The 71,394-nt window shown below is 36.5% G+C and overlaps 6 protein-coding genes across 12 annotated transcripts in view; 3 read left to right on the forward strand and 3 right to left on the reverse strand.

Annotated features, from left to right (window-relative positions):
• The first annotated feature begins 16,513 nt into the window (after positions 1–16,513).
• On the forward strand, positions 16,514–17,593 carry LOC109007761 (germin-like protein subfamily 2 member 4). Its single transcript, XM_018987588.2, has 2 exons — positions 16,514–16,750; positions 16,881–17,593. Exons 1-2 carry the CDS (start codon positions 16,636–16,638, stop codon positions 17,447–17,449), a joined length of 684 nt encoding a protein of 227 aa, XP_018843133.1. The 5' UTR covers positions 16,514–16,635; the 3' UTR covers positions 17,450–17,593.
• Positions 17,594–23,015: 5,422 nt separating this feature from the next.
• Positions 23,016–25,950, forward strand: LOC109007758 (protein COP1 SUPPRESSOR 2). The gene is made up of 6 exons (XM_018987575.2): positions 23,016–23,427; positions 23,530–23,799; positions 24,002–24,125; positions 24,479–24,552; positions 24,809–24,966; positions 25,470–25,950. The coding sequence occupies exons 1-6, from the start codon at positions 23,303–23,305 to the stop codon at positions 25,631–25,633; spliced, it is 915 nt and encodes a 304-aa protein (XP_018843120.1). The 5' UTR covers positions 23,016–23,302; the 3' UTR covers positions 25,634–25,950.
• Positions 25,951–27,630: 1,680 nt separating this feature from the next.
• On the reverse strand, positions 27,631–30,837 carry LOC109007759 (putative expansin-A17). 2 transcript variants are annotated; one of them, XM_018987576.2, is made up of 4 exons: positions 30,493–30,837; positions 29,013–29,271; positions 28,570–28,891; positions 27,631–28,431 (listed from the first exon to the last, which is right to left on the reverse strand). In XM_018987576.2, exons 2-4 carry the CDS (start codon positions 29,152–29,154, stop codon positions 28,122–28,124), a joined length of 774 nt encoding a protein of 257 aa, XP_018843121.1. In that variant the 5' UTR covers positions 29,155–29,271; positions 30,493–30,837; the 3' UTR covers positions 27,631–28,121. The 2 variants fall into 2 exon arrangements, with proteins under 2 accessions (XP_018843121.1, XP_035551237.1); XM_035695344.1 differs by lacking the exon at positions 30,493–30,837 and adding an exon at positions 30,339–30,383 and having other exon boundaries at positions 27,838–28,431.
• Positions 30,838–35,168: 4,331 nt separating this feature from the next.
• On the reverse strand, positions 35,169–37,791 carry LOC109007760. 6 transcript variants are annotated; one of them, XM_018987583.2, is made up of 6 exons: positions 37,488–37,790; positions 36,956–37,074; positions 36,718–36,855; positions 36,424–36,497; positions 36,203–36,340; positions 35,169–35,386 (listed from the first exon to the last, which is right to left on the reverse strand). In XM_018987583.2, exons 2-5 carry the CDS (start codon positions 37,001–37,003, stop codon positions 36,205–36,207), a joined length of 396 nt encoding a protein of 131 aa, XP_018843128.1. In that variant the 5' UTR covers positions 37,004–37,074; positions 37,488–37,790; the 3' UTR covers positions 35,169–35,386; positions 36,203–36,204. The 6 variants fall into 6 exon arrangements, with proteins under 6 accessions (XP_018843128.1, XP_018843130.1, XP_018843129.1 ...); XM_018987585.2 differs by lacking the exon at positions 35,169–35,386 and having other exon boundaries at positions 35,977–36,340; positions 36,956–37,024; positions 37,550–37,791; XM_018987584.2 differs by lacking the exon at positions 35,169–35,386 and having other exon boundaries at positions 35,977–36,340; positions 36,956–37,024; positions 37,488–37,791.
• A 23,022-nt stretch (positions 37,792–60,813) lies between these two features.
• On the forward strand, positions 60,814–64,750 carry LOC109007756 (mannan endo-1,4-beta-mannosidase 4-like). The gene is made up of 5 exons (XM_018987574.2): positions 60,814–61,360; positions 61,467–61,661; positions 63,725–63,847; positions 64,022–64,221; positions 64,305–64,750. Exons 1-5 carry the CDS (start codon positions 61,019–61,021, stop codon positions 64,657–64,659), a joined length of 1,215 nt encoding a protein of 404 aa, XP_018843119.2. The 5' UTR covers positions 60,814–61,018; the 3' UTR covers positions 64,660–64,750.
• A 219-nt stretch (positions 64,751–64,969) lies between these two features.
• The window catches only part of LOC109007755 (paladin-like), a 12,618-nt gene continuing 6,193 nt past the window's right edge, over positions 64,970–71,394 (reverse strand). The window contains exons 11-19 of the mRNA XM_018987573.2: positions 70,887–71,316; positions 69,723–70,046; positions 68,978–69,580; positions 68,649–68,822; positions 67,895–68,125; positions 67,523–67,806; positions 66,518–66,799; positions 65,795–65,917; positions 64,970–65,224 (exon numbers count right to left, since the gene is read on the reverse strand). Of these exons, the coding sequence (XP_018843118.2) occupies positions 65,092–65,224; positions 65,795–65,917; positions 66,518–66,799; positions 67,523–67,806; positions 67,895–68,125; positions 68,649–68,822; positions 68,978–69,580; positions 69,723–70,046; positions 70,887–71,316 (2,584 nt within the window). The 3' untranslated portion in view covers positions 64,970–65,091. The remainder of the gene's footprint in view (positions 65,225–65,794; positions 65,918–66,517; positions 66,800–67,522; positions 67,807–67,894; positions 68,126–68,648; positions 68,823–68,977; positions 69,581–69,722; positions 70,047–70,886; positions 71,317–71,394) is intronic.

Consider the following 71,394-nt stretch of genomic DNA (forward strand, 5'->3'; position numbering starts at 1 on the left):
AACGAGAATCTCCAACAGATGCAACTTTTAGACCCATCATTCTATTATTTCAAAGGTGACAGTTGTTCCTGATCTCTGTGCTGAGGCAACCATAACAAATGCATCAATAGCATGCATGAAAATTATAGTACAAGAAAATGAAATAGAGATTATAGGTAGAGACATAAAGCTACATAGCAAACTGTCCAACACACTAACCTTTACAAGAAGCCTATAAAATATGTCCATCAAATAGCTGCAAAACATGGTTTAGTAAGAGCAGCCTACAAAATATGAAGGGGACTGTGAATGATCAAATACTAGAATATAACATAGATGAAATGTAGGCATCAATATTCCAATGGTTTTCAAGCTCATAGATAACTAATATAGTAGTAAAAAGGCAATCTAAGAGTAGTAAAAATATTGTGAAGACCAAGTCAATCTTTTGCCAAAAAGGGAAGACGTGTATACATAAAATCATTCCTGTCTAGCTAAGAGACAACTTGAGATCAACTTTAGAAATAATATTATTTTCCATGTTTCCCAACAATCATTTTTAATGTATAAGTTTAGGGCCTCTAATATTAAGTTTCTGCAAATTCATCAACCTTCTAATATTAAGTTTATGCAAATTCATCTACCTTAATTCCATTCAAACTGCTAAAAGATCATGAATTGACATCCTATACAATCAACCCATATCTCAAAAGTAGTCGACCACGAATAACAAGAAATTCTAAAGTCAAAGAACGTGCTGAACCCAAGCACCAATCAATCAACATATCAAACCAAGAAACTCTTCATTGGTTTGTGGACTTATAAGCACTCTATCACAACTTCTACCCATGTTCTTTCAATCACATTGCAAATTGACCTCAATCATATAAGGTTGGCATGAGTTTCCAATTTGTTGAAATAGAACAATGTGATGTCCCATGTAATAATCAAACCAAGTTTTAATAAGGAAGCCCCTTGGCTCTTTGAGACGCACAACAGAGTTTCTAGAGTCTAAATTTTTGTTTTGGGAATTCCCTTGACTCTTCAACAAATCAGCATTTATATGAAGTCAAACAAATTAGCAACAAAATATTCAAGCAGCAGACCACATAAAAATGCACATAGCAGACCAATATATGAGTTTTTAAGGAAAATGCCACAAAATTTGGACTTGATAAGCTAGGATCACTGTAAAATCAAAGACAAATTCAAGAAATTGAAAGCAATAACCCGCCAAGAATATAGATACTGCAGCCATGAGCAATTCATTTTAGCAGCCATGAAATACCCTTGTGAAATACCTGAGTTCGTCGAGGGTATATGGCATTGTTGATCTCGGCAGTCGAGGGCAAAAATATGGCTGGAGAGAAGTCTAGATACTCTGTGTTGTTGATGCCTTCGATGGGTTCTCTGCAAATGGAAATGAAAGAAAATCTAGAGGGGGGGAACAAAAAAGGCGTGGGTTGGTTTGCAAATGGGTTCCGAGAGCGGAAAGGAAAAAAAGTTTTGTTGAGGGAGTTGAAAATGAGAGAAAAAGAAAATGGGAGGGAGAAATGAGGGGGTGCGATTCGTCAATGGTGCAAGGAGAAGACGAAAATGGGAGGGATAAACAAGAGGGTGCGATTCGGTGTGAGAGAAAAGGAAGAGAAAAAGAAAAAAATGGAAGACGACGACAACGTGGACGATCGACGGATAGAAGGGTCTGTGCGAGTTGAAGAAGACGAAGCCGAAGTCTCAACATGCTGGGAGCTTTCGGGAGAAGAAAGGAAAAATGAGGAAAATGAGGCTCTTTAGGATGAAGAAAGGGAAAATATATAGGGAGGTAGATGAAATAATAAAATATTACTTTCCATTGTGAACAGTAAATCGCCATATTTGGAGAGGACTCAAGATTTACTGTAGCTCAACTCTTAAGCTTTGGACCATTGGTTAGTCCAATGTGGAGGCTTTTTCTCACATCTAGCTAAAGTTTGGACTTGCATTAGCATTTGGCTAGTTCATTGCCAATGCTCTTACAAGTTATTCATGAATAGTCATTTATGGCGAAGAAAGGTTGCCGTAAATATAATTTACATCATCACAAGTGATCACAAATCTCATTATAGGAATGCTATGCATCAGCCACTATTCGCTCCCACATCCCACGCCTACAACTTTTTCATAAGGCGTGAGTATTTTTCATAGGTTATAGATGTGTTTTTCATAGGGTGTAGAGTGGTGAATAGTGACTGATGAGAATATTTTTATCTCATTAACTACGAACAAAAGAGTCGCCACTAAAAACATTAAATATTATTTGTGACGAAACAATTTCATCTGGAATGAAGCCATATCTTCCTGTAAATGAGTACTTTCTGCAAACGATGCCATGCTTGCAGGGAAAAATGCTAATTTGTTGTATAATTTGTCACAAATAAATTGATCAAATATATCTATTTCCAGCAACATTTTCCAAGGATGAATATCTTGCTGGAAAAGGTCCTTATTTGCCACCAACTTAAATTTGCCACAAAAATCATGTGTTGTATAGATATAATTAATGCATTATCTTCATACCATAAAAAAGAAGCTAGAAGCCATGTAGTACATCTCTGGCTTGTGTTTGGGTTTAATTAGGAAAGTCGACACATGACGGCAATGGCGCTCTAGAGCGCGCCGCGATGACAAGGAACAAAGCAACACTTCGTTCTCTAACGTATAGCATAAGCTCAAGTACTACTCACAACACATACATCATGACAAGACACAGACGTACAAGACCATAATCCAACCACAGAAGAATAGGAACTGGTTAATAATCGTATGTTGGCTTGGTTGTACGTTAAGTTAATTTTGATGATCAAGCAGTATTGTGAGATCTCTAATTTTTGCTTGTATTTTAAATCCATATTATTTTTTAATTGAGGTGTTATTTTATTATTTTAATTAAATGTGTTATTTTATTATTTTTATAATTTATTTTGGCATGTTTTTATTTTGGGGCCGTGAGTGTGTGAGTTGGGAAAGCCATATCCAGCCCAAACCCTGTGATTGTTTTTAAAACCCAAACTGTGTGAGTGCTAAGCCCAACCCAACCCTTTTACTTTAACCCAACTTTGTGCATTGGAGGGCCTAGCTTGTGCGCTTGGCAAGCCCAACCCGTGCGCCTGTCTAACCCAGCCCAGCCCGAAGCCCAGCCCGTGCGGGTTAAGTGAACCCAGTCCCTCAGCTTCAAACAGCGTCGTTTCGATCAGGAACTTAGGGTTCCTTCTTTTCCTTCATGCGCCACACGTCTTCTTCTTCTCCTTTCTTCTTCCTTTTTCTTCTTCTTCTTCCTTCCAGCAGATTCCTTTTCCTCCACGCAGCAGCTGCCGACGTCATTCGAAGCTTAGTCACGCAACTCAGACACAAGCCGCCACCTCCATCTTCACTTTTCTTCTCGGTGTCGTTCGGCTTGAGTTTCTGAAAGCTTGCTGTCAAGCCATCCCTATTTGCGGCCACCTCCTCCACCCCATGGCAGCTCTGTGTCCTTCGGCATGTCCATCCTTTTTTTGCTATTGCAACCCACACTGCCACGCACGGCTTGAGCTGCCATTTTTGCTTCTTCCACCCGTGCGACACACAAGCCTCGCGAACCGCCACATTTGGCCTATAAATAGGCCACGGCTTCTTCAAATAAATCTTTCGAGATCTTCACCCTCTTTCCCTCTTTCAAGCTTTTTCATTTTGGTGTTTGAATTTTAAATTGTGATTTTGTTTGTGAATACGAAAGTTTGAGGCTTTGGCAGTGCTTGGTTTTCTTCTAAATTGAGGGAAAATCAATCGGTTTGTTGTTGGTTGTTACCGTGTGATAAAACCCAATTTTTGGGCATTGCTCAGCCGTGTGCCGCCACTTTTGGCAACACTCCCTTGCGCTTAATCTTCTAGATTTATTCCATTTTCATGTATGTAATTTTCCCGTTTAATATTATTGTTGTATTTATCATTTGTAAACTGTTGATTGGTTAGTGTGTTGGAATTGGGCCTCGGGCCGTTAAAGAGTTGGGATTTTTAATTGGAGTTGTTGGAATTGGCCCTTGGGCCGGTTTGGAGGACGAGATTTTACTTGTATTTGTGTAATGGTGTAATTGTAAATGAAAGATTATTTTATGTAAATGAATGATTTTAATTGTATATTCCTGTCAATTGTTGAAATGTATATTTATGATTTTTATTAAAAATGTGTTGTGATGTCACTTGGTCTATTTGCAATGGTGACTGAATATGTGGGTGCGTGTGTATCACTACTCCAAGCAGAGATGGGGCATTATCTCAATGGAGCTCCTCTGGTCACTCGGGAGTGTAACAGACTGACGTGACGTCTCCTGAGTTGTCGTAAGGCGACGACGGGAACGGATTAGACGATAACGCTCTCGTACTGATTTCGTGACCTTTTGGCTGGCGAGATTAGAGGATGCTTGGTCATGTACACGCTGGGCGCGGAACTGGGCATCGCTCGTTACGAAATCTCATGCACGGACGTTACCCATGATGTGACGATGAGAGCCAGGTCGCGCGGACGATCCATAAAGGAGACCGTGGTCCATTTTTGGCGAGAGTAGTTAAAAATGGTATTTTTGGGAAAAAGAACATATGTTGTTGTTTTATGTGGATTATGTCCGTATGGGGACGCGTGTTATTTTTATATATCTCTTGGATGTTATTTTGGTTAATTACTTGCTGAGATGTCATAATCTCATTGTGGTGTTTTACTCTACGATTCCGTCTTATGGTGCCGTAGAGTCTGACACAGAGCCAGAGTATGAACCCGAGTGATCAGCTCTGCTGGAGGTTTGAGTTGCTGAGAAACTGTTCAGCGTTATGAGATTTGTTTCCCTTATGTTATTTCCTGTTTTTAATTAATCTATCGGATGACTGTTTAAATCCTTGTAAAGTTACTTTTCTGTTTTTGAATAATTCTGGTATTTAATAAAGAAAGACATTTTATTTTTCTGCTGTGAATATTATTTTGTACACTTATTGCATGATGTACACACTCTTGGTACTATCGTTGGGGTGCATGATCCTTGTGGTCATCATCCCGGTGTCACGAACTCCACAAAAATAACACGTGGGGATCGAGGGCGCCACAAGTACTGCATGGTTGGTGAGAGAGAGGTGATAACGTGGTAAACATAAGTAGCAACTCTAGGCAAAAAGTGGATGCATGTAGAATTATGCACATATGAGCTTTGATTGGGATTACTTGGGGTTTAAGTTCATTTTAATCCTATAATTCTCTGATTGAGCCACCACATTAAACAATATATGTAGATTGTTGTAAACATTCTGAGCACATGTCATATATAAATGAAGCAGCTGGACACCGTTCGTTCTTCACATTCAAACCAAGCGTCCCACTCTTTTCTTAGCTAGGTTTGGATATTAAAATTATCTCAACCTATCGCATCATCTCATCGCAACTCATCTGATCATTACAATTCTATAATTCTCTGCTTGAGCCATCACATTAAACAATATCTGTAGACTGTAAACATTCTGAGCACATGTCGTATAGAAATGAAGCAGTTGGACACCGCTCGTTCTCCACATTCGAACCAAGCATCTCACTCTTTTCTTAGCTTGGTTTGGATATTAAAATTATCTCAACTTATCTCAACTCATGTTATCATTACAATTTTCACAAATTTCTACATAAAATACAATAAATAATTCAACTTTTCTAAATCCCAAAATAATAATAATATTAAAAAACATATTCTAATAATATTTTATTCAACTTTCAACTTTCATTTAAAATCATCTCATCTCATCTCATCTCACTATCCAAACCCCACAGTTTATCAATCGATCTAGAACTTTCTTGCTATTTTCAAGAATGGTGGTAAAGTTTGTTCTTACATGTCTCATCAACTTTGTTTCAATCTCCAAGTCTGTTGCATCCGATCTTGACTTCAGGATATCTACGTTGCTGCTCCCTCTTCAAGTATATATCAAGTATCTGTGAATCACCATGCCAAAGTTAGGGCCTTGTGGACCGGCCCGGCCTTGCCCTAGCAATTCTAGGACCCGAGGATAAGGGGTGGGCAGGACTAGATCGACCTAAGAGGCCTCGAAGGAGAAGTAGTTAGGCAACAGGCGTTAGCCAGAGGCTGGGAGGCAGAATAGGTTTGACGACACTACTGGCTGACAACCCCTGTCCTTGAACCCCGATGTCTAGACAGGCCTTAGGAGTGGGCGGGTTTGACCGTGGTCACGTCTACATTTAATGAAAGGCAGAAATGAGCACACCACAACAGGGAGCCACGCCGCATTTAATAAAGCCCGATGCTATGCATGCCACGACGTGCCCCTTGGGTTGTCAATAGTCACCACGATCAAGTCTGGCAACTCTGTTGCACAGCAATGAGCTGATAGGGACACAAGACCTGAGTATGAAGCGATACAACCACGATCCCTTTCCCAAGGATTGCCCTCGACCAAGTATATATACCTAGGGGTGATTAACGGTCCGGTCGGACCGAACGGACCGACCGGACCGACCGTTTCGGTCCGGACCGGACCGGACCGAGACTTAGACCGGTCCGGTCCGGTCCATATTTTAGAGGACCGAAATCATTCGGTCCGGTCCACGGTCCACAGTTTTTTCGGACCGGACCGGACCGGACCGAATGAAAAATTAAAAAAAAAATATTTTTTATATATATTTTATATATAATAATTGTACAATTAACAATATAAATTTTTAAATATATTATTAATACTTGTTAATATTCTATAAATTAACAATATTTTATATATATCTTCATTTAATCTATCACTATTAACAATATAAAATTTTAAATATACTATTAACACTTGTTAATATTCTATGAATTAATAAATATATAATATCAATTAGTTAATTATATAGTAATTATATAAATTAATAATATAATTTTCATCTAATTTATTATTATTGACCATATAAAATATTTTTTTATTGAGTTTGTTACATAATCCACATTAATAAGTCACTTAGTTTAATTTAATATTTTAAATAAATTTTTTTATTAATTATTAAAAAAAAAAAAAAAGAGGGCGGACTGACTGGACCGGACCGGACCGGACCGGACCGATAGCTATCGGTCCGGTCCGGTCCCTTTGGGTGTTCGGTCCGGTCCGGTCCGGAAAAATAATGGACCGAAAATTTTCGGTCCATCGCCGGACCGGACCGGACCGGACCGGACCGGCCCGTTTGCAGCCCTATATATACCCCTCCCTCAGCGAGGGAAGGGATTCAGACACTTTTGATACTTTGATTTTATATTCTCATAAGGAGATAACATACTAATTTTGGCATCGGAGGTATCCCCTACCACCCCGAAGTTCTCATTCCTTCATAGTTCCAAGTGGACGAGTTAGGCCACCATAGAGTTGCTTGGGTTGTGAAACACGATCAACAATGGCGCCGTTCGTGGGATCCTTTTTCCTATAGTAACATGTCCTTCACATGCCGGCAACTACACGTTCCCAAGTATCACGGCATGAAGAAGAACAGTTCAAAGCAATGGAAGCAAGGGCCAACGAGATGGGTGAAACCATACAGAAACTTACGGAAGCAGTAGCGGCTCTTCGCCAAGAGAATACCACTCTACGGAGAACCGAAGGGGAATTGGAGGGAGATGAGCCAAGCCAGCACGCCAAATCACGGCGAATCCCGGAGGCCGCCTCAGCCGAAGAAGAGAAGTGCATAATGCACCTCGAGCTCCGGGAGCTCGAGGATAAATATGCCAAAATGGCCAAACAAATAGGTACATCATCCTCGGTGGAACAACTGCTCACTAGCATGGACATGCCCTATAGCGCCGAAGTCATGGCAGTTCCTCTCCACCCGAGATTCAAAGTTCCACAAGTGGATGCATACGACAGGTCCAAGGACCCCTTGGAGCACTTGAAAACGTTCAAGGCCCACATGACCTTGCACAGGTTTCCAAGAGAAGTCGCGTGCAGAGCCTTCCCACTCACATTGAAAGGGGTGGCGAGGGCCTGGTTTGGATCCTTGTCGCTAGGTACTATCGACAGCTTCACTGAGATGGCCCATCTTTTCCTAATGTCGTTCATGACGAGCTGGAAAAGGAGGCGCTCGACCACCTACCTCCTGAAGGTGAAGTAGTGGGACGACGAAAGCCTAAAGACATACCTCTATTAGTTCAATTAGGAGTGTATGACCGCAGATGACCAGGATGAGAAGATCACCCTAGCAGCCCTACTGGGGGGATCTGGCCAGGAAACCCGTTCATGACCGAGATAGCCCAAAGAACGCCTACAACACTTAAGGAGTTTATGGACCTAGCTGATGCCTTCATTAATGCTGAAGACACTCTCAAGTCCTTGACGACTCGCCGGAGGACAGAGCTAGAGCAAGAGGACAAGAAGGCCGTTGGACAAAAAGGTGGGTCCAACCGCAAGGGGGCAAGAATGGAGCATAGGAGGCCAAGAGAAGGGGTGATCCGTCGGCTCAAGTGCCTGGTAGGCCCCATGCACACATGAGCCTGGCCGTAGAAGGTGAACACACCCTCAGCCCGCAGAAGGAGCCATAGAGGGGTCAGGAGAGTCGCAAGTACTGCGCTTACTACATGACGGACCATCACAATACTGAGGACTGCTACACCTTGAATCGAATGAGGGAGGCATTGGAGGGCTTGCTAGACCAATGACGGCAGATGGCGGATGGACGAGAATGCCTCGAGGGTGGTCATCTGAGGGCCCGACGGAGTGGGAGCCTGAGGAGTCGAAGGCCTGGGAGACAGCCCAAAGGTGAACACACCCTCAGCCCGCAGAAGGAGCCATAGAGGGGTCAGGAGAGTCGCAAGTACTGCGCTTACTACATGACGGACCATCACAATACTGAGGACTGCTACACCTTGAATCGAATGAGGGAGGCATTGGAGGGCTTGCTAGACCAATGACGGCAGATGGTGGATGGACGAGAATGCCTCGAGGGTGGTCATCTGAGTGCCCGGCGGAGTGGGAGCCTGAGGAGTCGAAGGCCTGGGAGACAGGCCTGAGGGAGCCCACGACATTGGAGCCTAGTGAGGGCAAACAACCCGATGGGTGAGATCTGCACGATTGCGAGAGGATACGCGGGAAGAGGCTCCACCTCGGAGGGCCCGATACTAGGATGTGTTCACAACAGGAAAGGCCCGATACGAGGATGTGTTCATAATGGGAAGGGTCGCGACCGCACCAGGAAGCACGTCGAGGGAATAGCAATAAATTTTAGTGAAAATGATGGAGAGAGCATCCTCCACCCTCATGACGATGCATTGGTAGTTACCATACAGATCGCCAACTTCACCACTCGAAGAGTCCTTATTGACAATAGTAATTCGATGAATATCCTATTCTGGAAAGCTTTTGTCAGGATGGGGATCAACCCGGACCGATTGCACCCTGCCTCGACGCCGCTCAAGGGCTTCACCGGCGATATCATCTAGCCAATGGGGACCATCACTCTGTTCGTCCTAACCGAGAAGGCCCCCAGGACTTCAGCCGTAATGGCCAACTTCCTAGTAATGAAGGCCACCTCCTCATATAATGAATATTGGGCCACCCAACCCTAAACAGCCTAAAAGTGATAACTTCCACCTACCAAGTCAAGATGAAGTTCTCCACAGACTTAGTGGTGGGAGAGGTCCTCGGTGAGTAGTTGCTAGCCTAGGAATGCTACGCCCGGGAGCTAAGGCACGAAGTTAAGGAAGTTAAGATGATTGGGGAAGCGGGGGAGGCAGCCAGACCACCTTCATCTCCGACCCTAGCCGAATGGGATGAGAAAGTCTGAGACGAGTAGGCACTGTGGTAGGCAAAGCCCATTGAGTCCTTGTAGTTGGTTTTTGTAGATCGACAAAGGCCCTAGTGCATGATGCAAGTAGGGACCAAAATGGCTCCTGAGTAAAGGCAGGCCATGAAGCGGCTCCTGTTCGAGCACTAGGATGTGTTCGCCTGGAGTCATGATGAGATGTCTGGGAGACAACTCAATCATTGAACATCGCCTTTGCGTGGACCCTATAGCCAGGAAGGTCAAGCAAAATCGTTGAAGCTTTAGTGCAAAAAAGTATGCGACTATGGCTGAGGAAGTAGTCTGTCTCCTTGCGGCGAGGTTCATCCAAGAAGCCCACAATCTCAAGTGGCTTTCCAATATGATACTGGTCAAGAAGGAGAGCAGGAAGTGGAGAGTGTGTGTCAACTTCATGAACAAGGCTTGCCCGAAAAAGCTTCCCCTTGCCCTGCAATTATTTGATAGTGGACTCGATGGCCGGTCACCCACTCCTCAGTTTCATGGATGTATACTCTGGATATAACCAGATCCGGGTGAGTCCCACGATGAAGACAATGTGGCTTTCATCACGGATAGAGGACTCTACTGCTACAAGGCCATGTCGTTCGGCCAAAAGAATACTGGCCCCACATACTAGCTACTAGTCAACCAGATGTTTAGCAGATTGGTCGAAACATGGAGGAGTATGTAGATGATCTACGAGTGTAGAGCAAGACATTTGAACAGCACCTGTCGGACTTATGAGAAGCCTTCGTGGTGCTTCGACGCTACCAAATCTAGCTCAACCCATTGAAGTGCGCGTTTGGAGTAGAGTTGGGCAAGTTCCTAGGCTTCATGGTCTCTGAACGAGGTATCGAGGCCAACCTAGAGAAAGTTGAGGTAATAGTAGGGATGCCCCCAGGCCCCCCTCCTCGGCGCGACAACCTTCACGAAGTCCAGAGACTCGCCAGCCTAGTGGCGGCCTTAAACTGCTTTATTGCCTGGTCAACCAACCAATGCCTTCCATTCTTTAAGGTCTTGAGGAAGGCCTAGGAATGGGACACTACCTGCGTCGAGGCACTCACCGAACTAAAGAAGTACCTAGCCCACTCACCACTTCTCAACTAGGCGAGAACCTAACTGTGTACCTTGTCGCTGCATGTCGTGTCTGCGGTGTTAATTCGAGATATAGATGAGGGACAACTGCTGTTCTACTATACGAGCCGGGCGTTCCGCGAGGCCAAGGCTAGGTACCTACGGATGGAGATTCTGGTGTTTGTGCTGGTAGTTGATGCAAAAACGTTGAGGCCGTACTTCCAAGCCCACCCAATGAAAGTGCTCACCAATGCCCCCACAAGAAGATTGTGTTGAAGCCCTTCACGTCTGGCCGACTTGCCATATGGGCAATCGAGCTAAGTGAATTCGACATAAAATACATGCCCCGTACAACGATTACAGGGCAGGTGCTGGCAAATTTCGTGGCCGAGTTCACAAACTTCCCAGAGGAGATACAAGTCGCACGAGAATTCGTCCCAAAAGGCGAGAAGTTGAAGAAGTACCTCCAATAGGTGTGTGAAGGGCGTGGCCTCTTACACTACTTCTACATACAGCAAATCCCGAAGAGAGAGAACTAGACGGCGGATCGCTTAGTGAAGGCCGCCTCGGGGCAGGAGGAGCTCTCCTTTCCTGAACGGTAGTCAGGACGGTCAAAGCCTCAGTTGTCGGCCGAGGTGTCAGTCACCTCCTCGGCACCTCCCGAGTGGGCCACATACATCATGAAGTTTTTGTAGAATGGTGAAGTCCCGAGCGACTTCGAGGAGGCACGCAAAGTTAAAAACAAGGCTGCACGGTTCACATTGTTGGAAGGGATCCTGTACAAGAGGGGTTTCTACAAACCTTTCCTAAGATGCATCTCGCCGGACAAAACCCAATATGTGCCGATCGAGAAACACGAACACATCTGAGGGAACTACTCAGGCGAAAGGGCATTGGCCGCGAGAGTAATCCGAGCTGGATACTACTGGCCCCAATCCCTCCGCGATGCGAAGAACTTCTCAAAGAAATGCCCAAGATGCCAAGAACACTTGCTCGTGCTGCGCTACCCGCCAGAGGAGTTGACTTTGATCACCTTTCCATGGTCTTTCGCTCAGTGGGGACTGGACTTGATCGGCCATTTCTCGCCGGCTAGAGGAGGGGCAAAGTTCGTAGTTGTAGTAGTCGACTACTTCACAAAATGGGTCGAAGCAGTGGCCCTAGCAACCATCACCGCCCAAGCTATCACAAAGTTCTTATGGAAGTCGATAGTCTGCTGGTTTGGTATCCCCCAAAGCTTCACGTCGGACAACAAGAGACAATTTGATTGCTCACAGTACAGAGAATGGTGCACAGAGCTGAGGATTAAGGTCAAGAACTCTTCACCGGGAAACCCACAAGCCAACGGTCAAGCCGAACCAACCAACAAAACCTTATTGTCCACCTTGAAGCAAAAATTGGGGATTCATAAAGGAGGCTAGGCTAAAGAGCTTCTGGGGGTACTATGGGTATATTAAACAACTGTCAGAACCCCCACTGGAGAGACTCCCTTCGCCCTCACCTACGGGAGTGAAGCGGTGATTCCCACAAAGGTGGGGATGCCCACATACCGGGTCCAACACTTCAACCCAAGCGTCGACGACAAAAGACTGAATGGAAGCTTGGATCTCCTAAAAGAAAGATGAGAATAAGCTGCGGTGCAAACGATGGGCAATAAAAGGAAAGCGGAATAATATTTCAACAAACGAGTCAGGCCACGCTCCTTCAAAATATGAGACCTAGTGCTTAAACAGATCGGGGTGACCACCCAACGGGAAGTTGGGGTCGCGGTGGGAAGGCACATAGGTGGTAACAACAAGCAATAGACCCAGTTCTTACTGCCTCAAAGATGGTCAAGGTCGTGAACTCTCCCATTCGTGGAATGCCGAGCACCTGAAGAGTACTTCACATAGGGATCACGAATGTTATCCATGAATGAAACCTGTGTACTTGTAAATATATCTAGTGAACTTATAAATAAAGATGTATAGATGTTCACCTCAAATTCGCCAAATTGTCAAAACTAGAAACCAACAAAGCCGAGTCTTTAGACTCTCCGCGAGGTTGCCCACATGACCACTCGAATACAAGTCCCTAGACTTTCTGAGCTTCGTGTCTAACAAAGACGGGTCCTGAGACTCGTCGTGGGGTTCAGGTCAGGCTCAAAGCATCTCGAGCTCTGGCCACATGGCCACTCGGATACAAGTCCCTAAACTTGCAGAGTCTCATGTCCAACAAAGCCAAGTCCCTAGACTCACCGTGAGGTTAAGGCCGGGTCGAGAGCATCCCGAGCTCTGCCCACATGGCCACTCGGATACAAATATCTAGATTAGCTGAGCCTTATGTCTAGCAAAGCCGAGTCCCTAGATTCGCCGCGAGGTTAAGGCCAGGCCCAGAGCATCTTGAGCTCTGCCCACATGGCCACTCGGATGCAAAATCCATAGACTTGCCAAGCCTCGTGTCCAGCAAAGCCCAGTCCCTAGGCTCGCCGCATGGTCGCCCACATGGCCACTCGGATTCAAGTCCCTAGACTTGCCGAGTCTAGTATCCATCAAAGCCGACTCCCTAGACTCGCCGCATGGTCACCCACATGGCCACTCGGATACAAGTTCCTAGACTTTTCGAGTCTCGTGTCTAGCAAAATCGAGTCTCTAAACTAGCCAGGGGTTAAGGTCGGGCCCAAAGCATCTCGAGCTCTGCCCACATGGCCACTCGGATACAAGTCCTTAGACTTGCCGAGTCTCGTGTCCAGGGAGGCCGAGTCCCTAGACTCTCCGCGAGGTTAAGCCCAGGTCCAGAAGCGTCCCAAGCTCTAACTAAAATTCGAGCCTTCGGACGAAGAAAAAAAAAAAAAGAAAAAAGGAAAAGCATGAAAGAACAAGGAAATACACAAGAAAAAAAGAAAAAAAAAACCAAGTATATCCATGTCAAATGGAGTTACATCATAGAAGTAAGTCAGTGTTACCCAAAAAAAAAAAAAGGGAGAAGCAACAAAGGGGCCTGGAGCCCATGGCAACTACTGGGGTGGATGGGGCATGGAGCCCATATAATGGCATCCCTACCCTCCCAAAGTTCTTGATGAACGCATAGGCGTGAGGGTTTGGTTCTGTTCAAGGGAGGCCAAACTCAGAGTGTTGAGATCTGTCCTAGGGTGCTCTTGTAGATGATCACGCAACTACTCGAGGCCCTCCTTGTAGCCATACCCCCAAGCTGCATTTCGAATGGCCCGAGTGTTCTAGATCTGGGACCTAATCTCCCCCAAGTACTTTGCACTGGCCTCCCCGACTGGACTCCATGGTTGAGATCTGAGTGTCCCAAGCAAGGATGGTGTTAGTCGCATTAAGCAACTTGACTTCAAAACTTTAGGCCAAAGCCTCACTCCACTGCACCCGTGCCTTCTGACGTCGAACTTCCCAAACAAGCGAGAAGTGCTTGGAAATCAACTTCAAGCGTCGCCTAGCGGCCGAGGCCTACTGTTTAACCATATGTTCCCTCTCTTCTCGAAAAACCAGAAGCCCCTTCAGCGCCAACACAGCTCCTCCTAACTTCTCTTGAGGTCCATTTGGGCAACTGCATGCACACTCCGAGGAGATCAAGGGAAAGCTCCTCCTTGACCCCGGCCAGCTCTCGCTTCAGGGCGGTCTTCTTCCCCTTGAGCTTCTGACCCTTTTCCCTCATAAGCCTATGATGTTCATTCAAGGCCTCCAAGTCTTCTATCAACCCGTTAAGCTCCAGGGAGAGAACCTCGACCTCTCGACTCGCCTTATGAATCTCTAGGCAAGTAAGGAGAGTTAGGGATCGGAGCACCCTGTTTTCCTCCTCTAGCTCCCTACACTCTTCGAAGATCATTCCCGCCAGTTTATTTACGGCCTGCAATATTAGGAAATGTTAGAAGAAGAAAGGAAAAGGATCCACGGGACAAGCTAAGTACAAGCAAGGCATACCTGGTCGAAGAGAGGCCTTAGTTTCTGGGCCTCCTACTCAATCGCCTCAGCAGAACCCTTTCAAAGCACGGGCCAATGTTCTGGCTCGCCCCCACCCCGGCACGAGAGGAAGGGGCGGCACCCTCCAACTGCCACGAAGGCCCTGACACATCTTGGATGGACTCCCAGGAAGGACCCGCACCGAGGGCTTCCTGCACATCAGCCTCCACCTCCCCGGGCTGCTCGGGTCCTTCGAATACGACAGGACTTGATGAGGGTTCTTCAATCATCATAGGCCCCTCACCGGTGAAGGGCTCATCTTCGATCACAGGCTAAAATTCGCCCTCGGCCGAGCCCGACTCGCCTGTCGAATGTATTTGCTGGGACACCCCCTCCAGAGAGGTAAGATAGGAGTCCACATCCGGTTTTGAGGAGGCAAAACGGCCTCCTGCGCAAGTGTATCCTCGAAGGAGACAAGAAACTCCACAACCAGGGCCCCCTGAGGGGCAGGTTTGATGAAGGTGTTCAAGAAGGTAGCCCAGAGAACGTCGTCATATTCCTCCTCCTCGACCCCCTGAAGGGAGAAGGGGGTTTGGTCCCTCTGGCTTCACTCCAAGAAGCGCCCTCTCTGCTCCGAAACCCCCCGACCTTGCTTCAAGGAACCCCACAAGCTTTGTTGCAACCCACCTTTGGCCGCTTCTCCCTGCTGCCAACCTCGGGAGGATTAGAGTGACGCTTCATCGTAGTTGGAAGTTGAAAGTTGAATAAAATATTGTTATAATATTATTTTTTTAATATTATTATTATTTTGAGATTTAAAAAAGTTAAATTGTTTATTATATTTTGTGTAGAAATTTGAGAAAGTTGTAATAATTATATTAGATGAGATGAGTTGAGATCAACTATGAATTCAAATGAGACCAAATGTTTAAAAAAATTATCACTAATAAATTTGTGTGTATTTTTTTAAAAATACTTGGTTTCGATGAAAAGATAGACATGAGGACCATAAACCAACCATATCGGAATAGACCGAACGGGTTAACATCTGTTTGCTTGAGTGTCCTGAAGTTTATTTTTAATGTACTTGTGGTTGGTGTGAGACGATAACGTACGTGGAAAACATATATACTTCCATAGTAACTTTATGCAAAAAAAGAGGACGTAGAAATAATTCTACACAATTTACGTAGGAGCTTTAATTGGTCGGATTGCGTGGGATTTAAGTTCAAATCCTAGCTATTCTCTGATTGATAGATCGTGCATCACATCATACTACATATAACTCTTGTTGGGAATTTGGCCTAATTCCCAAATTCACCTCAGGATCCGTCTTTTACATCCACCTTTTGTAGAAATATTAAGAAAAATAAAAAAATAATAATAACACAAAAATTTATATAAAAAACTTAAAAAACAGCAGAAAAATTATCAAATCCATAAAAAAAATTATCATATAAAAAATTATTACAATCACATAATTTTTTTTTTCACCTTAAAGACACTCACAAAGCTACCCACTAATAAAATTTTAACTCTCACCCATTTTCTTTTACAAAGAAAAAAAAAATAACAGAAAAATTTTAACTATTATAAATTACTAGCTAAGCTTTTGATTTGATCCACCTAGCTACCTAGCTATATGAGCCTTGTCCCACTTATCTAATCCCACCGATGTGGGACTACAAAACGAGCAAACCCAACAACTCTATCCTCTTTCCATTCTTAATAAATTATTTAATACTAGCATATAAATAAAGCAGCTGCCCCTTCGTTATACTTATATCCATATTCAAACCAAACTTTCCACCATATTCAAACCAAACTTTCCACCAAACTTTCGATCATCAGTCGATCTCTAATAATTTCTTGCAATTTTTAGGCATGTTGGTAAAGTACGTTCTTGCATGTCTGATGATCTTTACTGCAATTCCCAGCAGTATTGCATCCGATCCTGACTCCCTGCAGGATATCTGTGTTGCTGTTGTTCCTTCTTCAGGTACATATGATGTTTGATTAATTTGGTATGTATCAAAGACAGAATTGAGAAAAGGTTCGCTTGAATGCTTAGAATAGTCAAATGTTTTGTTTCTTATATACGTACTGATTTCATTCATGCGTGTAAACAGACATAAAAGTAAACGGGTTTGTATGCAAGGACGATGCAAATGTTACGGCAGATGATTTCTTCTTCGGTGGCCTAGTTAAACCAAATGTTATCAACACCTCGATTGGGACATTCAATGCAACGTTGGCCAGCGTGCGAGAGATTCCAGGCCTCAACACACTGGCGTTGTCGGTGGCGCGAAGTGACTATTTGCCCGGGGGGCCTAGCTTCACTCCTCACTTGCACCCGCGCGCGGCCGAGCTTATCTACGTTCTGGAGGGGCAAATGAATGTAGGCTTCATCACCACAGCAAACAAGCTCATCTCCAAGACCATCAAGAAAGGTGAAGTCTTTGTGTTCCCTAAGGCTCTCGTCCATTATCATTACAACGACGCCGCCGACGAGCACGCTTCTATGATCTCGGTCTTCGATAGCCAAGGGCCCGGCAACCAAGTCATTGCTACATCACTTTTCGCGGCAACACCCCCCTTGCCGGAAGATGTGTTGTCTTTGGCCTTTCAGGTGGATATCAAACAGATTGAAAAAATCAAAGAAAATCTTAAGTTGGCCAATCTTACTGTTACTTTTTGATCCATATTATATATGATCAGAGATGAATATGGCTAGCTAGTAGATCTAGATCATATATTGGGGACGATCTTTGAATAAAACTCGATTCATGTAATGAATGATCTGGTATGCTATCTAGTTCAATGATTATCTAGTTCAATGAAACTATGATATCCTGATGATTTGGCAGCTTTTCCTTGGAAAGAACTTCCTTTCTTTTATGCATGATTTCAGATTCAGCAGTTTAATTACTATGAAGTTGGTTGGATAATAATTCAGTAGTACTTTAATTATGAAGTAGGTAAGAGATTTGGTCGTAATAATGTCTTTGCCCGTATTTTTTTATAAACCAAATGATGTTGAAGGTTGAAAAGTCATCCAATTCAAGAAAATATATCGTGCAAACGTCACATATGCTACTAATAAATAAAGATCCTAAAGAAAATGCTGTCCACCGTTTTGAATATTTTATTTACGAAAAATCTAAAACTGGTCCTCTTTTTTTTTGACCGGGGGGGTGGTGTGGAAGACATCAAAAAATCTCCTAGGCCCTTCAAAGTATTTCAACCATTTTTTTCCTATCCATACCATTTCGCGAACACATGATATGTGACATATTATTAAGACAATTAATAATGAACATATGGCATGAATTATCAAAGTGTTACAAATAAATAGATAAGATAAACGAAATTAAAGATACATATATATACACATGACACTAGAGTAGTTTAAAGTTTAGAAACTCTTTTTTAGTATGGACTGGATATGCCTGCATGCCATATCATATCAAGCGTTTGCAAGGTTTATTTAAATTAATCCTGATCCGATTCTGATCCACTACACCACATGCATATATATGAGGGTGACAAGGTAAGGGACGGTTCCGCCATTAATTGGCAAGGTAAGAGGTGAACTGCCAAACCCTCTCCAAATCATTAATTGTTTATTATTTTTATGAAAAAATCTATTCTTAAATGAGAAATGATTTGTATAAATTTCAAATAGACAAGTCTCTCGTATAAGTCTTCGTAAAAAAATAGATTTCACCTAAAAAAAATGTAAAAGAAACTATTCTTTATTAGTAGAACTCACTTATTTTACAAAGGATTTGTATGATGCTTGTCTATTTGAAGCTTGTACCAGACATTACTCTTCTAATTAAATTAGTGTGTAGATTACATCTAGTAAATGGTTACATGACATAATTTAATTTAAAAAATAAATTTTAATATTTAAATCTTATAAATTAATTTTTATAATTTAAACGATTTAAATAGTATTTGAAATAAGATAACTCTATTTTTATTTACATTTCTTAATATTTTACAAGTAGCGTGATTCACTAGTACTGTTCAAAACGGTGGAAAGATATATATGCGCTTTGGGAGAAGAATGTCAAAAAGGGAGGAAGAGTAATGCTAGCGCTAATTTCATTAAACGTAAGAGTAATGCTAGCTCTAATTTAGGGTGTGTTAGTATTGCTCACTCCATTTGAAAATAATGTAATCTATTATTAAAAAAATTGATTTTTTTCACATAAATCCGAATTTTTTTTTTTCCTTTTTCAAAATTTCGAAGGAAATACACTACAATCTAGAACTGTATAAATAGTTTTCTTAAAAACAAATGATATTTTAAGAAATTGATTTGTGCAAATCTCGCATAAACTCTACGAAAATCTTTTGGAAAAAAAAGTAAGATCTATTTTAACAAACACATTTTTATAGTGAATCCCAATTTTGTTCAAGTATCTTACACGCATGCATTAGATTTATATCTAACATTATTTTTATTATAATTTGTTATAGGTTAAGATTAGCGCATTATTTGTACTTTATAAATAATTAATAAAATTTTTATTCATATATTATGAATTATTATAATTTTTGCATGATTATAGATAGGTGAAAAAAATAAATAATGTTTTAATTATTTTTATATTTTAAAAATATTTATAAGAAATATTATTTATATTATTTTATAAAAATATAATTAATAATGGGAAAGACTAATTCTACCTATCTACATCTCACACACCACATGTAACGTCCCGATCCCGGAGATTTGGAGAGTTAACTCTTATAACCCAAACCATCTCCCATCACATATTTATATACTCCAAATTTTTCATAAATATAAATTCATTTATTTAAAATAAAAAATATATATTTCTCCACAAAGATTAGAGACACCAAAGAATCACCTCAATGAAATAAATTATAGTCTCCACAACGACTCAGAAACCATAACTCAAAATACCAAATCAACATAAAATAATTTCTCTAGTAAATAAAACTCTCAAATAAATATTTGTACCCTTTGGCACTTATTTCTCTATGATCATCAAACATTGCTAACACTTTCTACTCTTAACTTCCAACTGAAGTATCAAAATTATCTGAAAAATATTTTGGAAATAAGGCCGGGTGAGTTATCAACAACTCAGTAACCAAAAAACATATACTAGTATGTAAATATGAGCATTTACAGAGTTCAAAATGTATAACAAAATATTTATATTTTCAGAATGCAGAATCAGAACATGTTATCAAAAATATTATAGCGAAAGTTCAAAAATATTCTTATTCAGAATTCATTTGGCATAGCATAATTGAAGCATCACATCATAATAGAATTCCATGTTTAACCCACGTGGTAGGGTTGTGCAAACCCCAGCGGCGAACCGAGCAGAAACAGGATGTAAAATCTTCCCCTAATTATTCTCGGGTGTGCACATAAGAAAAACCATGCAGAAAATCAATTTGACTTCCAAAGTGGGTGCACCAGAAACAAAAAAGATTGTACCAACCCAAACAGAGACCACAGTTTTACACCCGCGGTAAGGTCAGAATGGAACATAAACAGAATTTCATGTCAGGGGTTTCAGAAATCATATCATATCATATCATGGTCCAAAACATCTTCAAAACAGAACATAATCATATCATAAAAATATAATTTATGCACAAATTTTCGTATTCGCTCTCTTTTGCACAGTTCAGAAATAAAATGTCAAATAGTTCATGTCTACATCAGTCATGATAGAAAATACTTTCTTCTTATACAAAGTTTCATGAGTAATTCAGAACAAATAACTAATGTTGTTTAAATTTTTTTTTCCATAACAAAACATACATATTTTTCCAAAATCAATCTCAGTTTATTTTATTTTATGTAAATTCTAGCATAGGAACTCTGCTTACTTGAATTTTTTAAGTTTGTCTAGATTTTCTCATAACAGTGCCGAACGAATATCAATCGTAACCTATAAAATAAATGTGTAACTTGCTTAAATCTCCACTTAAACACGTATTTTGATATTTAAATTTGAAATACTAAAATAACATATTTCTCCTAAAAATATCTCTAATTCTCGTAATTTTAAAATATTATTATTTTTTAAATTCATTTATATCCACTTAAATCCTCCGACTATTTAATCTCTAACTTATTTATTACCAGAATCTAACAATAAAAATATAATACCAAGTTATATAATTAAAAACCGTAAATATTTTCTCTTAAACAACTTTTTAGACTAATTTAAAGTGAACCAGAACCTACTTAAAAAATAACACGAGTTTTTCTATGGTCAGACTTAGGCCCAACATAAAAGCAAATCCAACTAAAAATAAAAAATTCAAAACTCTCATATTTTGGCTTATAACTTAGAGAGCAAAGTTGTAATAACTAAAATTAGGTTTTCCTATTATCTCTATGTAGAAGGAGTTTTACGTTAAAATATATAACACATTTTAGTTTGCAAGGAGATCATCACTAGACCCAGGGTAGTCATGCGACGGAGACTCACCGTGAGAGAAGGAGTCACGACGGAACACGTGAAACTGGGAGGAGGTATGCGATGGTCTGGGGTGCTGGGCGTCAACCAGGGCAGCGTCTAAAGGTGGAGGCTTGTCCTCCGGCATTTTCTACTGGCAACGACTGCGGCATGGCCTCACTGTTGCAAGTCATGGGTCGTGGCTCTCGATTTGGTCTGCTATGGAAGTGCTCTATTTTTTTGTGCAAAAATAAAGGCCTTCCATGAGGTTGAATGTGGTGTTTTTCAACTTGTAGGGCGTTGTGAAGGGGCAATGGTGGTGATGGTTTGTTGGGCGGCTCCTATGATAGCGTGGGCTACTAGTGGTGGTCTAGTGCAGCAATGCCACAGGACGTGACACAGTTTGCTTACAAGCTAGGCGGTGCACTCAGTGGCAATACTATGGAAGTACTCAATGGTTATTGGTGCTGGGTGGCAACAGTGTGAAGGAGCTTGGTAGTGGGGCTATCAGCATGGAGGCGGGAAGGAACCTATGGGGTTGGATGTTGTTGTGACAGAGGGTCCTATGAGAAAGAGAAATCGATGCATGGGATTAGAGGGAAAGGGAAAGGGCGATGTTGGCTTATTCCGTGGTGGTTGATGGCTGAGATGTGGAGGCTAGGTGCTGGTTTCATTGTGCAGCGACTTGGATCTTCATGGAGGCTACCGGACTTCACATAAGGGAGCTTTATAGTGGAACCGCTTCTGCAACTACACATGTATGTTATGTATATATATGTAGTACGAAGTACCCGAGGGCAGCAAAAGGAAACGGCATGCATGCTACGTGGTTATAGCAGTTGGTAGAGGTTAGGAATTTTAATGGTAAGATGACTCTAAATTGTAATACTAGTGGAAGGAGACGAGCATGACATAGGATTATAGAGAAATGGGCAGTTACGTCTTCACGGGAGGGGGGCTAAGGTCGTGTGGAAAACTGTTTGGAGTGTGGTCTTTATCTATATACAAGCAGTTGAAAACCTTAAGAAAAGGAAGAAAACTTGGAGTTATGCATGGGTCTCACGAAGTGCTTTTGGGCTTTAACTCGTGCATTTTAAATTTTGGATCCATTTCCAAAATGTTAGGGGCCGGCATCTTGGATAATGAATAGTCTTAACAAATATGTTAGGCATGTTAGGCCGATTAGTGCATTCTAAATAATTTATCTGGTTTGTCCATATTTTTTTATGGGTTGAGAAATAAATACGTACTAATGGGCTTAGTATTCAATAAATTTCCACGACCTCTAAAAATAATACAATTTGTTTCAAAAAAATTTCGTATCAATTCTCACTTGGCTTTTGAGAAGATTTTAACCTAATTGTTAAATTTAATAAAATCTATATTTTATCAAAATAAATTTTGAGTATATAATCTACTCTAAAATTATTGGTTAAAAATTAAATGAATTTTTCATACATATTAATCCAAAAGAAAAATTTTATAACACTCCTACTTAGTTTGGGCTTAGTATTGGACCTGGATGTTACATTATCTCTTTTAATTATTTTTTTTTCAATAAGACTATAACAAATATATGGTGTATGAATAATAAATAGAATAATTTAATTAGTTTCGTTAGAATAAAAATAAATAAATATATAAAAAAAAATTGTTACTCATCATATTACATATTTTACATCACATTTATTTTTATTATTTTTTATTTTTTTAATTTTTTTAATTTTATTTCTTTTAAATTAATTGAGTTTTTTTATTTGTTATCTATATATCATATATTGGTAAGGTAAAAAAATAAAAAAATTATTTATGATCTGTGGTATAGAAATGAAGAATATAATTTTTATATAAAAAATTAAAATACGTATGGTATGTTGTGCAGAATGATCAGTACTGATTGTAATTCTACAGTGAAGTTGATTTGTTGATTTTCCCCAAATTGGGTGCATAACGGAGATCGAGCAGTAATTATCAGAAAGGAGAAAAATCCCTCCCCCAAAATCAAGCCCTAGCAGTCAAAATCACAGACAGCAGGAAACAAAGAAATCTATTTGGATATTCCTGTATTTCCTGGTTGGGTTTGTGCGAGTTCGATGCAGGAGGCGAAGAAGAAGAAGAAGAATTTCCGGAAGAGCGGTGCTCCCATTCAACAACAGGACGAATCACATGGGGAGGGAGAAGACCCTATCGTCAAATCCGACGACGAACAAGAAAGGAGGTACCTTTTCCTTTCTACTTAATTACTTGCTTTGCTGCTGAACATTAGGTTTTCTTTCCATTTATTCAATGAAAAAACTCCCAACTCTGATTGAGAGTGTAGGATGGTTTTGGAGGAGGTGAAATTCCTGCAAAAACAACGGGAGAGAAAGTCCGGGATCCCTGCAGTTTCTTCCAATGCATCGTCTTCATCGTCACAAACAACAGGCGGTGTAGGTGCCGGGTTTGGGCTTGGCTTTGCGAAAGTCGGTAATAATCATGGCGCCACTGCTAAGACCGACGCCGGCGGTGCCACTGACGCCGAGAAGGAAGACCTGGTTCTCCACGACAATTTCGCCCAGGAAACTGCTGTCATGGTCGAAGATCCCAATATGTATGCCAGCTTATCTCTTTTTCTTCTATGGATACATCTAGGAGGATATGTTTAATCTCGTACCAGCTCCACCTGGATTGTACGAGTATTATGAATACAAGCTACACTCTCAACTCAAAACCAACCCTTGTGCGATATGATTGAAGTATCTCTGTGTTTACCTTTTTAATTTTTCTTACTTTAATTTCAAATTTTTTTATAGGGTCAAGTATGTTGAACAAGAATTGGCCAAGAAAAGGGGCAGGACGATTGATTCCACAGACCAAGCTGAGAACGACCTAAAGCGTGCTGAAGATGAATTGTACAAGATTCCTGACCATCTTAAGGTGACTGATCCAGCGTTTTCCTTGATGAATCGTTTCTATATCCTATCTTATTCTGAAGTGTTCCCCCCATGCTTATGGCTGGCCTATTGGTGCATATAGCCCGTGAAAAAAAAAAAATCAATGGATACACTTTTTTTAATCAACGGATACATAGTTATTCATATTCAATACTTTCTGTATTCTATTTATTTCGTGAACCAAAAGCATCTGACATGTTCATTGGACCAATGTAGACATAAGGAAGCATGCATATACATCCAAGTTACTAGAGTTAACTACTTAATTCCTTCTTTGACATTCTCAGTGCCTTGCACTATGTAAACTTCAATCTGCTTTGGGTTCTTTCCTTACAGGTGAAGAGACGAAACTCAGAAGAAAGCTCTACTCAGTGGACCACTGGAATTGCCGAGATTCAGCTTCCTATCGAGTATGCCCAATTTTCTTTCCTTTTCCACAGAACATATGTATTATGTAATGATTATTTCCAATCATCCACCTGCTCATTTTTATATTTGGAGTGTTGAGTTATTTTGTATTTTCTTTAACAAAGTGCTCAATTAGCCTTAAGATGCATTACTGCTATCAAAACACTGCCATGTCTATGACCACATTGAAAAGGAAAGAAATTATATGGCTTTTTCCATGATTAATTGGGTCTCTGTATTCGGTTTAATTGCTTACAGATACAAGTTGAGAAATATTGAGGAAACAGAGGCTGCCAAAAAGCTTCTACAAGAGAAGAGGCTCATGGGTAGGACAAAGTCAGAATTTACCATCCCCGCAAGTTACAGTGCTGATTATTTTCAACGTGGCAGGGATTATGCAGAAAAACTTAGAAGAGGTTGGTTATCTTTTATTATTATTATTATTGGTGAGTACATTAGCTTTTATTGACTTCCCGAAAATTTGGGGAAATGCTGGCTTGTTTGGAAATAGATCTCATCCCAAATTTCTTATCTCATCTCATTACATCTTTTTCCCAAACATAATTCAAATACAAATATTTTCAGATAAAAAATAAAAAACAATTCAACTTTTTTAAATTTTCAAACAAAAATAATATTATAAAACTATATTCTAACAATATTTTAACTTTATAATATTTTTTACTCAACTTTTTCTCACTCATTTCCCAAAATTCAAAAAATATTTAACTCAAACTATCTCACTACTATTCACAAATTATCTTACTACTATTTACAAAATTCTCATCACATCTTACTCCCCTAACGAGCTTTGATTGTTTTGCTTTATAATGTCAACTTTGCATTCAACTTTTCTATGGCACATCTTTTAATCATATGAACCCTTTAACGCTACTACTAAACAATGAGAAAACTGCAGAACATCCGGAGCTGTACAAAGACAGAAGTTTACCAGATGATGGCGCTGGACCCAAACAAAATGAGACAACTACGGATGGAGCTGTACAGAGGCAAGCTGCAACCGATGAGTTCATGCTAGATCGCTTCCGTAAACGAGAACGCCACCGTGTGATGCGGAGATAATTTGCACGCACTTGGTTGTTGCTGCAATGCCTGCCACAATTAACTTTCAAGAATGGTTTTTGTAGTGGTTTGTCCTATGATCTGTCATTGATCTACATTGCAGCTCCCGGCTGTTAATGCGTAACACAAGTCATGTTGCTGCAGAAGTTGTTTTTGCCTTTAATATTTGGTGTACCCTATACGAGTTGATTTGCATAACTTTATAATGCCGTAGACAACAGATGGGTCTAAATCCTTTTTTCTTTTTTAGCAGTTATCAAGCTAGTACTCTGGGCGTTGATCCATTTTTAGATTGTTTATTAAGTTTTCAATCTTAATAGTCAACTTGTAGAATGTGTGCGTAAAACCAATAAATCTTTTTATACGATAGCTGTCAGAGGAAAACTCACAAACTTTGTTTGAGAGGAAGGAAAATTGTCTTTCCTATAATGCTTTTTATGCATTGATGTGCAATCTCTCTCTGCTTTCTGGCATTACCGGTTCACACTGAACTAGAGAGAGACATTCTTTGCCAGGGGAATGGCAATATGCACTTCCTTCAGCAAAGCTTAGGAAAGGTAAGGTTGTTCGATGAAACTGCAGCATGTTTGATGCGTCCTTGCAGGTGTTATGTGATTGTAAGGCGGTCCAGCATGCACGATTTTCGTTTATGTCAAGTCTACGTTATATTACTCTCTGGATGTATGCTATGGGATCCTCCTGTACATCTTAAGGTTAGATATATATTTCACACGCTTAAAAAAATGTTTGTTATGGGTCCTTTTGACCTCATAGACATCCCAATCTGTCTAAAATATGGAACAAATGGGATCTTGGGGAATCTAATCGCCCCTAAGAAAAGGTAAATGGATTTTATCAGCTGCTTGATAACTTAGCACATATGGAACCTACCCAGCAGTGAACGCTACTAGTTCTCTCTCTCTCTCTCTCTCTCTCTCTCTCTCAAATTCTTGAGTCAAACATTCTGGTTTTGGGTTTGGATTTGTGATCTTTTTCATCTGTTTGAATCTTTGATCTCCATCTTATTGGTGATTTACTACCCAATAGGCAATAGTGTCGACCGTCAGTACTATTAATTAATTTTCTTCATTAATTCCTCTTTTTATATTGTATTGTATAAAATATCCCTTGGAATAATATTCTGTGGCAGCTTCTGTGCAATAGTTTGCTGGTTCATAGGCGGCCTTTACAGTATTTCAAAGAGGACCTTTACATGCAGTATTTTAGAAGATCGATCCTAGCTGATCAGCGTCGTGTTAACATTCAATCCAAATTCATCATGATTCATAACCAAAAAGTTGGTTGAAAGGGTAAAAAGAAGAATATTTTTTATTTTTTCTTCTAGCCGGCCGTGGAAATTAAATATAAAAAGAGTAGCTAACGTCTTATTTATATATATTACTCGCAAACCTAACTGCCGGCCGTGCAATGCATATGAATAATTAAATTTATTAAATAAAAAAAGAACATATATATATATAACTAATTGAGTCACATATATACGTTGAATCAATAAGCACATCGCAACTTTATCATGACATGAAATCTATTAATTTGTATAAGTTTACTTATATGAAATTTTGTTGTGATTGTAATACTTTTCTTAATAATTTACATGCTGATCTTTATAACTTCCTTTGACATCCAATAGCCTTAATTAATGAATCTACTATCTTCAAATAAAATTGATAATTTAATTAGATGCCATATGATTAGTTACATATCTTATTTAACCAATTTTTAAATTAATTTAATAATATAATATTATAAAAGAGTGAATGATGTACATGTGGTGGAACGAGAGCAAAACTCAGATTTTATTTTTAAAAAGATACGAGTAGTATAAGAAGTACAGGATATACCGTACTCTTTTTAAAAAAAAGTGAGATTTATTATTAACAAAATTAATTTTTTTTTTTATATAATCCATATATAATTTACTCACTTTACTCCAAAAAAAAAAAAAAAAAAAGTTGCACACCTACAAATAATTTCTCTTGTATAATATATGGATTAAGGGTAGGTTTGGGGGGTGAGATGAGAATTTTGTGTTTTGTTTTGAAGTTTAAAATATTAAGTTTTAATATTATTATTATTTTAGAATTTGAAAAATGTGTATTGAGATTTGAAAAAGTTGAATTATTTATTATATTTTGTATGGGGATTTGAAAAATGTGTAATGATGAGATGAGATGAGATGAGAATTTTGTGTTTTGGTTTTGGCCCAAACCTGCCCTAAATATATTTATTTATAATGTCAAACGAGCATATCCGCGTCGCCTTTTCCTGCTTACAATATTATATGTATATAGAGTCTACCAAACTTGGTGGGCTACACAGCAAAACACTGAGCCACGACCCTGAAAATAATTTAAAAAAAGAACAAAGAAAAACAATCTCACATTTAGTGAGAAAATAACGGAGAAAAGTAAAACATATCGTGTGTGTGTATATATACACGTTGCATGTATATATATTGAATCACCATCTAGAATTGAACGTTGCTGGAGAAGGACTGGCCAAACTTCCAATTGGAAGGCACCACGTTCAGAGCTGTGCGTGTTTGTCCATCGCTGGTTTGGACTCTTAAGGACAAGCTCTGACCGTTGAGATAGGTATGGCTTTGCCAATTCACACCCCAGTTTCTTGTCATGGTTTCCCATGTACTTGATTTCGACCCTTTGATCCAAACATTAGAGATATCTCCAACTCCTCCGACGTTGGATATGAGAACCAGTTCGAAGTAATCTCTCCCGTTGATGGTAAACCTAATGCCTCCACTCTTCTTGCATCCGACTCTGGCAAATTGATTAGCCAAAACATTAATATCGTAAATTTTATGCAAGTTTTCAAAGACATCAACATTAAATACTCGACATGCATGCATGGTTTTTTTTTTTTTTCAAGCAAATTAGCTAGACATGATAAACACTTACTTCTGATATAAAATAGGAACAATTCCGGCTTTGTATTTGGCAATTGTCTCAAATGCAGGCTGGGACATGTCAAAGTGTGGGAGGGGAGGATTGCACCAGCCGCCATTGTCACTGGGTAGGTCGTTGTTCGGAGGACAAAGGTTGGTGGCAGTGATGGTAATGGAGGTGCCCTTGAGGCACCACTGGGGCACCTTGCTTGCGTCACAGACAATCTGATAGCAACCACCGCATGACTTGCCATCGTTGAACAAAGCCGTGCTCAGAGCTGCAGTCTCTTTGCCATAACCGTCTGTGTAGAGGTTTCCATAACCACACGCACCCCCTGATATCATGTAGAGATCAAAACAATCAGCTAAGCACGATTAGTTCTAAAATGGGGAGACAGGCCGGAAATATAAGAAATTGTAGTTAAGATCGATAAAGAGTAAGTCATGATGACTGACCCATGGTTCCTGAAGCATCGCTTCCGCCGTAGAAAGTTGCATGGGCTTGCAGCCAAGCAGCCAATGCTACTGTGAATTTTGTGGTGAATACCCCAAGAAGCAAGATAAAAGTAGTGAATGCATTGATCGGCCGGTGTTCCATTTCTCTAGCTCTTATCTCTCGAAAAGAAGCAACTGCTTTGCTTTGCTTTGCTTTGCTTTGATGCTGAAGATGGCCGAGTTCCTCGGTTATTTATAAACGCTATTTAGGGACGGCTACCTGATAAGAATTATTGAGGGAATGTAGAATGCAATAGTAGTATGACTGCAAATGCGTTGACTGACGGTGGTTCAATATATATATATATATATATATATATATATATATATATATATATATATATATAAATGTTGCTTATATCAGTTTTATTTTTTAAAAAATGAAATAGCAAATGTGGGTTTACTCGTCCAAATTGAAGAGAAGCTTGTTAGTTGGAAACCAGCTCTTAAAGTCGGTGCTAATTTTTTTTTTTCCATTTAATTTGTCAAGAAGATTTAACAAAAAAGAATTATTTACAAGTTTATTTATTAACGTAATAAATACATCACTCATCATATGAATAATGAAAACCTGTCGCTTCAAGTTCAAGCCTCCGTTTGGATACATTAGGTTGTTTTGGTTACATAAAATTAAACTATTTCATCTATTTTATCTCATATAATCATTATAATTTTTTTCAAATATTCACACAAAATATAAAAAAAAAAAATTAAAAAATCAACTTTTTTAAATTTCAAAACAAAAATTATATTAAAAAATTATATTATAATAACATTTTATTCAACTTTTAATAAAACATTTCATCTCATTTGAATTGCGCAACAAATGAGACATAAGTGTTTCATCTCATAATTATCACTTTTCTAAATTATCATACAAAATATAATAAATAATTTAATTTTTTCATATCTCAAAATAATAATAATATTAAAAAATAATATTCTAATAATATTTTATTCAACTTTCATTTCATCTCAATTTATTATTAAAACGGCACCTTAATTTTTTTTTTTATAACTGTGTTTAATTTTACACGTTAAGAATGTGGGCAAACAATCTTTCTTTTCTTTTTCAAGAATATTTTCATGATTTTATTCTGGCTACTCCCTCGCGCATATGCAATCCCACAATCACATTAGACCCTAATTAATTGAAAAAGATGATTACAAATGTAGAATTTGAAATCAACTGTTAAGCCATGTTATGCGAGAATATGCTAGTCATTAGTCTATCTTACATATTCAATGTGAATGGATCAGGAAAGAAGGGAAAAAAAAAGGCCTTACCTGTATGTTTATTGTTCCTGGTTATATGCTTATTGTTCTTCAAACTTCAATTTTATGATTTAAAATAAATAAACGATTCAAATCAAGAAGATTGTGCTAATGGAAAATCGAAGTCAATTGAACACAAAAAAAAAAGGTAAAAGAAAGTCAATACCTGTATGTTTTTTTATAGTTGCCTGGAGGGAACATGCATAGCTAATGCACATGCAATTGCCGAGACTTGTTTATCAAGAAATTGCAATATAAATGAAGAAAAATGAATGTGAATGGCGGAAGAGGATTAAGATACAGCACAAGTCAGCTTTTATAAATATGTAATTAATCAAAGCTCTTGACATGCATAGCGTGCCCCATATTATGCCATGTCTTATGGGCGGCTTCCTCCCATTTGGCACATGGGTGATGCAATCCCTGATGATCTCCTGCACACCACAAACTCGTAATATATCCATATAATCAGCAACTATTTCTAATTTACATGGCTTTTCTTGTAACCAAAAGAAAATTCCTCATGCGAATCTTCAGACAAACCAGAGACTACGGGCCACGAGATTGTAACTTTCATCCATAGCGGTTGGTATTTATATTATAATTAGAAGTATTATACACAGTCTTCGTCTAGAATGTTGTTTGAATCACCTAGCAGACCCCACGGACGGCGATAATTTTGGACACTGCACCAAATCTAGATCACGCTTTTAGTAAGCTTGATCAATAAGTGGAACGCTTCTCTCGATACAAAAAAAAAAAAAATGTTTGTTTCCTATTATTTTATCTTATCATTATAATTTTTTAAATTTTTTATATAAAATAAAAATAAACAATTAAACTTTTTTAAATTTTAAAATAATAATAATATTCAAAATTTCTAACCATATTTTATTCAATAATTCTCATTTCAATTTCCCTCAATTTAACTCACTGTACATGCAAACGTCACTTACTTATATCTAAAGCTAGGACAGCCCAGGGACAAAAATAATGCAATCCACCTCGAGGTTGTGTTTGAATATTGAAGTGAGTTGAGTTGAGTTGAGTTGAGTTGAGATGATAAAATATTATTATAATATTATTTTTTAATATTATTATTATTTTAGGATTTGAAAAAGTTGAATTGTTTATTATATTTTGTGTTGAAATTTAAAAAAATTATAATAATGAATTGAGATAAGTTGAGAGGAGTTTGGTAACCAAACGAAGCAAAGAGTACTGTAGCCCGAGATCCAACCAAAAAAAGTAAAAATAGGCCCTCTCCCAATGGGCGGGCACCCATTCTCCGCACCCCGCCCCGCATAGAGTTGGGGGTGGAGTTTTTACCCCCACCCCAGGAAGGAGCAGGGTACCCCACCCCGGTGGACGGGGTGTGGGGCAAATTGAGATTTTAAAAAAAATATTATATTTTATTTGATTTAAAAATTATTTTTAAATGTACAAATAATTAAAAATATATTTTTAGATCCAAATTATAAATTTAAATTTTGTAAATATGATTATAATTTAAAAATTATGTAATTTTTAAATTTACTAGTACATATTTTGTGTAAATTGTAGTAATTTAATTTTTAAACTATGTAATTTTTAAATTTGTCAATACATATTCTGTGAACAAATCTAACAAATTGTAATATATATTCATATATACACAATTTGCACAATATAAATATATATATTTATGTTTATATATATATATGTATATAATATATATATATATAGATAGGAGCGAGGGCGGGGCGGGGTTGGACCCTCCCAACCACCCGCCCCCGCTAGGGGCCCTAGATGCGGGCCGGGGGCGGAGCGGAAGAGAGGCGGTGCCCCATTGCCCACCCCTAAAAATAAATTTTTTCTTTTTCTTTTCTTTTTTTTCATATATTTTTTTAATCATTATAAATATTTACAAAAAATAAAAAATTCATAATATCATTAAAAAAATATTTCCTTAATCATTAAGTTAAAAAAAAAAACCCTCATTCGGGACACAAATTCGGGACCCATATTCGAATCCCAAAACATTTCTGAAATAAGAAATTGAAACATAAATTGAAATATTTTCTTTGAAAGTTTCCTGAAAAGCTAATCATAAGTGCTCTCTATCCAGAATTTCACTTCATCATAGAAAATAAAACCCAAAAATAGTCGTTTATTCTGATGTATATAATAAAGGCAAAAGTAAACTCACTATAAAATCTCAACAAAATTGATGAAAGAGAGACCAATGGCAACAGACCTGAATTAAAATATCAAAAGGCAAATGATCATCCTCACTAAATATGTCTGAAGGGGCAATTTAATTGACAAACAGCTCTGAAGGATTGCACAAAGCGATGGACACGAAATGCACAACAAGCAATAGTCATATTAGAAACTCGAGATCTTCAGTCTATAAAAATAAAAGAGAGAATAAATATTATTTACAATGGTTCTTAACTATACGGAATTGTCAACAAGTACCAAAGACCTGGCAGCCTAGTTGCATCTCTGCTTATTTTGGGAGGGCTTCGGAGTTCAATCCACTATGGGTGCAGGTATTAAATTAGTATTTCACTCAGAGAAGGAAAAATAACCAGGATAAAAGGCAATCAATCATCTTATCTATCAGAGTTACATATTTCCAGTAATGCTCGATGTATTTTCATTATGATTTCCAGAGTTTATATACACACATTACAGGAGGTTCTAGAATCAGAGAAGGGAATAAAAGGCTGGTACAAGTATTGGAGAGAATAACAGAAAAGTTTTCCTACGGTTATTCTTGTACTCTACACTGCTGTACAGTTTATAATGTATCTATGCTAATACGCCCCCTCGAGTCCAATGGGGTGTCATCAACATTGAGACTCGACCGAAAATTATAAAATTTATCAGAGACTAAAAGCTTTGTAAACACATCCGCAAGTTGATCCTTGGAGCTGATAAAAGAAACTGCAAGAGACTTAGCTGCAACCCTATCCCTCACAAAGTGAAAATCAATATCCATGTGCTTGGTTCTTGAATGGTATACAGGATTGGCAGCAAGGTAATTTGCACCAATATTGTCACACCATAAGGTTGGAGCTTTAGAGAGATGAATTCCAAGTTCATAGAGTACAGTTTGTAACCAAATTATTTCAGCAGCAGCAGTAGCAATGGATTTATACTCAGCTTCTGTGCTTGATCTTGCCACTGTCTTTTGCTTTTTAGAACTCCAAGAGATTAAGTGTTGGCCAAGAAAAATGCAGAAGCCCCCTGTCGATCATCTATCATCTGGGCATCCGGCCCAATCAGCATCAGAGTATGCTTGGAGATTAAAGGAGGTTTTGTAAGGAAACAACAAGCCATGATTAATTGTGCCTTTCAGATATCTCAAGATCCTTTTGACAGCACTCCAATGTGGCACTTTCGGTTCATGCATAAACTGGCATACTTTGTTCACGACAAAGCTTATATTTGGTCGTGTGTGAGACAGGTATTGTAAGGCTCCTACAGTGCTTCTAAACAGCGTGGGATCATCAAAAATGGGTGAATGACAGTTCGATAGTTTTAAGGACGCTGCCATGGGAAATGGCATGGGTTTGGCATGCAACATGTTACTGCAAAACAGAAGGTCCTTGATGTATTTTCTTTGAGTAAGCAGCAAACCATCACTCGAATAATCAATTTCCAAACCCAAGAAATACGACAAAGAGCCTAAATCCTTAACTGAAAATGCATGCCTCAAGTCAGTAATGAGTTTATCGAACTTTGCCAAAATAAGCAGTGATGGATTTATCTCCTCATGTGAGGTTTGCTAACTGAAAACGAGTTTGGAATTGTTTGGCTTGAGAATGTGAGGTAAAAAGAGCGGCCAAGGAATTCCATAGTCCGTGAGAGGTGGTTGCCGAGAGAACATGACTGACAACTGAATCGGAGAGTGAAGAGAACAAGATACTCAGCACAAGCTGATCTGTTCTTTTCCAAGCTGAAAAGGCAGGATTGATTGTTGTTTGGTTAGAAAGAAACTGTGGTGGGCAGGGGAGTGAGCCATCAACATATTGATAGATGTCATGACCACGTAAATAAGCACTGATCTGAACCTTCCATAAGGAAAAGTTTTCAGTCGTAAGTTTTGTAGTCACAATGTGAGAGAAGGAAGAGACAATAGATGAATTTGGTGTGGAGAGAGCTGAAGAAGTTGGAGGAGAAAGAGCCATTTCTGAGACTAGTGGTCGAAATGCTCTGATACCATATCAGAGTTACATATTTCCAGTAATGCTCGATGTATTTTCATTATGATTTCCAGTGTTTATATACACACATTACAGGAGGTTCTAGAATCAGGAAAGGGAATAAAAGGCTGGTACAAGTATTGGAGAGAATAACAGAAAAGTTTTCCTACGGTTATTCTTGTAGTCTACACTGTTGTACAGTTTGTAATGTATCTATGCTAATATTCTCCTCTTTAGCTTCCCAGAATCTTAGATGAGCAATGAAAAAAAAAAAAACTAAGGTTGGCTTAAGGATGGGACATGTCTACCTGTGACTGGTTGGCAATCAATCAAAAGACTCGTAAATAAGGCAGCATTGGGTACATCGATCTTGCTTGGTATGCCTTGCTCTAGTCCTTGGGAAATTTTGAAATCTCAGTGTAAAAGGAATGGCCAGCCAAGAGCTTCCACAGTGGAAACTGACACATCCAGAGGAGTTCGAGAGTTAAAGGAAATAGATAGCTAGAGATGGGATACTTTGGGTAAGCAGAACGGATGGCGCCCCGATTACTTGAATGAAGTAAACCTTCTTTCAGACTATAAGAAATATGTGCTAATAAATATTGAAGTAAGACGTCATATAGATCAGCTTAGTCTAGATCCCTGCATACTGCAGAAAGTGAAAATCTTATTCACAAATTGTGCATCTCAGTGGGACCAGCACTTCTTACTATCGCATGAAGCTAAAAAGTACCTAATGAAGAAATTCATACGGTACCAATCAGGCAGCATATGGTTCAAACCAAAGTGCCTAACATATTATTGTTTCGATTGATGTCATCCAAATAGAATGAATGCCCCTCCCCTTGACAGACAGTCTAGGAAAACCTGCATAAGTACCTAAGCATCAGTTCCTCTAACAACATTAAACTGAAACAAAGCAGAAGTTATCCCAGGTATTGGGTAGTAGTATTTATACACTTAAGACTGGGGCTGCACATAAACCAAGCCACTCAAGACTGGAGTGAAGCTCAAATTTAACTGTTCTAGTTGCTCAATCTTTACAATCAAGCGATCCAAGCTCTCCCTCTAGTTGGAGTGTATGTTCAAGTTTAAATGCATCTGCTAAATATCAGGGTTCATTTATCCGGTACCCTAGCTTGGCATGGCTTGTGCACATTAATGGATTTGACAACTAGCTTACCTGACTACTCGTCTTCTACAAATCTACTTGGTGGTGTTTTGACTGTACAATCAACAATGAATCACTAATGTGTGCAGTCGTGTTTAAAAACACGTTTCGTATTTTAAGTCATCTATTATGAGAAAAAAACAGCTCAGAAATCCTCACCAAAAAAAAAAGAGATGATTTGACATTTTAATGAACCAAGATTTCAGAAGCTGCTCCAATGCCAACCAAGCCTAGTTGAAAGTATATCTGAGCTCAGACATTTTTAAAGTCCCAATCAAGCCACATCTTCAGAAACAGCTAAGTACTTGGCAAAGCATGCCTTGACTTGGTCTATTCACATTCGGGCAAACATTGGACTGAAAATTTTATCAGTACAATATAATTGAGGCCCTAAATTCAAGCATACTTTCTTGTGAGAACTTTTCAATACGACAGAATTGGCATGTATCTTGCAAGCTTGCTTAGTGATATATTACAAATGATTTCCTTGGGATAAACAAATAGGAAATCACCTTCAAGAGTCAATGTGAGCATTCTGTAGTAAGAATCGAGCATTATGCAGAAGAGCATTAGCCTCCTCATTTGATGCATCCAGCAACCGCAAGTCTTTAATTTCTTCCTGCCATTTCTCCATTTGTTCCTTATGTATCCTGCAGGTAAAAAATTTGAACGATTTATTTTATCATATTTTCAGCTTTGAATTCTTAAGCTATATCAATTTTGATAAACTCACGTAATCAGCCGCTCTTCAAATTCATTAATCAGTTCCTTAAAGATTGTCTTCCCTGATTCCAGCATCTCAGAAACCTATACGAGAAGATGACAATGTAGAAACAGCTTGGCAAGAAAAAGAATAGTCGCCATGTGAGTTATGTTTTAGCTTTTAGTTAAGCGTAGTATCATCTCGGATTTGTGAGATTCACGGGCATCCTAAACTACTATCGCATGTAGATCACTTGCTTTAAACTGACAAACACATGGTATACAAAAAATGTAATTAAGGAAATGAAGTATTGGACGTCTCTACCAGCTGGGTGAAGCGTTCAATCTTTTCGAGAATGTGATTGATATTAAGTTCCATCTCCTCAGATCCAGCAATGTCTGTCTGGAACACTTCCCTTTCTACAATCTCTGAATCTGCTCCATCTAATCCCTTCTCTTCCATCTAACAAATATGAAAAATCAGATGTAAGAGATTTTTTTTTCATTTTGTAATTTTATTTTCCATAAATCTACTCTTGAGAAGAATTTAGAAACGAGCATACAGCTGGTTTCATGCGTTTCCTCGTTATTTCAGTTCCTTGAATTTCCATTTGAGCAGTTTTAGGTTAAAGCTGCCAGAACCGGGAAAGAGGCGCTGAGAATATCATCATTCACAAACAATCTAGTGACACATATACATTGAAAGAGAGAACAAAGAAACATAAGTCAAAGCGCTTGGGGAAGCAAGATGGTAGCAGGAATTATGCTTGCCCTGAAATTATGTATAGACAGACACCATGACGTTATGCAATGGCCGTTGCAATTTGATTGTATTAACAATGTGAATTGAGTGAAATACATGTACGCCAATTAGGGAATTAAAATCACCTTTACTTTACAGTAGTTCCTTTATAAGGATGATAACCAAAAAACACATAGAAGGCGAGCTTTCTGACATCAAATTTAGAAAACTGGTGAGCTAGAAGCAATATCGAGAGGAAATTTTGATTAAAAAGATGATTGACTTGCCGATGAGATATTTAGATGCATATCTTAATTTAAAAAAATACAAATAAACTAGCTAATTAATCTGACCTAGAGGAAGATGAAGAAGAAGATGATGATGATTGATGATCGATCAAAAGAGTAATTCGCACTTATCGTTGTGTGAAATCAAATTAAACAGGCAAGAGAGCTGATTCCCTTCGATATTCAGGAACTGATCCGGTAGACGCTTGGTTCTCTCCTATTGGATTGATGGATTCTGATTGCTAAATGCTAAAGAGAAAGAGGGAGGTTACAGACGAGAAAGACGAGGCGAAAGCAAAAGGAGAGTCTTCAATGTATACTACTGCCATTGCTTGCGTGGTTTTATATTTGCAAATGCAGTTTTCCCAAACTTTGGAAACGCGCGCCAATTCTGTGGGCACACCAATCCATAATAATCGTAGGCCCCATAATTGCCGATTGATGCATGTATATCTATCTTGAAATCGATATAACAATATGCACTTTAGAGCATTCACATTTCACATTCGTCTATATATATGCACATTCAAAATCATATTTGCATAATACGAGCTTAGATTCTTTTATATTGACTTATACATCTTTAAATATTTAGATAATTATGAACAATATTTATGTAAATTTAGAGATCTATTATTCACTCCATAAAACATATGTTACGTATTATTTCTCTTTCTCTCTCCAACACCCCCCCAACAGGATTATTTTCATCTCGAAAGCATTCACTTATCCCCCACACGCTTTCCTCTTCTCCATCCCTCTCTCGACTCTAATAACCCGAACGGAAGATCAAACCCATGCACCTCTCTCTCACGACAGCTGTCGACGGAGCTTGCGACGGCTCTGGACTCGTCACGGTTGGGCTTTTTGTTGGCTCTCTCTATTTAGCAAGTATTTATCCCTCTATTTCTTCATGGTTTCGATGTGCTGTTATTCCTTCATAGTTTCGATGATGCTACTATTTCTTCATTTGTTATTCTTGGTTTTAAATTATGGTTTTAGATTAGGGTTTCGATGATGCTGGATTTAGATTAAGGTTCCTTCATTTTAGACCTCATGGACTAGATTTTCTGTTCTTACTTTTAGATTATGGTTTCGATGTGTTGTTATTCCTTCACGGTTTCAATGATGCTATTATTTCTTCACTTGTTGTTCTTGGTTTTAGATTAGGGTTTCTTCATTCTAGACCTCATGGACTAGATTTTATGTTCTTGCTTTTAGATTTTGGTTTCGATGATGCTTCTATCCAATCATTTAATCCTTTGATGAGTTATAGAATAAAAAAAACCCCTGCATGTAAACTTTAGCCATTGAACTCATGCTTTGTTCTTGCTGAAAAATGATTTCCGAATTGTGTTTTGTCTAAGGAATCAATTTTCTCTATTAGCATCCATTTTCAAATAACATGTTTGGAGCATTTTTCCTTTTGTGGTTGTAGTTAAAAATCTCAGTCTTAAATATTGATGCTAATGTTCATATAGGTTATATTCACCTACATGCATTCTTTCAACTATGGTCTACAACAATACAACAAGTGCACTCTGGTTCTCTTTGGTTTGTTTTTGGAGCCTTACAAAACCAAAAATCTAAATGTCTGGTCATGAGTCTATTATCTTGGTCCCGTTTTGCTTAATATGTACTATTTTAGTAACATTTTATCCTTCAATATTTTGTTAAATGATGAGTACTTTAATTGATGATGATCTATTCTTCACCACACTGTTGAAAAGTGGTGAGAGTGGTATTAACAACCCTACTATGGATGCTACTTTCGTTAATGTCCAAGCGACACAACCCCAACGGGGTGTGTCATTTATTGTTGAGGAAGATACTCTCCTCATTTCAGTTTGGCTTAATGTTAGTATAAATTTCATACGAGAGACTGGTCAAACCTCTACTCAATTGTGGTGTAGAATTTATGATTACTATTCCACTTATAAAATACCTAACGGTCAAGAACGTTCCATGAATTCTTTGATCAATCGGTGGTCAACCATTCAAAAATGTGTCAATAAATTTTGTGGTTCCATGGCCCAAGTTGAAGGAAAACATCCAAGCGGTGCAACCAAGCTAGACAAGGTATAATCGTTTAAATAAATTGTTACGTTTAAAAATTGTTATTGTTCTAATTATTAATGATTTGTCCCACTGATTGTTAAACAAAATTGTAGATTGATAAGGCAAAAATTTTGTACTGGGAGACCCAAAAAACCAACTTCACCATGGATCATTATTGAAATCTTTTGAGGCACTAACCGAAATGACAAATACACATGGAGTGCATAAGAAGAAGAGACAATGTCTCATGTTCAAGTAGTACTCCAAACTCAGTATGATTAGGGAAAGAGATGGAAAATGTGCTCGTGGAGTGTGAGAGACCTCTGAGCAAAAAAACTGAAAGGGAAAGAGAAAAAAAAATGAAAAGTTAGGGAAAGAGAAGATAATGAATTTAGTGACACCTTAAGGGAAATGACACATGATAGGAAGACTCATATGTTGGAGAGAAAAGAATCAGTAACGAGGTTAGACAATCACAATTTTGAGTTATTGGTTGTTAAGAAGAGAAAGGCTGAAATCGAAATTAAGGCTCAAGAATAAATGTTTATAATATTAGCTCAAAAGAAGAGGAAAAATGATATGGAAATTATGAAATTGGATATTGGTTCCATGAATTTTGTGCAACAAGAGTATTTCCATAATTTTCAAATGGAAATAAATAAGGAACAAAGGAATAAGGCAATATCTCGTACATAGTTGTATATTTTGTTTTGTGTAGTTTTTTATATTTTTTTTTTTTACTATGATGACATGTTTTGGGTATTGTTGTACTGCTAGTTGCTATGAAATGGAAATCTTTTTTTGTACCTCTATATAGAACTGTATTTTGTTGGTGGTTGATGGTAGGTGGGTACTGATCAATTAGGTGAATTTTGTTGTTGGTGGGGTTTGGTTTTTGTTGCTGCTTACTAGTGGTGGAGCCGCTGGAGGAGTTGTTGGTGGTTGCTGGATGTGGTTGCTGCTATTGGAAATTTGTGTTACTGGAAATTTTTCATTCCATACTCTTGCTAGAAATTTGTGTTATAATGATCTTGGAGAAATTTGTATTGTAATGAATTTGTATCAAAATCAACTTTTTAGAACTTGTATCAAGTTGATTTTGATACATGAAATTTGTATTAAATTGACATTACAAATTATTTTTTAGCACAAAAATTGTATTAATATATGTTAATATGTGTTGTTTATGAGCAAATGAGATTCATTTTTTGTGTATATAAATTTGATGTATTTTATTATATATGGAATTGCTGAATTTGGATGCATGAAATTGTATGAATACATGTACTGGATATTATAAAATTTTATTTAGGCAAAAAAATAATAATAATAAAATTATTATTATTATTATTATTATTTTAAATGATAAAGTAGATATATAAATAAGGTGAATTTTACGTATGGACATGCATAAACCAATATCAGTATGGATTCATGTGCCACTACTTTTGCAGTTGGTGGGTGGGGCAAATTCAACCACCATTTATGTTGGCCCAGCTTTGGGCCTTGGTACGAAGCATCGTTGAAGCCCAACAACTGGAATTAAAGAATCACAATTTACAAGCCCAAGTAGTCTTGCTTGAGATATGTTATCCCATTGGAATATTGGGTCAAGAGTCCGGCTTAAGTCTCAGCCCATGACTGGTGCAGGTTTCCCATATTATAGATACGAGTAATTATGTATATAAGTTTTAAATAAATAAATCTCACGTAAATTTTGTAAAAAAAAAAATAGATTTTATCAATAAAGAATAGATTTTTTAAAATTTTTTATGGTATAGTCTACTTTTTATTAAAAGATTGTACGAATTTTATCTATTTAAAACTTGTATAAATTATTATTTGTAAATATAAGACTATTGGGGTCAATACAGCTCTACTTTATATTTCTTTTCTTTTCGAATTATAGCAAATTGCAGAGGATTCGAACAGATAAGAGGTATTACGTTAATGCAATCCATAGTGGAGGTTACAATGCAGCAACACCCACATCATGACAAATATGTCTAGAGATGATGAATGTTTTACATCGAGGAAATGGCTCAACCAACACGTTTCCTTACGTTATTGGAGGATATGAGAATTTCAACTTTTAAAGATACTAAACGTCATATATACATATAAATAGAAATTGTAATGTGCCTCACTCTAGATATTAGCATGGCATCGTACACGTAAATATGATTATATGGTTGAAATAGAGAGGATCGGGTTCACGAGCATGGTCACGGGGTGATCCAGTTGCACATTTTGGCACCAACCGCGCGCGTCGTACTAGCTACCTGCCTCCTCCTCCTTCCGCATCTAAACTACACACCGTACGAATCATCAAAAAGTGAATACTTTTAAAAACGGGAAAAAAGAACGCGTTTGTGCTTACAGCTACGGAGTGCCGGATTATTCCGGAAACCGATAATCCATTCTTCAAAACATATTTATTATAGTATTGGCAGTGCTTTATCAAAAGTCAATACATTTTTAAAATTTAAAAAAATATAAATAAAATTATTTACATTAATTTCATCAAAATATAAAAATTGAACAATGCTATACATCAATATGTAGCTGCAGCACATTTTATGTGATGTTTTTTTTTTTTACACACTCAATACATTGAGTATTCTGCGGCTACAGGCTGATGTAAATATTTCTTTATAAAAAATTAAATTTTGAACTACAGTAATTTTAAATACATCTTCAAATTTAAAGATATAATATTCATCATCAAAAGTAATATTTTATTATAAAAATTAAAACCAACTTCTTTCCTGCATATATAAACGGTGTACAGTAATATAATAGTTTGTTTTTTAAATAATACTCATTCCCTTTTATATACAGTTATAAGTTGTTCCAATATTGCATATTTATCTTAAAAAAGAGTACAATCTATTATTAAAAAAAATAATTTTTTTTATATAAATTTCATATTTACTTATTTTTTTAAAGGTGCTTACGCACCTATAACTAGAAATATCATTTATCTTAATTTCTATTTAATTAAAGAGAATTGAATGTAAATTCATAGTTTGAACTCAAAATTTATAGTTTGATACCATTTATAACTATCTTAATATATTTCTTTTTCCTTTTTCTTTTCTTAAACCAATATATCACACGTATATTGGTAAGGCAGATCTCGAAGAGTTAAAGCTGAACAAGACAACGACGATGGTGACATAAAATCATAGATGGATGCATGTCACAGGGAGAATGGTGCAAATGAAGGTTTTAATGTTGTTAGAGTGCTTTGATTATTATTATTATTATTAATTAGATTATAAGAAAAATAACTCAATTCCAGTTTATATTAAAAAGCAGTTTGTTTTCACAAAAAGGAGCCTAGCTACCAGACCTACTCTAGTTTAATACATTACAACACAATTGAGTTCTTACGACGGTTTTGAATTTGTGACAGTCTTGAAATCGTCACCAAAAATCATTTTCTGTGAAGTTTTCAGGAAACCGTCTCTAAAAGTAAACAAAAAATGGTTATACATTTGAACTATAATAATATTTCATTCAAACATCACTTAGACGATGTCATTTTGAAATTATTATATTCGAACGTATAGACTATAACGTTCGAACGGTTCATGTACGTCCAAACATTAAGTTCACTTACATACGAACGCGTAAGTTATTCTTTCGAACGATAGTCATTAACATTCGAATGTGAAATTTTTAAAATTAAAAATGGAATTTCAAATTAAAAAATATTGAGAATTGAAATACAAAAACACTAGATATATTAAATGATATTGTTCATTATATAAAGTATAGAAAAAAGAAATATATTAAAATATAAATAAAAAATATGATAAAATTGCAAAATACTCAGTATGAATTGTTTACAAATGTATGAAACTTCTCAGTCAATGTATTGACCTTTTTCGTTTAGGATATCTAAACGATGGCCAACTTCGGTGACACTCTGCTATACGTGCGCAATCTAACGGTTGATGTCCGCAGTGATATCTAAGACCATCGCATCAACCCAAGCAGAACACACATTCCCTGTAGATGTACTCATCAACTGCTGACTAGTACTCTCACTATGAGGAGCAACACCAGCCTCAGACTAGGTCGAAGGAACATGATTTGGTGTAGGGTCAGGCTCACGCCGAGCAGCCCCTTCCTTGTCCAATGCTCCAATGATGTGAGGTCATGTCTAGGGGTTCATATGCTCAGTCAACCACTAATCTGCTTGGGGTGACACTCTCTGGTCCAGTAACAACTGAGTAATGATCACCTCATATGAGAGGTTGTCAGTGGAGATGATGATTGCCTCGTAATGGGTCCTCTCAAATATCCACAGTGGCAAGTCGAATGGCTCTCCACGTGCTACTCGTATGAGGAATTGTGCGTGAGTTCGATTGAAGGTGGCCTTATGTGCTACAGAATCCTCATTTGTTGCAACTATGCGAAAAAATAGTAGCAAAATCTAGGAGAAAATATTCTTCTTATCGAACGATGTGTGGTATCTCTCAGTGAGGATGAAAAAATCCTCATCGCGATCGTCATCCTCAGGCTGATCTGTCCTCTCGCCCTCCAATGGGTCTACATCTCTGGCCATAGACTCGACTAGGCCAGTAGATGATGCAAATGTGCCTACATCTGGTGCGTCCTCAGCCTGAATATCCATTGTCGTCGGTTCCTCAGATACGCGACGGACCCCGAGTGGCTTGACAATGACATCGGCTAAAACGTCAAATTGAACACCGCATATAGTTACGGTGTGAGATGATGCATCCTAAGGTATGGATGACATCTCTATGTAAAACTCTCGAACCATAGAAGGGTATATCCTCCCCCCCAGTGTGGAGATGTTGGTCCAACTTCAGGAAATAAATACGGATCTCAGGCTCTCCTCCTCTCATGTGAGCTTTTCAAACTTGTTGATATACACTTCGCATTCAGTCCTATCCGAGAAGTGTTATGGGTTCCTTCCTTCCCCTGTTTCCTAGTTGTCAAAGGATGAGTCATATTCTGTAAAAAAAAAACAAAAAAAACATTAGTATACATATATATAAAAGGGAACAAATTAAATATATTTCTAAAATACATTCGAACATATGACTTAATATTCGAACGTAAAAGGATAACGTTCGAACGTGTAGGTAATCACATTCGAACGTTCAAAAGAACCACGAAATGTTATATTCGAACGTTTCATGTAAATACATTTGAACCTGCGAGTACATTCTTAAAGTTCGAACCTATGTAAGTATAAGTTCGAACGTTGGGACTAAAATGTCATACGAGAACTTACATTCGAAGGTTTGATGTATATATTTCGAATGTAAACATAAACGTTCAAACTATAGAAATGTTATGTCCGAACATTAGAATTCAAACAGTTAGCAAAATGTTACATTCGAACGTTTAGTATATAAACTTCGAACGAAACAGTGCATTCGAACGTAGACTAACATATGTTCATAGTACAGATGATCGTTCGAAAGTTAATTGTGGGACGTTTAGACGTTTAAACCCATAAATGGCTGAGTTGACTCAACAATTTCCGATTTCCTCAAATAGGATGTTAATCTTGTAATGACCACATTAGAAATGAAATATACACTGAGTGTAGACTATCTGCGGTGGCCATTGGCCACTCGTGGTGGTCAAAAAATCAAGAATGAACTCCGGCCACTCAAATGGGTTTCGGTTCGTACAAAAACCCTCTATATATGTTAACAAAAACACAATAAAATGGAGAGAGATGGACACTAACCTCTTATATGACGGTTGTGGTGGCGATTGACAGCAACGTGTGACGATTTCGATGGAGGAGTGCGACGGTTCAAATTTTGAATGTGGGTTGAAATGTTGTGAGACGTTCGGATGCACAACATATATACACGTAACGTATGAACATTACAACTGATATTTTCAGACGTTACGTTATTTCCTGCACCATTCGAACGTGTGATGTAAACATTCGATCGTGAAAATAATGAATTTTTTTATAAATATTATATTTATATGTAAATATTACATAAGTATATATTTCCAAATATAGATCGGCTGGAATATTATATATATACTATAGCAACTATATAGATTATTATAATATACTATATAGTTAATTTTTACTAATAGTTAATTTTTCTAATTTATTAGAGATTTGTTCTAATAAATCATAAAAATTAATTATTAGCAATACCACATCTACCTCAAAACCTGCATTATCACCAGTCCATCAAGCTTCTCATTCGCAAGATTATTCACCTAACCATCCAGTACATCTGATAGATTTCTTAAACCCATTCGATCTAGAATTAGCAAATTGTGACCCTCAGATTATGTAATTTTAGAAGATTATTAGTACTTTTAGTAAGTATAGCAGATGGAAGTCGTCAGAAATATTATCTCCTCAGAAGAATAAAAACAAAGAATTTCGTCTATACTATTCACCCTTCATATTATTGTCTACACTATTCATGTCAAATTATTGTACTACCCAATATTATTGTCCAGGAAAACGACAAACAACTTTGTATATACTATTCACCTTCATGTGTTGATATTATTTATGTATTATTAGAATTATTGTTTTATAATGTTCTAGTGTTTGTATAAAGGAGTCTGTAAAGAAATGAAGGCATTCAGAAACTCTCATTTGAAGCCTCTTCTTCTCTCGTCCAAATCACTCTAGTCTAGTCTTTTTCACTCTCTAAAATCTATCATTTGTAAACTTTCATTTTTTCATGTCTTCTACTTCCAATTCTTATGAGAATTAATCTCATTATAAGTATTATGTCTTTAATGATATGTTTTTACACCATATGTATTATATGAATGGAATATAGATGGATTATCTTAATATAAAATATTAAACCATTTCCAAGAAATGATTATGGTAGCTAACTTTTATGGTATCAGAGTAGTTGGCGATTATATTGTTATATAGGAAAATCTTCTAGTCAGTACCATATGCTCTTGGGCTGAGAACAGCCTCCAATAAGAGACAACCACGTGGTGAGAACAGCTTCTCTAATAATGGGACGTTGCGCACCAAATAAAAAAATATATAAAAAATAGAATCCCTAGTCTCACACCAGAAGCACCCTCTTTGTTCTCGATCCCTCGTCTCGTCGAACTCAATCTCGTCTCGTCTCTCTCGCCCTCGTCTCTCTCTCTCTCTCTCTCTCTCACCCCCATCTCTCTCATCACTCTCGCTTCTCTCTCTCGCCCTCGTCAAATCCGCAGCCATTGTAACGCTGTGAAGGAAGTTGAATCAAATCACCCTCGTCTCTCTCTTTACTTGTTTGCCGAATCAAATCACCCTCATCTCCCTCTCTCACCCTCGTCAAACCCGCAGGTAGGAAATGCTTTATATTTCTTTTTATTTGGAGTTCTTTGAATGTAGATGGATTATGGATTATGGATTGTAGATGTTATTTGCAGTATTGTATTAAGGAACCAAATGTAATTAAAGGATTCAGTAATGAAATGGGTGTAAGGCAGGGAAGGTGTTTGATAAATTTTGTCAAAGACTTACGATTTTGAGACTTGTTTTGAGACGTGTTTTGAGACTTTTTTTTATGACCCGCATATATATCACCCCACAGGTACACTACATACCACCTAAAAGAAAGTCATAATATTTTTTATCTTTGTCCTTTTTGTCTTCCTTATGGAAAATTTGAGTATTAAAATCCACTCTCAAATTAGGGGTATGATGAGGTTTTTATCTTTGATGCTTCTTTAAATCTGGATTTTAGGCATCTATTTTCATCTCAAACGAGCACTCAGTCTACATGATCATTGACGATGTTGGGTGACTATGCATGCAAATATACTATGAATGTGAAGACTGAGTAGTTATTAGTCTTGTTTTTAGTACCCTCTCAGATATGGCATTTTTTACAGAGGAATGGCTGAACTCCCCCTCAATCCCAGGCCAATTTAACATCTTCTGAGAAGGAAAAATCAACACTTTCTCCCTAGGACAAATTTTACACTCATTCAAATCTACTTCAAAAACCTATCATGGATCCCAATCCAAATCCCCATCAAAATTCCCTGATGGATAATAAGTATCATTCTGGTTTTTACCATCCTTACTCCACATCCTCACATAAAAACTCCCATCCGACCACCTAAAAGTCCAGTTACCTTTTAACAACCCATCTTCCCAAAACCCATCAAACCTATTCCCATTGCTCCAAATCATTGTCTCATTCTCATTCATTAATCCAATCATCTAGCTCCCTACCTTCAACTTGTTCAACAAAAATGAGTGCAAAAATCAATTATTGCTTTAATACTTGAGTGCAAAAATCATGTGATAGAGCTGCTCCTTATTTGATTTGGAAACTGGTAAAGCTCATATTCTCATATTTTAAGTTGGTATCTTCATGGTTGATACTTGATATTCAAATCAGCCATAAGGTTGTTATTCTCTATGTTAGTTTCCAACAAAGGATAAGATGTAAGACAGGGAGTTAATGCTTGTAAATATTTTATCTATCTCTATAACATGTAACATGCTTATAACATCTTTTCTATATATTTCAGCAAATGAATAATTCGACTTCTCATTCCGATTCAAGTTCTTGGACTGCAAGAAGGAAAGACGTGGCTAGTTTTGAGAGACATTTTTGCTACTGTGGCATTCCATTGAAGCTACGTATCTTCATATTGAGTAAAACATGTTGCAAAATGACATTGGAGTTAGCTCAATGAATGAACGATAGGATACATCATGAACATGTAAAGATCAAAGAAGCCAAATTACAAGCCAATGTAGAAGAATTACAATTGAACCTTGAAAGCATTGTTCTTGTCATGGTTGTCACTTTATTTAATGTTGTGAGCACTTTTTGTATGGTATGGATGACAATCATTGCTAAGACTCATGTAATCATTATGTCAATTTCTACCTCATTGGAAGACAATATCAATCTCTTTCGCAATTCTTTTGGCACATTCTTTTGCAATTCATGGAAGCCAATTTCTTAGTGCTTTATAATTGTTATGATCTCATCAAAATATTCTTCAATATGACAGACTACAATATTTCACACAAGGATTTAATGTCATTAAACAGGGTTCAATAAAACATAAAAAACATAAAATCTCATTCACTCCCCAATAATACAAAATAACACCAAAAAAGTATTCATCTCATTCATTCCACTGGTCTCCACAATAATACAAAATAACACAATAAATGTCTCCATCTCATTCACTCCACTGGTCTCCACAATAATACAAAATGACACAAAAAAAAACTCTCCATCTCATTCACTCCACAATAATACAAAATAACACAAAAAAAAATCTCCATTCAATACATCCTTCTTCATTCATCGTAACAGAGGCCAAATACTTGTCTTCTTGCAAAAGCTTCACCATTTTACTCCAACGATAGTTCACTGTGACATAGTGAATAAAGTCAATTATAGTTGTTAAAAAATTATTGCCATAATATAAAAATGAAATCAATACAAATATCATATACAATGTACAACTAAAGTAAAACTAAAGATCCAAATTCTGGGATATGTTGTCAGTCGTATGCTCAAGATCCCTAAAACAAAACACAAATAAAACACAAGAAATAAGAAACACATTGATTTAAACGTAAACAACTAAGAAAAATTGCATTGACTATATACCTCACTGAATGACAGTTATTCTTAGTAGTCTCTCTTGCTTGCAAATGTTACAATGTCTTTTCTTTGTTGGTTGAGTCTCTTTTGGATTCTTTGTCCTCAAAGATTTTGGTTGTCCTTTTGTTGGCACCCATGGGAGTTTATGTATTGTTTGTGAAAAATTTGATATAACTTGACTTTTTGACATTGCAAGATCATTGGTTGAGGGATCTCCACCTTCTAAATTTAAGTTCACAATTTCTTAAATTAAAAGTAACTATTTGTGGACCTTGTCTAAGGCAAGAGAGAGGTGGTTGAATTTTTGTATTGACTGTGAGCCAAGTTCTAAAATCTCATAAAATTGTACGTTAACTTATTTTTTCTCATAGCAAGATCATCTTGTGTTGTGTTACATGTGCTTCAAAAGTTGGTATTTCAAGAATGACTCGACTCTTAGCATTGATTGTCCATCTCTCTAGAATATAATGTTGTGGCAACATATCAAATTTAGATTTTCTGCCAAAAACTTGTAGAATATGCCTACAAATAATTCTCATAAACTCATACATGTGGCATGTGCATTTTGCCTTCTCTTGTCCACTCTCCAATATCATATAATATATAAGAGTTTCTTTACCATGAGGTGTCACTCCATATGTCTTGCTTTCACCATCCCTTTGAAATTTGGTTGACTTGTATCGTTGGCTATTGAAAAGTTCATCTTGAAAAATCATAAGACTTCCTTGTATAGACTAAGGTCGTCTCTTCTTCAATTTTGTTACACGTTTTCAGTATTGCCTGTGTAGATTTTGTTCGCATATCCTTTTCTTTCACTTTAAAGTAACGTGCATCTAAGGCCTTTTCATATTGATGCACAAAGTCACTCAACATAGTGCTTGAACAAACATAATCCTTAAAAACCTTGTTCATACTTTCACTCCTTTGAGTTGTTGACATACCGGCACAAAATGTGCTTCGCAAGTAAACCAGAACCCACATATCACGTCGGTTGTAAATATTTTGCAGCCAAGTGTCATCTACCAGCCCATACTTGAACAATATTGAACTCCACTCTTCTTCAAACTCATCAGTCATGATCGTCTTATGGATACAATGACAAAAATTCCCTCCAAATTCTGGAAATTTGTTATATACATGGACTAAATGTTCTGAAAATTTTTGTAAAATATGCCACAAGCACAACCTATGAGTTGTATTTGGGAGTACCTCTACAATGGCCTTAGCCATCGCCTTGTCATCATCAGTAATTATAGTTTGAGGAGCCTTCCCAAGCATTGCCTCTGATCATGTTCTCAATAACCATGTATAAGATTCTGCATTAATCAATAAGGCATAACCAAACATTATGGTTTGGTGATGATAGTTAAATCCAGAAAATGGTACAAATGGCATCTTATAAATGTTTGTCAAATACGTGGCATCAAAAGTCACAACATCTCTAAAGTATTGGTACGCAGCCCTTAACCTAGCATCTGTCTAAAAACAATTTCTCATACACTCATTCTCATCAACTTGCATAGAGTACACAAACTCAAGTTCCTTACATTGTCTATCTAGAAAGTAAGCATATAATCTTTGTGCATCTCCCTCTTCAAATAATTTTCTTCTTTTGTTTCCTATGAAATTTTCCACGTCCTTACCAATGCAACCGATATTAAAGTCACCACCTGATTCTTTACTCAGTACCGACATTATCTTTCTTGTCGGTACACTAGACTCATTCAAAGTGAGAATGAGCTTATTTTGAGCACGTGTCACTCATCTATGTCCACGGAGCAAGCTAGTACTTCTTAGTGTGAGTAGCTCATAGTTATGCTCACACACAAATTTGGATAATGTCCACTGTTCACCATTTTTCCTTATTGATATTATTGCTTTACAACCAATTTTTGCCTCAGCAGGTTCAGGATTTGTTCGTTCCTTTTGTTCGCGACTTTCACGCTGAAATCCTTCTCTTGAGCAAACATAGTCTACCGCAATTAATTTTTTCTCTTCTTTTGACAATTTTGTCTGGTTGGTCCGCATTGAAAAACTTTTTCATCTTGCATACGCCTTGTAAAATGCCTGGGCGTCTTCTACATCATCAAATGTCATACCTATAAATGGCCCTTTAGGACCACTAGTGGAAGAAGAAATCATATTCACCCATTCTTCCACATCCACATCACATTCTTCTTCCACATTTTTAGTCTCATTTCCATCATGTTCTTCTTCCATAATTTTGGCCTCAACACCTACATCTCCAACTTCTGGACAATTACTACTAATCGTTATCCCAAATTCATCACTATCCCAACTAGATATATGATCCTTCAATACAAAAAAAAAAAAAAAAAATACATTCAATACTTGCCAACCATTCTAATTTTATTATCTAAGATATGATGCTTTTCTAAAGATGGCAACAAATTTTGCTCCACAATTCAATAAAAAAATGAATTTGAAGACAAAAAAAATAATTTTTGTCACACTTTTTTTTATAATGTGATTCACTTTTCTTTTTTTTTTTTTTTTTTTTTTTTTTATAAATAGCTTGTACATTTTAAATTTGGGAAAATCATCAATCTTTCTGTTACCCTTGCAGAAGTCACTCCACAAAATTTTCACAAAAAAAAATGTGACTACTCAAATTTAAGCATGTGAATACAAACCAAAATTTTCTGCTCATACAAAATATACAGATCATGAAAAATATAGAGCAATGGCTCTGCAAATGGCTGTGCAATGGCAAAGACGTTGAAAATTTCTTGAGCAATGGTTGTGCAAACAAATCTCAAACAGAAATAGGATTTTTCTTGTTCATTGTTCTTTATCTAAGCAAATGGATTAGCAGAGCTTGAAAAAAAATCCTATGGAGATCAACGGTATGTATGCAAAACCAAAGCAAAACGAATTGCAAAAATACCATGGAGGTCGACGGTGGTGCCGCGTCGGACTACGTGGTGGCTGTCGGACTTCTTGGTGGCTGCGGGTGCCGACGGAATGGATGTGGGTGGTGTCGGGCTGCCTAACGTGAGTGGCGTCGAAATGGTTGTGGGTGACATAATGGATATGGGTGGCGTCGAGTTGCCTGCCGTTGGAGTCGGAATGGCTATGGGTGGCTGCTGCTGACGTCAAAATGGCTGTTGGTGGTTGTGGTGTGGGCGGCTGGGCGTGTAGGGAGAGTGGCGAATGCAATGGCTGTGCAACGGGTACACATTTGATGTAGGGTATGGGACGTTGTTCTAATGTAGTGAGATGCATTGTGTTATAGTGTATAATGTGACGTGTCAAAATTTAATTGGTGGCTGATCTAATGCATACAACGGACAGTACCACTCCAAAGCGGAACTATTGTTATATTATTGTTATATTGTTATTTATTGGCCTCTCATTCTTAAGGCAACTCGTCTGCCTGTCATTCTCAAGATTACTCACACCACCATCCAATAAGCCTATACCAATTACGAGTAATAGAAACATGATATTTAGAATCCATATCTGAAAAACTATTAACATGATCTCCTCTAATCTTATTTATTTGTAAATCTAAATTTTTAAATTGGTTTTCAATATTAATAATTTCAAAATCAAATAATACATGTGAGTCTGTCTTACTTAATACATTAATATGAGATTGTTTTGAAGTAGATGCGGTATTGCTAATAGTTAATTTTTCTGATTTATTATACATTTGTTCTAATAAATCAGAAAAATTAACTATTAGTAATACTGCATTTACCTTAAAACAACCTCATATTAATGTATTAAGTAATTATATATATATATATATACTATAATATGTAAATATCATATATGAGTAATGTTACATACAGTCGTGGAGTGCACAAGTGCCTTGCAGTCACTTTAAAAAATAGTGGGGTCTACTATTAAAAATTAATTTTTTCTCATGTGGTCTCGTATTTATTCATTTTTTTCAAAGTGATTGTGCGGTACTTGCATACTCACGATTGCAACTATCATTTCTCATCATATATATATATATATATACTATAGAAAATATATAGATTATTATAATATACTATATAGTTACTATATATTATATTACTAACTATATAATAATTACTATACTAATTATATATACTATATTATCCATATAGATTACTATATCCCCCTTATACTTAAAAAAACCTATAAACGTAAACAGTAATGAATAGTGTATGTGAACAGTAATAAACAGTAATCACAAAATCACCGAAATCACAACGCCAACCTCACTGAAATCATCTCAAAATCACATTAGGATGATCACAAACTCACTATAAATCATCATAATTCTACAAAATCACAAAATGTACAAATTTAAAATCACCGAAATCACAATAGATCACACAACACCAAACTCACCGAAATCATCTCAAAATCACCGCACAAATCACCAAATCAACACACAGGTGTCCACACAAATCATAAATCAGGCTCGTCGGCTGGAGCTTGGGAAGGAGGGAGAGTCCGTGAGAGAGTGAGAGAGAGTGGGCATGCTTGAGGGGTAGATCGGGATAATGGGTGGTTGAGGTAGGTCGATGGTGGCCAAAGGAAGCATGACGGTGGCTGGACATCATGGGTGGTGGCGCAAAGCGGTGGAAGTGAGAGAACCCATGCGTGAGGGAGGTGGACTTTGTGGGGGCAAACGGCAGGAAGATGGAGGCCGAGCTCACTGGAGGGGGATGGCCGGTGGGAGGGGAGGCTAACGTGGAGGTGGTGGCGCCGAAGGATAGCACATGGCGGCGCAGCAACATCAAGCTCATTCAGGCTGTGCACAACCGAGAGAGAGGAAGAAAGAGCGTGAGAGAGGGAGACTAGTGTGAGGGGACTCGCCGGAGTGAGGTGATGCCGATGGAAGGGGCAATGAGGCTCACCGGCGCACGGCGGCGCCGGGCTAGGCAGAGGAAGAATCAGCTTGGAAATGGGCAGCGTACCGTGTACGCGTGAGCTGGGGGAGGAGAGAGAGGGGGAAAAGTGAGGGAGAAGGAATAGGGGTTGGGTATTTAATCCAGTCCTTTCGTCTTGGGGTCTTTAAAATGATCTAACGGTGAAAGATTAAACATTCAATTTAAAAATACGTAAACATTAACTTAATTAAAAATATTGAGAGGAATTAAGATATAATATTATTTAAACTAATAATAAGGTCACCATCGACCTTATTATTAACACACAGGAAGATTTGGGTTTGGTAAAGTGCGGAAAAATGCTGTGAAAGAAACAGGAAAGCAGAATATAAGAGGGTACAACCGTAATTATAGCAGGTCACACAAGGGCATAAGCGGCTCAGAAAGTGTCAAATAAAATGAAAATCATATAAATTTAGAATTTTTAATATAATTTAAAAATCATAATATTCTTAATTAACTAAAATTATTTTAATAAAATGATTTTCTACCATCATAATATTTTTGGAGTTTTCAAAATAGAAGAGGCTTACTTTAATGAAAAAAAATGTGAGAACAATATAGAAATAAAAGGCTGTATTTTTTTAGTGCTCCCTGGGTCATTGAGTAGTATGGTTGAATTCTACAATTCATATATTTTGGTAAGAAAATTATTACTAGAATATCTAAAATCTTTTAATTTTCATATTACTCATATTACTGTAACATTTTTTTATCATTATGATGCTTGTTAAAATTTATTTTTCTACTCCTGTGCATTAAATTATTGACTAATTAATTTTATTTAAAAAAACATATTATTTTTACATTTTGTGAATATTAATCATTAGAAAAACGTGCATTGCACGTCACTCCACAGCTAGTACTATATATAGATTACTATACTTACTATATATACTTTATATATGCTAGATTACTATATATACTATATACTGGATTACTAACTATCTATCTCAGGTTACTATATTAACTATATAGATTACTATACTTGCTATATATACTATATACTAGATTAGTATATTTACTATATATTAGATTACTATAGAATACTATACATACCATATAAATGATTACCATATATACTATATACTTTTTTTAAAATCATATATAATATATACTAGATTACTATATTAACTATATAGATTATTATATACTATATAATTTACTATAGTAACTATATAGATTAATATATACTATATAGATTACTATACTATATTATTAATAATCTATACTATCTAGATATATAATACTAACTATATTATATATAATATATACTATATACATTAGTATACTATATAATTATATTATATATACTATATAGATATAGATTACTATACTATATAACTATATAATATATACTATATACATTACTATGTTATATGAGTATGTTACATATATTGTATAACTATAATATATAAACCACGTTCGGACATTAAATATACGTTCGAACATGGTAGGATTTACGTTAGACCGTTAAAATGAACGTTCGAACATTTTCAAAAATAATTGGCAGAACCTTTTCCGCATTAATTTTATGGCATATACGGGGATCTAATTTCAACTACGTTCACATGTCAACAGTGTTACGTTCGACCGTAATCCTGTACGTTCGAACATGGAATTGTTAAGTTTGAACGTTTCTGAAAAAATTGGTGGGACCTTTCCAGCATTAATTCTATGGTATATACAAGCCGAGAACCTCACTTCCTCTACATTCGCATGTCAACACTGTTACGTTTGAATGTTATTTCAGTACTGTCGAACGTGGAATAGTTAAACTAGAACATTTTTAAAAAAAAATTTTGGCAGAACCTTTCCCGCATTAACTCTATGGCATATATGGGAATCTAATTTCATCTACGTTTGCATATCAACACATTACGTTTGAATGTTATTTTGGTACGTTCGAATATAGAATAGTTAAGTTAGAATGTTGGTGAAAAATTTGGCGGGACATTTCTCGCATTAATTCTATAGCAGATACGGGGACCTAATTTCATATACGTTCACATGTCAATAGATGCACGTTCGAAGGTTACATATGTAAACAGACTTGGTGGGATACTTAGCAAGATTGAAAAATTTTACGAAACGTTCGAACGTTATGGCAATTTGATGCGATGACTTTACATTTAAAAAGTCACTGTAAAAGGGCTATGTACTGAAGTTTTGTTTAGTTTAACCTATTGCAGCGATAAAAGTCACTGCAATAGGTGTAAAATTTTGGAAAAAAAATTAATGCCCCATACAAGTCTAGGGCATGTTTAAGACGAGAGTTTAATTCATTTTCCCGCATTTGTGCTATAGAGTGACCGAGTGAGAGAGACTACAGTATTGTAAGAGAAGCTTGTGAAAAAGAGTGATTGTGAGTGAGAGTGAGAGTGAGAGTGAGAGAGAGTGGCATTTGGGAATATTAAAGGGAGAAAGAGAGGTTGAGACCGAGAGAGATAGAGATAGAGGGAGAAATGTAGTTGTAGTATTTATTTTGTGTTTATTATTATGTTTATTGTTGTGTTTATTTAGATTTATTTATTTTTAAGGAATATTTGTTATGTTTATTTTTTAATTAATTAATATTGTATTTATTTTGAAGGAATATTTGTTGAAGGTTGTGAGATAAAAAGTTTGTGATTTTAGCTAGATATATTTTTAAACTTGATTGTGTGATTATATTTTGATTATATTGTGATTTATGGGAATGTATATTGTGTTTATGTAGTGATTTACTTTGTGATTATATTGTGATTTGTGAGACTATATTGTAATATGTGGAATTCTATTGTGTTTATGTTGTGATTATATTGTGATTTTTTTTTATTATATTTTGTTTATGTGGTGATTTATAATTTGATAGGAAATGATAGGAAATTAAAACAATACTAATTATGAATAAAAAAAGATTAATTTTATAGGTACCTAATTAATACTTGAGCATGTAAAGAATGCATAATTAAATTACATAATTTTCTTAGATTTTGAATAAGAATAACATACTAAGATTAAAACAAATAACTAATTAATAATATATAAAAAATAAGATTAAAACAAATAACTAATGAATCATATATTTTGTGATTAAAACAAATAACCAATAAAAAATTACTAACTCTACATACTATACTTAGGACAAAGAATACAAAACTTCTTCGGAAACAAGAGAAAAGACCCAACAATATATTCTTTACTAATGCTTTCGAAGAAGTTAAGTGTGAATATACATTACGTATATGTTATAATTAATTAATAATGTGTACTAAGATTAAAAATACTAAGATTATTAAAAATAAATACTAAGATTAAAACAAATAAATAAATAATAATCTATACTAAGATTAAAACAAATAAGTAAGTAATAAGATATACTTAGATTAAAATAGATACTTGGGAAATAATAATGTATACTAAGATTAAAACAAATAACTAATTAATAATATATTAAGCAATACAACTAAGTAATTAATAATATAAAGCACAACTTCAAGAAATTTAGACGTTGGAAGAGGCTACTCAATCTTCTTTTCAAAAAATGAAGTTAGACGATTGGAAGAAGTGTTGTGATCTTTTCGCAAGCCCAGATTATTAGACATTCTAGATTTTTCTCATATAACTTATTTACATCTATATTGGTTTTATATATTATATTTAACATTGTTAATTTCTCCAGTAGCATTTAAGTTCTATCAATGCATAGAATAGAACGTCTTTGACAATCCACCACCGCGCCGGTTCAAGGTCATTCTAACGTCTTGCCGATAAAATAGTAATTACTTATTAAAATTTCGTCATTTTTATCATATTCTTTATTTAAGTACTAACATGATTTTTTTAAATTATTAATGTGGTTTTGTTAGAAATGCGATGGTCCTGAAAATTTCTCCCTCATTTATGTCTATGCTGTTACTCACACTGATGCGTATAAAGAGTGAATTGATCTTCTAGTCAAAGATAATTATGTAAGTGAGATCATTTTATGTAAATAAATTATACCAACATGTGAATGAATATTATATTTTCTTACTATTTCTTTTAATATTTCATTTCTTGTGTGTTTTCTTCCTAATTATAATAAAAAAATGATTGAAATGCAGTCAGCCTATGAGGAATCTTTTCCTAGTGACATGGACATATTTACGCAAGTTCTCAGGACCAAGTCTAGTTTGGTAAGAGGTTTGGGACGTTCTTTCAAGCATGTCATCTCATCCTCCACAGCCTCGACTTCAAAAGTTAATAATTTTACTAAGGATTTAGGCGCCACACACCAAGAAATTGAGCAGATGAAGTCAAGATAGCAAGAGTTAGAGGCTCTCTTATCGCGACAATCCGATTTAAAGACGCGTTTGCAGGAGCGACAAAAAGACCAGGAGGAAATGATACAGATTGAAGTTCAAGAATAAGTACAGAGGAAGATGCTAGTCCAAATAGAACGTGTTATATCAGTGCAGCAGGATCTCGTTGGGCAAAGAAAGAAGAAGAAATAAACCCTATCATTGTTCAAAATTCTTGTTTTCTAATTTTGCATATCTCTAAAACATTTTCATGAGATGATGCTATTTGTGGTGTAATATGATACAATTTATATATTTTTTAATTTTATGAAATTATTAGTTCTGATTAGTACGTTCAAATGTAAAGAAAGAACGTTCAAATATGACTTTACATTCGAATTAACGTTCAAACATAATTACATAGACGTGCGATAAATATGTTCACCTATACACTTCACATATGTTCAAACTTATTCTATTATGATCGAACGAATATTTCTTAATGTTTGAATTATTAAAAACGATATGTCTGAACGTCAAATCTTTGACGTTCGAACAATTGCCCAATAACATGCAAATGCAAAATTCAAACGTCACAGCACAAACGTTCAAATGTGTCTACGTTCAAACGTAAAAATCAAACGTGCGAATGAAAAATATTAAACGTTATATATTTATCGTTTGAATACTAATCGGTAAGGTAAACGTTTGAACGTTATTCCATATATTTGAATGTTACTTTCTGTGATGAAATTTGACTGTCATAAAATTTCTTCACGTTTGAACGTTGCATCTCACGGAAGACTTTCAACTGTCACACACAAAAAAAAAAAAATGACAACAACAACTTTTAGCGATGGTTGTACAGTAGTAAACCATCACAAAATATTTTTTATGACGCCTTTTTGTGACGGTTGTGGTGACGGTTTGAACACCTTTTTTATGACAGTTGTGTCACCAAAAAATTTATGTGACAATTTTTTTTATTTTTTGTGACAGTTTCGTCCATAACAATAAATAAATTCTATTGTAGTGATAATATATGAGTGATTTAATAATTATTCTTTTCATAATTAAGGTGAAGTCTCTGTCAATAGAGATATAACCGTTTCATCAAGTGGCATGCACCAATTGGATCGTTTGAATGTTAAATTGAGTTGAGTTGAATTGAGTTAAGATGATAAAATATTATTAAAATATTATTTATTATTATTATTATTATTTTAAGATTTAAAAAAATTAAATTATTTATTATATTTTATGTTAAAATTTAAAAAAATTATAATAATAAATTAAGAAGAATTGAGATAAGTTTACTCTTCAAAAATCAACCATTTTATCCCATGATGGTCCCTCTAATTTGCGTAATTATGTATGATACGTCTTTCATAACAGAAAATGGAGAGTTATTTGTTGGAGTATACGTTGCATTAAGAAAAGGATTTGATTAGACGTTTATCCAGATTTGTCCTGTCTGTGCGTGAAATGCATGTGGTGGAGAGATTATATTTGTTGGATATTTGCAGGTTACGTTTGGATGTTAAAGTGAGTTGAATTGAGTTGAGTTGAGATGATAAAATATTGTTAAAATATTATTTTTTAATATTATTATTATTATTTTAAAATTTGAAAAAATTGAATTATTTATTATATTTTATGTTGGAATTTGAAAAAGTTGTAATGATGAGTTGAGAGATGTTTAAAAACCAAACGAAGCCGCAATGTCCTCTCTCTCTCTAAAAATGATAATTGTAATCATGTCACATTTATTTAAAAAATAAATAAATATAAAATTTATTTAAAAAATAATAATTTTTTAATAATATACTTACTTTTTTAAAAAATATTTATATAATATTTATATAAATCACGACTATACATAATATTATTTATACATATATATACATATATATACATACATACATGCATGCATATATATGAACCCCAATATGTCATATAACATGTATATAATCAATTCAATTCCAAAAATTAACTGTAGTGCGAATCAAGGACAGAGATGTTATGATCTGGAGGACTGATGAAGCTAGAGCTAGTTTCTTCAAGTTTTTGTCTAAAATCTAAGACTTGTTATTGTCTAAAATCTTAAATCTTAAAGAGTGTGAGTGAATAAAGATAAAAATATAAGGTAGGTAACACAGCATTTGTTGTCGTGCTTACAAATCTTTCAAATGATATTAAAATTCAGACAATATTTAGGACAGGTTTGGTAATTAAAATAAAATATAAAATTTTTATCTCATTTCATCTCATCATTATATTTTTTTTAAATCTCTATATAAAATATAATAAACAATTCAATTTTTTCAAATCTCAATACATTTTTTTTAAATTTTAAAATAATAATAATATTAAAATATAATATTTTAAACTTTAAAACAAAATATAAAATTTTTATCTCACTTACAAACCTGTCCTTAGACTTATTTTCCGTTTTTAGATTCTAGAATTCCAACCTATCGTTACTCTGTCCTTGTAAGTTGTAACGCAGCTTCCTTCTTTATTTAAGGAGGCACCGTCCGCGAGGGAGGGCATCCCACACATACATTCCCCACAAGCCTTCCCTTATGATTTCCCATTCTCTCCCACCTTCTATCCCATGCTTCATCAAGGACATGATTACTGATTTCAGTTCTTAGCTAGTCATCTACCTAAACAGCTAGCTAGCACTCCTCGATCGTTACGAAAAATAAAAAAAGGTTCAAAAACTTTGTTCAGGGCCGCCTAACCAGTTCAGAATGTCGGGGAAGAGAGTTTTCAACTCCCTAATTCTGAAATATTTTATTGTTATCGTACTTTTAGTGCTGCAGGAAAATTGTGGAAGCCTTGCAGGTTCTAGTTTTATCAGAACAGAAGGAACCCATTTCGTTCTGAACGGCAAGTCCTTGTACTTGAACGGCTTCAATGCATACTGGATGATGTACATGGCATCTGACCCTTCGACCAGGGCCAAGGTCTCTACTGCTTTCCAACAAGCTTCCAAGAATGGGATGAATGTGGCAAGAACTTGGGCTTTCAGTGATGGTGGTTTCAGGCCTCTCCAGTCTTCTCCTGGTTTGTATAATGAGGATGTGTTCAGGGTATGTAAGTATATTAATGGTTATTTTACAGGCCCCCCCTTTTTTTTTTCTTTCTGTTTTCCTTATTAACTTGCTCCGGATCCTCGTTCTGAACGGCAATGCTCAGGGATTGGACTTTGTAATCTCAGAAGCCAGAAGATATGGAGTGTACCTGATACTGAGTTTGGTGAATAACTTTGAAGATTATGGGGGAAGAAAGCAATACGTACAGTGGGCAAGGGAGCGAGGTCAGCATTTGGACAACGACGATGACTTTTATACAAACCCTGTCGTCAAAGGATATTACAGAGATCATGTCAAGGTACCAATCGACAATATCAGTGTCCTCCATCCTCTGTTTTCATCAACTCTTGAATCGCCTTTTTTTCTTCTGATCATACACACATTCGAGTTTTTTGATCTTGAGAGTCTTGATGATCATGATATTATAGCATGCTTGTTAGGGAAAACAAAAAAACGTTGGCGACAAGTGAGTTTATTTATGAGCCGAAACAAGTGAACTGAGATTATTTTTAATGAAAAATATATCTACGAGGCCACAAAAAATCCTCAAGAAAGTTTATTATTATATGCGAAAAATGGGTAGAAACAGCTTGTCACCAAGGCTATACACCTTTTTCTGTAAAAACATTTTGAGAACTACTGTTTATTGACAACAAAACAAGATGGTAAACTAGGTAGGTTGGACGTTCTTTTTCAACATTTTTTTCTCCTTGGCAGAAGGAAAGTAGGTTGGACATTCGAACTCAAGTGAATATTCCTTAAATTATCAGACTTTAATGCATGAGGGGGGGGGGGTCAAAGATGCAGTGAAGCTAGCAAACTATCACTAGTACGGCCTCTAGGCTATATAAATTGCTTTTATATTTGTGGGGTCCATCTTCTATATAGTACTTCTAAGTTCTAACTTCTAGACCCTTCTTTTGTTGTTTTGATGATCTTAGAGCATTGGCAATGGACTAGCCATTGCCAAGTCTAAAATTTGGCTAAAATCTTACATTTTGGCTATTGTATTAACTTTTGACTATCTAAGTCCACATTGGACTAGCTATTTTAAAGTCAAAATAATATTATTATATTATATATTTTAATAATATTTGACAAATTTTTTTTTTTCATATTTTGTAAATATACTTCATATATTTTAATAATATTTGATAAAAAAAAATTATACAACAATTCTTGAAACCAACAAATTAATTTTTGCTAACTTTTTTTTTTGCTATTTATATTTTTATATTGTGTATTAAGCTAATAATGATAGAAAATAAATGTACCCTCAATTAGAAACTTTATCATAAAAGAAAAGTAATTTGGCAAGAAAAATTACCAAAAAGGGAGGGAAAGGGAGGGAAATTGAGAAAAAATAATAAAAAACTCATTTGGTCCTTCAATAGTGTATAGCCAAATATAGCTAGGTGGAGAAAATTACTGTAGCTCAAAACTAAAATATATGGCTATAGCTAGTTCAATGTAGAAATTTTGTGATAAAAGAAGGTAAAATTTGCACTTGACTTTGGCAATGGCTAGGCCATTGCCAATGCTCTAATTAATTGGTAGACTTCTAAATGGTGATTTCATGCGTAGAGCATGCATGCAAATATTAATGTATCAGGGGCTGAGCCGTTAGAGGGCTAGGTCATTAAGAACTTTGTCTAGCTAAAGCCTCCAACTAATAAAGACTAGCTCTACCCTATAAATTAGCTTTAAAATAATTTTTAAGAATAAAAAATACTTTAATTATAAAAATAATTTTATAAAAATAAATCTACAAATTGACAAAATTTAATATAATACGTTAGATTGTAAAATTATTTTTATAATAAAATAGATCTAATATATCATATGAAATCATATCAATTTATTAGTTTATTTTAAAAATTACCAATTTATTTTCCTATTAATGATGATAAATAAAAGAATTAGTTATCTCTTCATTCAATTATCTTGAATGGCTTGCTATTTTGTTTTCATGAGATGCAAAAAGGAAAGAGTAAAATCATTTATTGTGTATTTTTAAGGGAAGAGAAAAAAAAAATTAAATTGCTAGATTTGCCACATTTTCTTATATAATTTGTCTGACTCTCAAATCTTTTATATATTATCTCTCAAAATAATATTTTATTTATTGGTTATTTTGAGTATGTTCTTCTGGAACGAACGCGTCCTGATCATCTTTTAAATAGAGTTTTCAAATGACTGATCCACCTTATAATTAGATTATATGATCTTCCAGAGTTGATTATAGATATTGTAGAAGATTCACTTCATGTGTAATTAACTCTGACTCACCATTTGGGGCGAAAAAAGATTTTAAAACTACTGATTTGTTCTTGAAATGGTGGTTACATTAAAATCATGCAGACAGTGCTCACGAGGAAAAACTCCATTACCGGGATGTTGTATAAAGACGACCCTTTCATTTTTGCATTGGAACTAATGAATGAACCTCGTTGCCAAACTGACCCCTCTGGCAGATTTATTCAGGTCTCTCTCTCTCTGATCTCTCTCTCAAAATTTTTTTTTTTTAAAAAAAAGTTCAATTTCGAATTAATTTGCATGCAAGAAAATGTTGCCAACTTTATGGTTTTGATATATAATAACTAAAAGCTAATCTGCATGTATCATTTAGTTTTTTATGAACATCTGAATGTTCTTCAGGAATGGGTGACAGAAATGGCAGCATATGTAAAGTCCATTGATGAGAATCATTTACTGGAAATAGGGCTGGAAGGATTTTATGGGAAAACAGCAAAGCAGATGTACAATCCTGGGAACCAGCTTGTTGGGACTGATTTCATTTCCAACAATCAGTTACACCAAGTTGATTTTGCCACCATTCATCTCTACCCTGAGCAATGGTATTTATGTTTTCCCAAACCTCCTGAAAACACAAAAATCACTTGCACTTTAGAATAATAATGAAGACGATCGATGATGGCAGGTTAGCGGGTTCAAACGATGAGGTCCAAGCTGCTTTTGTGGATAAATGGATTGAAGCGCACATTGAAGACTCAAAATCAGTACTGAATAAACCACTCATTCTGGGTGAGTTTGGCAAGTCTTCAAAACTTCCTGGGTACAGCCTAGAAAAAAGGGACCATTATTTTAGTAAGCTGTATAACGCCATCTACACCAGCGCTAAGAGTGGAGGCCCATTTGTTGGTGGGATTTTCTGGCAGCTCATGACCCAAGGAATGGATAATTTTAGAGATGGGTACGAGGTTGTATTGGAGGAAAGCCCTTCAACAGCCAGGGTGATCGCTCTACAGTCTCGCAATCTCTCAATTCTCCCATGAAAGCACATCTTTTCTCGATCCTGTTAAGTGTACTCCCCTAATATAAACAACATAATATTGAAAAAGAAGAAGAACTCGATTAAGATCATGACCCAACTTCTTGAGCACACTTGAGCATTAATAATTGTTACAAATCACTCTCTTCCTAAAAAACTTTCAATAAATGTCACAAATCACTCCTAACACAATATTACTGACAATTCTAAGAAATTTGGAAGTTTCATCATTTTACGAGGATAGAATTCTCGATTCTGGACCGTAGAGGCTACCCTTTTGTCTAAAATTCACGTTGCAACATTCTTGGGTTCTGTTTTTTTTTTTTTTTTATCAGTTCATGTGGATGTTTGATTTTCTGGTAAAGTGGAGATGTGTCTTTCCGGGCATTGCCAGCTTACACAAATCTAATATACGAGCATTGTTATATGACTGAAATCATTTATCTATTCTAAGGTTGTTACATAGATGTCCAAGTTCAGGCCTTGCATCCATCCACGACGCGAACTCCATCTCCGCTGCTGAAGTGGAGTAAAGATAAGACCTGAAGGTGATTAGGAAAAAATACCGCCTGCAGGATGGATACAAAAGAACTCGTTATATGGAAGAGCACAATAAGAGAAGTAAAACATTGCCTTTAAAAGCTTGAAGATCATGCATGCAGTAGTTATTGAAACCTGCTCCACTTAAGCTAACATGCAAACATAGTCAACATGAGTCATTTCCTATTCATCCTTAACATCTACTTGGGAGAGAAGAAGCCTTGCCCCTGGATGAAATGCGGATAATTTGTTAGTCAATTAAAAGTGAGCATAACTGGATATCATTCCGCTTGTAGCACTTTTAGGTTAAAGACCACATACTGCAAACCAAAATTTCTGCTCTCTCCCTTAAAATAGAAGCACAAACTAGCACTTACTCTCAGAAAAAGAGTCATCAGGCACCAGGGTGCATGATAGCAAACTATCTCCTCAAATAGACACTCCCTTAACGTAAAAGCTCTACAGTCTACACTCATCTAAGGATAATTATTGACCTATATGATCGCCACTTACCAAAAGAAAAATAGTTACTAAAAGCAAAAAGGAATAGAACAAGCCAGTAAGTGAATGCTGTTAGAAAGATGCGTGCACGAACCAACCTTAAAGCCTTAATTCCCATATCCATGTTGTAAGCTCTCTGCTCATCATCACCATCTGGGAACTTCTCAAGTTCCTTACTGTGATTGAGAATATCATCTCGTAAATGCCCTGCACCCCTACACCTTTAAAAGCGAATGAACAAACTTAGTGCCATCATTTAGAAAAAGCCAAAGGCTAAAAGGTAAAAGGGAAAATTCCACTTTGCACCCCCAAACTACTAACCCTTTTACAATGTGCCCCAAACTATCAACTTTACACATTGCATCCACAATCTATAAAAAATTACAATTTGCACCCATTTATATGTTTGCCAAGATGGTCCAATCTTGACGGGGTCCAACTTAAAGGAAACAACAAGTGTGCAAGTTTTTAGTAATTTGAAGTTACAGTGTATCGAAGTTGGTAACTTGAGGCACATTGCAAAAGAGACGGCAGTTGGGGCTAGATTGATTTTCCAAGGTAAAATGAGAGTAAAAAAACAAAAATCTTCAAAAAATATAAAATAAAACAAAAGCCAATCGATTGCATGAATACTCAAAGAAAGCAATAGCCAATTACAAAGGCATTTTGTATTCAGCAAACAACAACAACCCCCCCCCCCCCAAAAAAAAAAAAAAAAAAGGCACACCAACAAGATGATATTCTTTATTACAAGAAGGAACTTAAGGTGTAATAAAGTGGAATATCACCACTACCCCTGGTGTTCCCAAGAAATGGCATACCTTTCAATAATGATGTCAACATCTGCTTTGCTTTGGGGACCATATGCGAGTACTCTTGTAAGGCTTAGTATGTCACGGTAATCACCCATCCTCAGAGCTTCTTCATCAGAAGCTTGAGAAGGCAAGTTCTCTTCATTCCTAGAAAGTAGATTTGTATCAACTGATGACTGAGTTTTTGATGCAAAATTTGCCTCTGCACCAAGTCTAATGCATGTAATTGCCATCGCATAGGCAACTCCTCCAAACCCGGTGTGCGATACAAAAAGGTAACACCCTGCAGCACTATAGAAAAAGTTATTGTTAATTTTAGTTCGTTATTTAAATTAAGGAAAAAATTATTGTGCAGCTAGCTATATAAGATATTATGCAGCCTGACTGAAACATGCTGAATTAATGATCCAGTCACCCCTGCTGGTGTAGCAGCCTTTGGATGAGCAGCAGCACAAAGAAGTTTCAAAAAAGGGCAAAACTCATAAAAAAGGGAAGAAAACTAGAAATCTCTATAAATACAAACCAATCAAAGTCTAAGGATCAACACCTGATCATATACAAAATAAAGTTCATGATCTGGGTGTATCAACATTATCATTGTTATGATCATTATCAACTTTTTTCTTTGTAATGATTAGGTGATCTAACCTCCAATAGCTATGTTACTTTTGAGAAAGGAAAGAAGAATAAGACGACAGTGAGAAATTTAACCAAGCTTTGTTTTGTACACAGATGTTAAAAGATATGAAGGATGGAGAATGGGAAGAAAAGAAATGTTGGATTGGATGTTGATAGACATAGGGATAAATTTGTAAGAAGCTTAATGGAATCTTCAACTTATGAGGTCATCTGGCAATTGTACTTTTTTAACAAAGGCCAGCTGTGGACCCTTTTCAGCCATCAATTAAACTATGATGCAGCAAGCTGTAACAAAATTGGTTACTACTATAATATATCACTGATCTTTTAATAGCCATATTGCTCATAGCATACACGTTAGGTATGAACACTTACTCATCTTTGCAGTACCGGATTGCATCGACATCAGAAGCTAAAGCCTCTCTTTCTCTAGTCAATGGTATTCTCCTATATGTTATATTATAGCCCTCAACTTTCAAAGCGGCATATACTTCAGCAGGAGTCTTCACATCATCTGCTAAAATGTTTTCCCAGTATCCCATGACACTGGACTGACTCAGTACGGTGCTATATTCTTCACGATGTAAAAGCATCCGTCCACCAGACTGTCTGACCTCAGATAATATATCTTCCTTTAGTCTTGCCTCCATGTGTTCCACCTGCATAATGAGTAGAAAAAGTAAGTGGGGAAACCACTGTGGCTTAATGACTAGTTTTTAGAATTAAAAAGTATTCATGGTGACATACCACTGGACCAGTGATTCCCACATGCTCGAGTGTATCAACAGGCTTATTTAGCTCTCTCAAGACAAATGGTGTGCCATTTATGTAAACTACCGCTTCTTCTCTCAGATCAGTTAATATCACTTTACAAGCAACTGAGCCTTCTGCTTCAGGCTTGGCACCTAAATATGCTAACATCTCTTTTGCCCCAGCAATTGTTGGAGTTGCCATGCTGTACACAGGGAATCCATCTACCTGAAATAAAAATTTCAAGAACTTTTACCCTTAATTCTCAGTTGATTGCACAGAAGTAAATCGCAAAAACACCCACCAACTTGCTTCACCTCAGATGCAAATACTGAAAAGAATATATAAGAAATATGTATCTATACTAAATCAATAAATTTAATCAGAAAGGAAATGCCTAATGACCAAAATAAACTTATTCCTAAAACTTCTAAGACAGTAGACCCGTTTGGATTCAGAGATGAGTTGAGATGATTTTAGATAAGTTTAATAAAATATTGTTAGAATATTATTTTTTAATATTATTATTGTTTTGGGATTTGAAAAAGTAGAATTGTTTATTATATTTTGTGGGGGAATTTGGGAAAGTTGTAATGATAAAATGAGATGAGTTGAGATGTGTTTCCAATCCAAACCGGGGCTAATTCTACTTACTCATGAATGATCCAGTAGGTTTGTATTAGATATTCTTTGTTTACCATAGACACGAGGGATTTAATGATAATCATATACTTCTACAGAAATTATATACCTTGCAAACGTATGGTGCACCATCAATATGTATGTGGCTGGAAGTTCTTTGACCAGGAAAGAAATACATTTTCAGTATGGAGCCTTTACCCAAAACTGAACCATTACGGGACTTAACAAGGGCATCCATCACCACATCACCATGTTGGGACTCAAGTGGTGCTCTTAACTCTTCCTGAATTTTAAAATCAAAATAAGTGTGCAATCATATGTAAGTCTTAAAAGTTAAAATAATATAAAATTAAGAAAAACCCTACATTTCATTATGCCCCGAGTCTATTAGGAATATAGTAAAATAAATTAGCTTTAACAAAGAAGAAGAGAATTTACAGGGACAGTAAAAAATCGCCCAGGCCTTAATCTTATGCTCCATTTCATTGCTGGGACCTCTGGTCTCTGATGCAACCAATTCTTAAATGTCATCCTGGATTCTCCTTGCCCACAAAACCCATCAAATGCTTCACTTCCAAGATATGCTGCAAAGGTGATTAAACGGAAGTACCGCTCCAAGCACTCGGCCCCACGGTTCAATGCAAGTCTCCTTACCCTTGGCTCAATATCTTGTTGATTGAATACATTCCAATATTTCAGAACCGCTTGTCGTATGTTTTGCAATGCAGAACATCTGTCAATAATAGCATCTAAGACCTCCCGGCATTCCACCCCATTATCAAATAGTCTCGTTATCTTCCACAACAACAAAATGTCATTTATCCCAAAAACCTGACCTTGCTCCTTTTCAGATCTTACTTTTGTGATACGGGTGGTTGATACAACAACACTAACTCCTGTTTCCTCACCACTTGAAGTGCCACCATTTTCCTCTTCGTGATTCATATCATCAAGTGGGATTTTTATAGGTCTTCCATAATCAATTCGAAGTTTCAGAAGGCAAGCAATTACAGTACCAGTTGTTGTCCTTCCTCTACCCATCTGTGAATATTAAAAAAGCATATAACGTAAAGAAATGGAAAGAAAAGAAATAGGTGGGAAATTCACACACATATACGAACATCTACATCTACATCTCCATGCACATGCAAGGCAAAATCAACTGAAGAATGAAAATCTTAACCTGGCAATTGAAAACAAAAGCAGTATCCTTGGTAGCAGAAGCAATATTCACTGCCAATGTGTCAAAGTCAGAACTTTTGGGAGCTTTACCATCAGTGATGGGCACACGTGCATACTTGATGGGAAAACCATCAGCCTCCAAACTTTTAAAAACCTCAAGTGGGGTCTGAATAGCATCAGTATTCACATGTTCCCAAGCATCAAATATTTGCCCGTCATTTGTTTCATGTATAACCATTATAGCACCCCCATAGTGTTCAGATTCCCGAAGGATGTCTTCCTTTAATCGAGCTTCCATTTTTTCAACTCTCTCACGATCAATACCCTGAAAGAATCAAATAACTATTGCAACTTCACCAACTATAGGAAGTGAAAGTTAAAATCCTAAACTGTTTGTAGAAAACACAAAAAACAGGTGCACTTCAAACAAGGAATGTTCTGATGGCATTGAACTGCTATGTTCAAACAAGGGTTGTGTGATATTTTCCATTTCTACAAAACCTGCTCATAATCTTCACCAGTGGAACTAGGTGAAAAGCCAAAATGTATCAGTATCTGCTTTTTGTTTTGGTAAGCAATTGTGTACAGTTTTTTCTATCAGCCAATTAAACCTCAGATATTAGGCCAATATTTATTTAGATCTACTACTCGCAAACACACTTCAGAATGTCCACAACTTTTTTAGTTCTTTCTCACTGCAAGTTTAGATATTGTTCCAACGGACACAGGAAACACAGTGACCATTTATGATGTGGCTTTTCTACATATTTGAATTGCAAAATAGAGGGGGAACAACTATAATGGTCTATGATAAGAGTCCTAGGGCATGAATCAATATTGGGACATGACAGCAGTGACATTAGTCCTCGAACAGTCGATGTAACCAAGCGTCACACTCTTCTTTCATGACAAGGCCACCCCATATTAAAAAGTACATTGCATTAGTAAAAAACACATGGTTTGTTATTTCTACATTCCTGTATTTGCAGGTGTAAATTACACTATATAATAGTGTAAACCCAATAACTTCTGGTGTCTAATAAAAGAGTCAGCTCGAAGCCATATCTACTCCTCCATACTACCGTAACCAATATAACAAAGTTGACAAAGGTATAAGTAGAATTACTACTTATAAAAAAAATAAATTAAAAATACAGATTTTTACCGTGTATTCCAACATGTTTTTGTATGGTCTTTCTACTTCACGGAGAACAAAAGGTTTTCCATTGATGTAAATTACAGGTTCTTCTCTCATGTTGTGCCAAAAAACAGGGCGACCGCCTTTAGAACTGCCAATCCTCTGAATAACTGATCGAATTCCATCAATGGTTGGATTTGCCACCCCATAAACTGGAAACCCAGGGACTTCTCTAAAATTAGGTGCACCCACCACTCTTTCTGGTAAAGTTGCGTTTTGACAAGCAGGACAATGGTCACTTTTAAGAACAGTTTGACTCCCAAGAACCTCTCCTTTTCGCAGGGCGGCAACTACACCCATCTCACAAGGGCGGCCATCGGTAGATTCAACAATCTTCATGAGAGATGGCTTTAAAGTTGCATATCCAAGTGCACCCATTGGATCTCTCCTGAGTAGTCTGCAACAAGGCAAAATCGCAATAAATAAAATTTTAAAAAAAATTAGTAGCCATAAATGCATGAGAAAAGTAAACAAT

The sequence above is a fragment of the Juglans regia genome, chromosome 11, assembly GCF_001411555.2.
Source record: "Juglans regia cultivar Chandler chromosome 11, Walnut 2.0, whole genome shotgun sequence".
NCBI lineage: Eukaryota > Viridiplantae > Streptophyta > Magnoliopsida > Fagales > Juglandaceae > Juglans > Juglans regia.

Bases quoted from the DNA above. Each gene is read 5' to 3' on its own strand.
- LOC109007761 (XM_018987588.2), top strand. From the start codon at position 16,636: ATGTTGGTAAAGTACGTTCTTGCATGTCTGATGATCTTTACTGCAATT. The intron at 16,751-16,880 runs GTACATATGATG...GCGTGTAAACAG, and splicing joins TGCTGTTGTTCCTTCTTCAG to ACATAAAAGTAAACGGGTTT.
- LOC109007758 (XM_018987575.2), top strand. From the start codon at position 23,303: ATGCAGGAGGCGAAGAAGAAGAAGAAGAATTTCCGGAAGAGCGGTGCT. The intron at 23,428-23,529 runs GTACCTTTTCCT...TTGAGAGTGTAG, and splicing joins GACGACGAACAAGAAAGGAG to GATGGTTTTGGAGGAGGTGA. The intron at 24,967-25,469 runs GTTGGTTATCTT...AGAAAACTGCAG, and splicing joins TGCAGAAAAACTTAGAAGAG to AACATCCGGAGCTGTACAAA.
- LOC109007759 (XM_018987576.2), bottom strand. From the start codon at position 29,154: ATGGAACACCGGCCGATCAATGCATTCACTACTTTTATCTTGCTTCTT. The intron at 28,892-29,012 runs GTCAGTCATCAT...ACATGATATCAG, and splicing joins CGATGCTTCAGGAACCATGG to GGGGTGCGTGTGGTTATGGA. The intron at 28,432-28,569 runs GTAAGTGTTTAT...TCAATTTGCCAG, and splicing joins GTTCCTATTTTATATCAGAA to AGTCGGATGCAAGAAGAGTG.
- LOC109007760 (XM_018987583.2), bottom strand. From the start codon at position 37,003: ATGGAAATTCAAGGAACTGAAATAACGAGGAAACGCATGAAACCAGCT. The intron at 36,856-36,955 runs GTATGCTCGTTT...CATATTTGTTAG, and splicing joins GGAAACGCATGAAACCAGCT to ATGGAAGAGAAGGGATTAGA. The intron at 36,498-36,717 runs GTAGAGACGTCC...CTTCTCGTATAG, and splicing joins TTGAACGCTTCACCCAGCTG to GTTTCTGAGATGCTGGAATC.
- LOC109007756 (XM_018987574.2), top strand. From the start codon at position 61,019: ATGTCGGGGAAGAGAGTTTTCAACTCCCTAATTCTGAAATATTTTATT. The intron at 61,662-63,724 runs GTACCAATCGAC...AAAATCATGCAG, and splicing joins ATTACAGAGATCATGTCAAG to ACAGTGCTCACGAGGAAAAA. The intron at 63,848-64,021 runs GTCTCTCTCTCT...AATGTTCTTCAG, and splicing joins CCTCTGGCAGATTTATTCAG to GAATGGGTGACAGAAATGGC.